Below are 54,387 nucleotides of genomic sequence, written 5' to 3'. Positions count from 1 at the left end.
TATATCCCTCTCTTATAACCTCCAAAACGGCCTTATCTGAGCCCATACCAACCCAAAAATCATATGCTCTTTTCAATCTGCCCACTGGCGAATCTACTTTCACTTTCCCACAAAAAATGTGTCCAGAGCTCTCATCTATTCTCTTTTTCTCAATACTTATCTTAGCATTTCGATCCTCCACGTTCCTGAGTATCTCCCTGCACTCAAAACGCCAATGCCCCGGCTTCCCACAGCTGAAGCAGGTCCCGGGACGACGCGCTGATCCATTCCCACTCTTATTTCTCACTCCATCCACATTATTCCCTTTGACTTCTTCTGTGCTCTGTTCTCTGCTTTCATCATCCTTTTTTCATCCTCTGAATCGTCTGCCAACTCCTTCTTTTCATATTCAGAAACAGTCCTCCAACCAAACTCTGAACTATCGGCAATTTTAATTAATTTCTGTCTGTGGTCCAAAATATCAATACCTTTAGATATCATGTCCATGGCCTCTTCTCCATCTTTCTCCTTCAACGCTGCTTCTGCCTCCTTCATTGCCTGCCTCACCTTTGTATTAACTTTGTGCTGTTCTTCATTACCTTTTTTAATAAACTTGTACGAGTCCTTTGTCATTGTCTCAAACTTCGCCAACTGTACCTCGCTCAAAACTCTCTGAGAATCTGCTATATATATGTTGCTGAAAACCGTCTAACTTTGCTGTCATAATACGCTCCAAATTCTCCATCATGTTTGTCTGTGCTACCTGCATAGCTTGCGCTACCGCCGGCTCCATCTTCTTACTGTATAGAAACCCAACCGTCTGGGTCAGGTTCAACATGCTAGAATGACCCGCTTTCACACTCCTCCACCCTATACCGTCACCTGCACGTGCAACAGCACCTCGTTACACCCAGCCAATCAGATTACAGCTCCTAGCGAATACGAACAGATATATATTTCCTGCTTTTACTGCGAACCGCAGGAAAATACCATGTGTACAAATTTATGCTGATGTTTTAAATAATCGGTTATCAAAATGGTTAGAAACAAATTAATTACAAGCAGATGAACAGAACGGTTTTAGAAAGAACAGAAGTCGCTTAGACCACCAGTATATATTGTACTCTGTTTTGAATAACAGAAAGATCAAGAAAAAATGCACTATTGTACGTTTTGTTGATATGAAAAAAGCATTTGATTGTGTGAATAAATATCTACTATGAGCTAAGCTAGAACATTATGGTATAAATGGATGTTTTTTAAATGCTATCAAATCATTATATGTTAACTATGAATGAAGAATTAGAGTAAATCGTGTTTTAACGCCACCCATGGATATGAAGCAAGAACTAAAACAAGATTGTAATGCCTCGCCAACAAATAATTTTGTCTATGTACATAAATGATTTAGCAAAAAATATCAATGATTTGATATGCGGTATAGATATTGAATCGTGTATTATCTCCATACTTCTGTATGCTGGTGACATTGCACTCATTGCCCCCGATGAAAATTCTATGCAACGGATGCTAGATGTTTTAAATAAATTGTGTAAAAAGTGGAAGATCGAAGTTAATCAAGACAAAACTAACATAGTCCATCTTAGAAATAATTCCACCCCTATTACTGATTATAAATGTTCATGTGGTAACATAACTGTAAATTTGAATAGCAAATATAAGTACTTAGGACTCTGGTTTGAGGAACATTCAGATTTGGATTTTGCTGTCAGAGAACTCTATAAATCTGCTAGTAGAGCACTTACAACTTTATATATAAAATATTCACATGCCGGTGAAATGTCCTATGAAGTATTTAACAAGTTATATACAACTTTAATTGAGCCGGTTCTTTTTTATGGATGTGGAGTATGGGGTATAACTAAATACTCAGAGGTTTCTGTCATACTACACAAGGCAAGTAGATGTTTTCTAGGAGCCTCTCGTCGAGCAAGTATCTTAGCACTCAGAGGTGATACGGGTTAGCACTCTTGTAATGTAAGTCAAGTTTTAGAAACGACACGTTTATTTTTAAGAATAAAGTATTGTGATAATAACAGACTCATAAAAAATGCATCTATGGTCCGTTAGTCTGAAAAAATCTTGGGATTCTAGAATTTTGAATGAAAACACAAGATTAGACGAGTGAAAGAAAAACTGATTATTTCAGATGCTTACGAAATTGGAATGATAGTAGTACACGTAATATAAATGGTAACAAGTTGAGAACTTACAGAACTTTTGAATCAAATTTAATACCGGATTCATATGTCAAGCTTGTTGGACAAAAGAGCAAACGAATAGTACTTTTTAATTTTAGATGTGGCTCTCTACCTCTAGCAGTGGAAACTGGCAGATACGCCAAACCTGTGATTCCACTAGAGGAACGCTCATGTAAGATATGTACAAATGTAAATAACTGTATCGAGAATAAATTACACTTTTTAATTGAATGTAATGTATATAATGACATAAGATCATCCTTATTTAATGTAGCAAATATTATAAGAAATGTTTTTGCAAGTCTTAATAACACTGACAAATTTAATTTCATAATGTCTTCCGAGGAATTACAAATTCCACTTGCAAACCACTTGTATAATATGTACAGAGGACGGGGCAGTCTATGTGATTAATTATAACTTTAAACAGTGTCTTGTTAGACATTTTAGGCTGAATATCACTCACAATTACATTTTCTATTTTATGCATTTGTTAAATATGATACCAGGTGTCAATCAGATTTTTTTTTTATGAAAATAATCTTCCGTTTAAATTATAATTAGCGAAGTAGATACTAGATAGTGTGAATTTAGCAGACCTCGCTGGTAGGGGGCTCCCCAACCCTTGGAACCCTAAATTTCACTACAATGTAGAACTAGGAAATTATTCCTTTTATTTATCACCATTGTTATTGTTTTTTTAAAGACATCATGTTTTAAGGCAGTAAATGTAAAAGAAATCTTCTTAATTATTAATAGTATATAATATGTAAGTACAAAATCCAGAGAGCTTGTTAGGTAGGGGCTGTCTCAATCACCTGCTCTCTGGATTGGAACATGTGATAGTTTGTTTTAATTTATTACGTATTATAGGTGTTCTTAATAAAATTATGATAGGGTCTATATTTTTTTACATTAAGATGATTGATCCCTGTTATGTAACTATTTAAGCATTGAACTGTTTTTGTATGGTATTTATGATCTATTTGAATGACACAGCTTTGCAAGCAAACAACATAATGCGCGCTAGCTTTGGAAGTTAATTCGAACTTTTCTCTTTGCTCATTTTGTGAAGAATCCAGGCGTGAATGTATTTGTTGATTGTATGGGAACCTGACAACAGTCGGTATATTCTATAACATCCTCGTTATTTGACATGTCGTCAGAAACTGAGGAATGGTGGATGCGAGACGCGTGAAAGATAGCGTGAGTGATCTTGCGACGGAGCACAGGTTCGTTACAAATGTCAGAAATGTGTATGTGTGCTGTGACTCATATCAGTAGGTCTGTAATATATATATGTGTCAGTAGGTCTATATAATATGTGTATTTCAGACATTTGTAACGAACCTGTTGATCAGTGCAGTGTAACAGACGATATTTCTGATAAATTGCATGAGCGTTAAAATTGTTTCCATTGCCGGTATTGGTGATTTCAACCGATGTGCATTTTGTACGATATGGCAGACTTTGGTCTTGTTTTCGTTGTAATAAAAGTGTTTTTTATTTTGCACATAAATTTACAATGGCATTGTCAAATCTCACAATGCCAAGCGATATTTCAGCAGCCGTCATGTTTATTTATATTGGATATATTGTAGTTCCAGTCAGTGTTGTATTAATACGCTAAGAATTGTGTCTCGTGATGCATGGTAATTAAAGTCCCATCAACGACACAGCTTTCAAAGACGCTATATAGTGACAATGCCATGCAAATGTTTTTATACGGTGCAACTATATACTTGTACGATGTAATTGTGATATGTGACACTATCATAAACACAATTTACTTGACTTGACTTGTGTATACCAAAATTTTGTACAGCGACCTAAATCGTACAGGTAACCAGTGCAATGGATATAGCACAGGTGTGATGTGCTCTCTCTTTTGAGTACGAGTAACTAGCCGTGCTGCAGTGTTCTTGACTCTCTGCAGACGACTAGTTCGTTTGTCAGATATACCACAGAGCATGGCGTTACCATAATCCAACCGAGAGGTTACAAGCGAATGCATCAAAATAGTGCATGCATCTGCAGCAATAAACTGCCAGATACAGCGGAGGTTCCTGATCTGGTAGTAACAGAATTTGGCAAAGGCGTTTTATCAAAGTATACCCCTAGGTTTGTGTGTGGATAATCAGTATCATTTGTCACAGGTAAAGCTACTGGTATACCTACAGTGATTGAGTTATCTGTTTTCAGATTGTATGTACATACTAATATGATGTATAACACTATAACAAACCAAATCAATTTAATAAAATGTATTTTAATCCATAACATCTGTGACCACATACACTCATAAAACCATAACTTTACAATCTTAACAAGTCCATTCACTAATTGTAGTCAATATAAATATAACTAGCATTGCTACATGGCTGCTTGACCCAACACCTGACTTAAACCGTGGACACATTTAACCTTGTCAGCTATATATATATATATGAAATGGGTATTCTAGAAATAATCAAAACGACTGCCAATTAACAAGACATAAACATGCAAACACTGACCACTTCACACCTAGTCCAACCCAAAGGGGCATGCAGCTTGAACTTAAGTAAAACTTAAACAGAGAGTTAGAAACGAATTTGACCAAAGATGGGGTCTGCCACAGTCACGATGAATGTGAAGCCAATCTAATACAAATTTGACTCCAATACACGTTAATTATACATTGAAGGTGAAGCACATTTGTCTATTTCCTGCATTAGTTGGGCAATATTCATGCTATTCTGCCTACACTGATCACAATGACAGGCTTAAAAAATTCCAACCAGATGTCAATTTATAAACGTGCACCAGTCGGAATTTCACAGCCAGTTATTATGGTCAGCATGAGTGGACTAGGATCATGCTACTATCCCCTCTTGTCATAAACAACTGTATATAGAGCTTCTAACATAGCCTTTTCATGCTTATACGATTACTCTGAGGGTAACATGTACTGTAGTCAAGGTAACATGTACTGTAGTCAAGGTATCGTGTACTGTAGTCAAGGTAACATGTACTGTACTCAAGGTATCATGTACTGTAGTCAAGGAAACATGTACTGTAGTCAAGGGATCATGTACTGTAGTCAAGGAAACATGTACTGTAGTCAAGGTAACAGGTACATTAGTCAAAGTAACATGTACTGTAGTCAAGGTAACAGGTACTGTAGTCAAGGTAACAGGTACTTTAGTCAAGGTAACATGTACTGTAGGTAAGGTAACATGTACTTTAGTCAAGGTAACAGGTACTTTAGTCAAGGTAACATTTACTGTAGTCAAGGTAACATGTACTGTAGTCAAGGTATCATGTACTGTAGTCAAGGTAACATGTACTGTAGTCAAGGTAACATGTACTGTAGTCAAGGTAACAGGTACATTAGTCAAAGTAACATGTACTGTAGTCAAGGTAACATGTACTGTAGTCAAGGTATCATGTACTGTAGTCAAGGTAACATGTACTGTAGTCAAGGTAACAGGTACTGTAGTCAAGGTAACAGGTACTTTAGTCAAGGTTACATGTACTGTAGTCAAGGTAACATGTACTTTAGTCAAGGTAACAGGTACTTTAGTCAAGGTAACATTTACTGTAGTCAAGGTAACAGGTACTGTAGTCAAGGTAACATGTACTGTAGTCAAGGTAACATGTACTGTAGTCAAGGTAACATGTACTGTAGTCAAGGTAACATTTACTGTAGTCAAGCTTTGCCGATTCTATAGAAGTAATACACATATTAGATTAGTAATGAAATGTATAATATTAAAGCATCATTATTAAAACAGTGAAGTCAAGTTTTGTCATGTCAAAATTTTAGAATTATTTTAAATTTGTAAGAAAGAAAGGGGTATTGGTGTTAGAAAGGTCCTTTTGAGCCAGTTGAATTCAGCAGTCATTTCTTTATAGTAATTAAATGAAGAATGACACACATTGGGCCATGAGAGAGGGGATATTGCAATGGCTGCTGGTATAACAGGAGTGGGAAAATTCAGAAGAGTGAATTCGAACCTAGAAACTGTAAACCCCAGATTAATGGTTAGACCAAGGTAACTTAGCTATCCTGTCTCTTTAATCAACCAACTTTACTCCTGATACACAAGTGGAACTCGACATTCACATTGATGTGTAACACAGATAAATCACCAATATAAAGCAGTTCAATACATTTTTTTCTTCAAAATTTGCATGAATATCCTCAAACAATTACAATTATCAATTTAAATACGAATTTAAGTCAAGAAAGACAATCCGTAAAAATGATGTATAAATGCACATTATAAGGCTAAACCTATGTTACAAATGTTTAACCTTTTTCTGAAAGTAACAAGTCAATTATAAATATGTTTTTACTGGGGTATAAATCTGAATATCTTGTACATATGTTGTGCATGTTAAAGCTGTTCATCTGTAACAAATAAATATAATCACATCTGATAAATTCCTGGGTAAATAAATCACAGAATAAGTGTAAACATATCATTTGTAAAATGCTTTGATAAGGTAATATGTGTACAGTGTGCACACATATAACAGAGTTACAATACTTCTTTACATTGACTAAATTAAAACAAAAACAATATAAGCTTGATACATAATTCTAGAATACTGTGGGATTTGTTTTATACTTTCTGCCTACAATTTAATATGAAACTGAAAAAAATATAAATGCTTTCAGAGCTTATATCTAACAGTGTTTAAAGTAGGATACCTTCATAGTACGATAACTTACAAATAAATAATATAATCACATACGAATGTAGTTAAACAAACAGCTGTATAAGATTTGTATTGGAAACTTTGCGCTTTTGTGACAAAAGAGTAATGGTGTCTGGATCGGTCAGTACTCATATTCATGATAATGTTCCCATGCTTCATACTAAGTCCAATTTGTTTTATTCTGGTAATAAATTAAAAAAAGCTTCAGTTATTTGGAGGAACATTGAAGAGACATTAAGTCAATGCCGTTTTCAATGTTTACACTTTAAGTTTTCACCGTGTCACATAAACTTATGCAAGTTCTAGTTTCTTTGAGCACAGAATCCATGCTTGAGCATGAGAACGGTTTCATAAATACGAATCAGGACAGTTATCAGTGATTTGGGTAGTTACTCATACTTCACATGTTAATGTTATGAACCTGTTCCCAATGTTTAATTTCACAATGCAAAATATTTCATTTCTTATAATTTATCTGCTTTATGCATAGTGTTTTCAACTATGAGACATGATGGAGTTCTTTCCTACCTTAATATTTAAACCAATACTTCGAAGAATTCTCAAGGTTCATGAAACTTTTAACTAAGAGGTATGTAGGCGTCATTTTTTTATCTTCACAGCTAATACTGCAAACAATCTCAAGATAATTATGATATTAAATCCCTCATAAAAAAGAGCAAATATACACAAAACAACATCAAACAAGTGACAGTATTCGTACTTGCCAACTTTTGACATTTCCATGGGGGAGATTAGGGCTAGCTTAATGGCAAAAATAACATAACACTTTTAAATAACCTCTTTTGAGCTGTTCTTTCAGATGAAATCATCAGATCTTAGAAAATAGGAATAGTAAAGGGAGTTCACTGGTTGAAAATGCTCAATTTTAGGGTCCAAAGTCTCCCTCCAAAATAGGGAGAGTTGGCAAGTATGGGTATTTCATTAAACATGTACATGAGTTATAATGGGCAGTGATCTAACACAAAATAACTTACTGGGTCAATGTCCCCGATACCACACAGCTAGCTTAAAAAAAGGATTTTATCTGTCTTTGTTTAAATAAGTCAACTATAAGATATTCTGACACTACTTTATAATAGTTGCGGTACAGGTGACTAAGGGTTTTAATCCCACTATTATAGTTTTAACTGCACATATCCCTTAGCATCCAGAACATATTCTCCCTAATTATAATATGATCAATAAATTCTGTCCATTTTTGTACAAACACATTTCTCACAATATCTGATAAACTTTGCCATTCAATGCCATCCGATGTCTCAGTGAAGAGCCCTAACATCTTCTTCATCTTCAAAATCATCCTCATCCTCTCCATCATCCGTCATCTCATCTTCCCTGGAAAATTTAAACATGACACATTGTCATTTTCCTGTTTTAGTAATAAGTGAAGTCATAATTCAGACAATATTTGATCTAAAGCTTTTGTTTATTTCTCTGAAAACTTTTGCATTAAAACAGTACTTATGTTTTTCATTTGTTTCATTCCAGAAAAATTTTCAAGTATCTTCGACATTTTTTTTGTATTACCATGATAACATTTGAACAAGGAAAACATTCTCAATTGGAGTTTTTCCTGCACAGATTTTTTTTTATTCTGACTTATGACTTCGTCTAAGGTTGAAGTTTGTGTAAACTCAGTCAAAAAACTTTAAACCCAGAAAACTGCACACATTCAGAGCCCTAAGATCTACCTTAATCTGGAGTTGATGTCGTATCCCTGGTCCTGTTGACTCATACGGCTGAAGGAACGAGTACTGTCTGCACTTCCAGTGCTGCCTGAATCCCCCATCTCCATGCGAGAAACCTTACCATCAGCTAGAGAAAGGGAAAGACATGGGATGATTTAAATATAATTCTTATATCACAGCCCTGTTCCACAGCCCTGGTACATATTCTACAGCCCAAACTACTTATTCTTTAATAGTATTTTGAGGATGAACTGACAAAAATAATAAAAAGAAAACCATCAAGGAAAACCGAAGGATATTACATTTGTACATTCATCAATATTCCATCCTCGTACATCATCAGTGTTTCTTTCAATTAAACAGCTTCTCTGACTTAATGGTACCCTTTTGTACCGCCATCGGCAATGTAAATCCTAAGGTATGTTACAATTTATGCGTTTACATCAAATTTTACCTCTGATTCTACTGTCATAACATCATGGTCAGCGTAATACAACAAAATTAACTTGTGAGAATTATGTATCAGAAAGTGTCTTAAGTGGTGTCCAGGAATTAATCTTACTCTCCACAGACCCACGAAACAAATTAACCAGGGAAAATGAAGGAGTGATAAAATCTACCCTTAAGTTTGGTTATCTTTACTTAGTCAACACAGAGCCACAGAACATACACAAAGCACTGTCCATTCTAGAAGACCTATTGTAGCAGTTAATTGCATCAGATTGTACATGATATTCACAGATCATTGGGAAATATTCATTGAAATTATTCGCTTGAATGAAACTGACTCTATTTGTGAATTTTCTGTCATGCATTATCACAAATATATAAACCAAATATTTATTAAATGAAAGTTATCTTGGACAATCTATTTTTGATTCCATGATACATTGATCCTCAAGTCTATACCACCAACCCTTGCCATCCAAACTTTTTACGATCTTCTCCATTTTACCACCCAAATTGGAGTTGAAAAAATCATGTCATTTTAATGAGTGGACACTATTCTTTGGAACATTTCAAGAAGGAAGTACATTCATTCACTAATTTTGAAGATTTATAAAAGCACAAATAAGACTTGAATGACAAAACATCAAAGTCAGCATTGCTGAGTAAAGCCATGATCTGTACTACCTGGTAGGTAAACACATCTAGGAATCATCCTTCTCACAGCAGAACTGGCATTTTACAGGTGAGTTAAACCAATGTGGTTAATCACTTTAATTTCAGGTGATTACCTGTGCCCACAGCTTCATCATACCTGTAATCCTTCCCGTCTCCGAGGCAAGCTCCCATTCCAAGTTGTCCAGAGTTTCCTGGTCTTCTAAGAAGGTGGATTCCCGTTGTTCCTCTAGGTCATATGTACTCATGTCTTCCCCGTCCACAACTGTTAATATCAAGACATTCAAATCACACACAACGTATCTAGGGAAAGTGCTAGCTTTAGATAAAGTTACTGCAGATTTATAGAAAAACTCACTAATAAAAATTTGATATAAAAATATAGAGATCTCAGAGGGATCTTGGCGCCCAACACTGCACCATCTTCATTAATTCTATGACAGTTTGATCTTTTCTCTTCTTTTCTCCTATCTGTTTTAACGACTCATGTAAACAGTAAATGCACCTTGAGGTAATTTTTTTATCTAAACTTCATAATGCTGTGTAAAAAAGACAACTTTCAAAGTGAGTTTGTCATTTCACATATTTACTAGGATACCTATGTCATGTTCTGTTTAACTATGTCATGTTCTGTTTAACTATGTCATGTTCTGTTTAACGATGTCATGTTCTGTATAACTATGTCATGTTCTGTATGCTGACATCTCATCTTAGAGGAGGGCAAACTATGGCAACACAATTTTGTTATAAAATTATAAAGATTTATCTTACAAATAGGCTACTATTCCTCCCAAGTTTATAACTATGACTGTACTTGTCCATACCTACACCCTTGATTCCCAGCATCCTCCCAGATCTGTAACCCAAATAGTACTTGACCTATAGCCCATACCTTTCTCTCCTTCCCCTTGGCACCTAGGCTATTGACTTCCAAGCATCCCCCTAGATCTGTGGCCTGAATAGTACTTAACCTATAGCCCATACCTTTCTCTCCTTCCCCTTGGCACCTAGGCCATTGATTTCCAAGCATCCCCCCTGAATCAGTGGCCTGAATATTACTTATCTTTAGCCCATATCCGTCTTTAATCATCATGGTTCTGTGGCTTAATTTGATGTAAGTTACCTATAGCCCACATTTGTCACTCATCACTCTGGGTCTGACCTCGACTGTGCTAATCTATAGCATGTGACTCTCACCTGTTTCTTTGGCCTTAACAGTACTTAATCTCACACCTTTCCCTTACCCATGGATCTGTGGTCATAATATAACTTTCCTATAGCCTTTAGTTAGTTGCAAGGATTGAGCCAGCAACTTATCTTCTCGTTTATGTTTGGTTGGTTCCATTATCCCTTGCTTGGATACCTAATTACCCAGTATATGCAGGGTGATAGGAATAACTACGTAAGTACTTACTGCCCAGCCTGTGATCCTTGGCTGTATGTACTGTTAGCTGTGAACCCTACCTATATATCCTGTTGGGCTATTAACCTCGAGTGAACTTTCTATAGCCCCTGATCCTGCCTGATACTCCCAGTCTAACCTTGAAAATACCAATATTTAGTGTAGACTCCTGCCCATCCTCTCTGATGTGTTAACTTGACTGTATAATACTTACTTATAGCTCGCGACTCACGCCCGTCCTCTTGGACCTGTGACCTTGACCGACTGCTAGGACGAGGGGTGGTGCTGTTAAACCTTTTGGTCACACTGACTGGTCGCGGCGTGATGTCCTCTGGTCGGGGTGTGACTGTTGATGACCTGACAGAGAAACTACTGCCTGGTCTGTCAGAGCCTCGATTCCTGTGACTGGCAGATCGGGAGGCAGAGCTGCTGGGACGAGGTGTACCACTGTCGGGGCGTGACCGTACACTACTACTAGGACGGGGTGTGGTTACTTTTAGATTTGTAGGTGTTGGTGGTAAGTCAGGGAAGTCATCATCTTCTTCTTCTAAATCATTTCCACTGTTTAAACATTAAAAAAATACATGGAAAGTCAGAATATGGTATCAATAACATATTCGTAAAATTGAGCAATTTTTATCACAGAAGAGTATATAGAATATATGGTATACAGTATATGGAATTAAAGAATAAAAAATTATGTGTAGATGTCAATATATATAACAAAAGTGAACAATTTTTCCAGTTTCAAAAATACATCTCCAGATTATTTACATAACCACAATAAAACCTCATCAATCCAACCACAACTAATAGAGTTATCAAACATTCCAGCCAGTAATTTCAGGTGACAGAAAGGCCTCATATGGCAACCCAGCCATCTTTGTTTGGAATGATAGAGGCTAGATTATCAAGGCTCCAATGGTTAACAATAAGTTGGTGATGACACTTTTACATTTTTTTTTAATTTATCTAACTATGTGTTGTTTACTTTGAATTCACTTACAACTGTAATTCTGTTTCATCATCAAATGAGAGCTCCTTGGTGAGAAGAGACACCATGTTGGCCTCGGCCTTCTGGGTAATGGAGTCCATCTCATTGTTGATGAATGATAGGACACTAGCCCGCCCCCCAAGGTCAAGAGGGTTTGGTTGGTCTGTAATATCAAGAGGTACTGGTGTCGTCGCCTCAACCATCTCCATGGCAGCATCGTCCTTCTGTATGCTCTCTGTGTCAACATTATCTGCCAGGCTGCTGTCAGGACGCCATGATCGGGGGGCCATCTGGTACACTGAAACATAAATATTACATACATTGTCAATGAAACATATCCCAAATCATTTCTATTTTCAGGACATTAGTTTTAGCTAAAATTACAAATAATGACAGCATCATGACATATATACCGGGCAATTTTGGCTACAGTTTAACTTTCGCCCTTTCAGATGAGGGCCAACTTATCATGACAGCAAAATATTTTAACACAATATGTAATATATAAAGTAATAACATTTGAAGTGTGAAATTAAGACTAGGCAAACTTGAATTTTATTGGAAAAGGGCAATTATTAGATCAGACTTAAGTTTCCCAGTATACAGTTTTTCCCCTTCCATTGACATTTCAACAAATTTGACAAATTTCTGACCTGGACACGAGTCTAGAATGCGTCATTCACTGCTGACTAATGTCTTTCTTACATGTTCTGATGTCGACACTGACCAACTTATTTACATTTAACATTGACCTTTCTCACACTATCAGTTGACCTTGACCTTATTTACTTACACTGACTGCTGACCTTGACCTTGTCAGTACGACTGTCCTTATGTTTGGATGGTGTCATTGTTCTGTCCGTCTGTTCTGGTTGCACACCGAGCATGAAGAATTCATTGAAGGCTGAGCTATAACTTTTCTGCTTGTCTCCTAGACTGTCATCTTTGTTCATCATGGCAACATGGAGCAGGCCTTGACTAGGGCCCTTGGTCAGCACACCCTCCCTAGATTAAGACATGGGATACATAACTTATAGATAACAAGAATTTGCATTATCCTGTGTAACTGTGAATCATTTAATTTTAGTGAATACTTATATATATTATACTGTGCTTTTATAATATGTGAGGATTAGAAATAAATGGTCAGATATAAATTTCCATTATTTACATGAGACTGAAAAAGAATTTGCCAAAATTTAAATAATGTTTAAGTGTAATTACCTGTGGAAGTTTCCTCTATTTTACATTTAGGAAATCAGATTAAAGATCAACATGCGAAACTCTTCCACCTTTTGAATATGGCCTGAAGAAATTTACGGAAACCATGCTCAATTTTGCAGAACCATGACAGAAACCAGTATAATTTAGAAACCTGTATCAACAAGATCTGAGTAAATAACACTGAAATCTGTATAAACCTGTATCAACTAGATCTGACCAAACAACACTGAAATCTGTATAAACCAGTATCGACTAGATCTGACTAAATAACACTGAAATCTGTATAAACCAGTATCGACTAGATCTGACTAAATAACACTGAAATCTGTATAAACCTGTATCAACTAGATCACAGTAAATAACACTGAAATCTGTATAAACCTGTATCAATTAGATCTGAGTAAATAACACTGAAATCTGTATAAACCAGTATCAACTAGATCTGACTAAATAACACTGAAATCTGTATAAACCAGTATCAACTAGATCTGAGTAAATAACTATGAAATCTGTATAAACCTGTATCAACTAGATCTGACTAAATAACACTGAAATCTGTATAAACCTGTTTCAACTAGGTTCTACCGTAAAATACAGAAACCTTTAAATGGGCAGTCAACTAGGTCCCACTGTTTACCCCCCTCCCAGGTAATACAGACACTTGTGTTAACTGACATGGACTGTCAACTAAGTCCCACTGTATAATACTGAAAGCTCACGGTATAATACTGAAATTTGTGTAAACTGAACTGTCAACTAGATCTCAATGTTTTTATCCAGTAAGCTGCAGTGTAATCTAGACCATCATACATTCTTTGTGTATTGAATTCCAAAACGAAAATACACACATCTTATTGGTAATACAGGAAGGAATCAATTTATTAGTTTACGAATTTGGAGATCTGATAAAATGTATTATACATGTGAAATGTGATCAATTGGATGACACTTACCCTTCCATGCGGGAGCCTGCCCGACTCCTGGCCCTGGAACTAGGGCGTGATATGTTGTAGCTGTTCTGACGACTCTTGGTGCGAGCTGATGATTGTGGTCGTGACTTAGCAGATGACTGAGGCCGAGATTTAGCACTGGACTGAGGACGTGACTTAGCTGAAGACGATGGTGGTTTTGTTGTTGCTGTATCTATCATTGTAGGAGGCTGTGTTCTTGATGTATCCGAGGGTGAATATTCAACGTAACTTTTCCTAGCCCTATTGTGCTTAGACTTGGCAAGATTGGGCTCTTCCTCCAGAGGTGGTTGGACTCTCTCATAGTCCTCAGGATCTGGGGATTGTATGACTGGGCCAGTCTGAAGGCGAGACTTGGATTTACCACCAGGTGTCCTTGGTGTTCTGCGTGATTTGCGTGATTTTGGTGGTGTGACGTCTGTAACCACATTTTGATGATAGTTTGAGGATGATCTGCATGAAAAGAAATGAAAAACTGTCAGTAAGAAAATGTACATACTCTCCCCATTCCTCAGTTTTCATTAGCCATAGTTCCGTTAACTGAGTTTCTACTTACAAAAAAAATGTTTTCCCAAAAAATGGTGGTTGTATATGTTATGAGAAGGTCAGATTAAATATTTTTTCATTTAATTGTTTTCAGTTGGAATTCAGTGTCAATATGAAAATCGAAATTTCAAATTCCTTGAAGTATGCTAACTAGTGCCTCCTCTTACAATTGATATTTCCAGCCAGCTGTATTATTGACCACAAATACCAACTTCAAGCAGTTAAATGAACATATCTAATAATTTCTGGAATATTTCAATTTACATCAAACATTATCACTGTTTCATATAAACATGTTTAGTGGATAAAATAGCCTCTTCAACAAAAGGTACACAACATTATCATTGTTGTTTTTAGTCCACACTTACCCATTCTGGTTCAGAGTCCATGCTTGTGGATCATCTAGCTCCTGAACCAGACATGCTGACGTCTCCTCCACTCTCTTCATAGCCTGACAAAAACATACAGGTAACATTAATGACATTGAGATTTATATACATTTACTCCAACTTTACTTTGGCTGAGTTGCTTTTGTGATATTAAGTGAGAAATTACGTGTTCACTTGAGTCACAGTTGGTAAATCATCAAAGAACGGGATTAATACAAGTTTTCGAAACTTGATGCCATATCCTTTTCCATTGTGTCTATAATTGTACAGGTATTTATATGTCAAAGGAAAGAAATAAAATTTATACTCAATCATTAAGTCATTTCCAGGACTGGAGTTTTGTACCTAGACAACTACATACACATGGTTTACAATGAATGATTTATCTTAATCACAGTTATCAAGGCCAAGATACTTAAATCTGGATGTTAATATTATAAGACTCTTTCATGCCAAGGGGTGTAGGATAGGAAAATTCCTCCCAGTTTCAAATTTGAGAGATGAGAGAATGAGAAATGAGAGAAATTCCATTTCTTTATTAAACTGTTTAATTAAAGTTACCAAACCAGACCAAAATCTGGAAAATTATTAAATGTAACACTGATGAAAATGTTCATGCTAAAAGTACCAAATGATATGACATCAAAAACATGTAGCAAAGCTAACACTATCCTCTAGTTTTACCGTGTCACTTACAGCTTAATTAATGATCAATCTACGTATAGAAAGCAAATCAAACTATTTAATAAAATATCAAGAAATCCTCATTGATATTACATCATTCAGTTAATTATGTCAAAGAAGTAACGAAATAACAATTGTTAGACATTGGACTGCAAATTTTCTGATTTAAAAAAAAAAATGTTGTTATAGAAAGATCAAAGCATGTCCTTACATCTTGAATCTAATTTAAAAAATAATTAATGTCTTGAGAAAGGAATCATCTATATAATTACCAGAACACTTGACTATTTTAAAGTGAGTTTGGTATGGTTCATATAATCATCAGAATTATAATTAATTGCCATGTAATGTATAATGTTTGTTAGAAGTGTTATGAATGAAAAATCATAGTGTGCATGACAACACTGAATATATTGATTGGATTATACAATTATTGTGCTTTTTTAAAGAAATAGGAGTTAATTAATAATAACTGAAAAACTGAACTAAATGTGGATTTTTCTTATCCAACATGTGTTGTGTGAAACTAAAAATCAAAATTAACACTTAAGGTAGTATTAAGGTGAGGAAATTTTGAGTAACTTGTAAGTTATCTTCATAGTGCATACAAAACAAATTCAAGTGAAAAATCAATTCTATGATTATCAATGATCACAAGTGGCCACATACACTTATAACATGGGAGACCATTTTTTACATCACAAGTGATACAATGTATGTAACATTATTGTGATGTCAGTATGAAGGACAGTAGTAAACATTGACAGATAAACAATGGCCGCTGGTGATTAGCATCACTATAACTCTTGTGCTTCGGACTTTTGTTGAAGACGGACACTTACTGTGTGGTATTTCTTATTTTCTATCACACTGTCCTGAAGTCAGAAAAATCTTAATCATATTCACCATTGTAGTATTTTGTTCAAGTTTGTAACACAGCCAATTAATCTGGCTTTTGCTAGAACTTATTTAACCTTGTAAGAAAAAACTTAAAACAGAGACAATACATTTGTACCATTATGCAAAAATGACCATACGTACTGAGGAGAACATGTTGCTGTTTCAAACATCAGATGAACAATATCTTGTCTAAAATTATTTAATTGATATTATATTGATGGCACTGATAGGACTCGGACATTCTGAATGAGAATAATTATTCAGTAGATAATGTGACTGAAAAATATTTTAAGGGAGATAACTCTTTAACATAAATTGCATGTATGATCATGCTGGCTCTAACACAAAATGCAGGCATTCATAGGCATATAATACTATATTATTTGATTTAATATTACAAAGGCACACTAAATGTTAACAATATAAATGTAAAAATTTAAGAAATAGGGCCTGTTTTATAACAGTGCAAGTAACAAAAGGTGACACTCTGTTCATGATAGTGGTTTACTGGTAATTTCATCACGTCATGAGGCAGAACAAAACTTCTAATAGTTATTACAATGAAGCATATACTACAAGTATACTGACTCTTTAGCAAAAAGTGCATAAATAGTGTTTTTCTATAGCTGAGCACAAAATAAATCAAACTATTTGGAGGGGGAATGCTACAATTGATTTCTGGAAAAATAAAGTTAGCAAGAAAGAATATACTAATTATTATATAGAAACTATTTGTGTCTGATCTACATTTAATTTCTGGCCCAAATAGTTACTGTAATGTGATTCTTAATACTTACACTATTACAGTACATGCTTCTCGGCAGCTAAAATATTTTTTATTTTTAAGATATACAAATGACTAACGTATTCAATCACAGCATTGCAAAGTTTTAATTTAGAAATGTGTAAACAAATATTTTACCATTGAGCCTGAATAAAAAATGAAATCAGTGTGTATATGTGCTTTTCCTCGGGATGACATTATTAAGTTCTGTTGCATTAGGTAACAACAGTTGACATAATGAGAAATCCATCCATTAGACTAGTACCAGAGGTCACATGTCAGATTCAAGGGGTTTTATTGTACTACAGGTGCTAGAAAATTGGGATTTTTATAGTATTTCAACTGTCAGAAAACAGGAGACATACAATTGCCAACTGTAATCTTCTACTTACTGGGCTAACAGCATCGCCATCTATCTCCTCAATGGTCATTCCCCCACTGACTGATCGTGATGGCTGGCTGGACGCCGACTCAGAATACTTGACCGCTTCATACAGGGATTGGAAGTTGACTGGTTGTACTGAAACTAAAATACATATCTGAATATAAAAGGTTGTCAAAATACATAGGTTTCCCTGGCAGATTTGACAACACACAGAACCCTGGTACTGTATTGGTGTTTGATATAAGAATCATGATGTTAAATGTATGTAAGTCTCAGATTCGGACTTTCATGAATCATGAATCAGATTCGAAATTCTAACTTCAATGGGACAGTAAAAACTCAATAAGTTAAAACAGTGTCTATGCAGGGTCTTACATTCGTCTTCTCTGGATGAGAACAGTGGCTCCACCCTGGGTGTGGATGGTCCAGCCAGCCACGGGTCCTGACGTGGAGTTTGGTGCTGATCTCTGGTCCTGTGATCTCCAAAGGGGGTGATAGACCTGGACCTCGGGTCAGGCTCATCATGCCCCTCCCAGTCCCCCAGTCGGGGTGTCGCCATCTTACCCACCTCGGTCCTTCTGTGCTTTTTCAGTAAAAGTCGATCAGCATAGGACATCGTAGAAGTGAATTTTATTTCAATATTTTCTTTTTCTTCTACTGTTGATGTCCCAAACTCAACTTGTACAGCTGTGTGAATAAAAAGAAACAAAAGTTATTGTTTTGAGTCTAAGATCTTTTTTGTTAAACAATCTGACCCTCCTTTAATACTATTCCATACTAAAAACGTAACTAAATAAAGATCAGTAGTTTTAAAAAAACCCATGAAACATGATATTATATTAAGGACCTATGAATAGTAAATACTGGAAAATCCCATGCTTTCCCTGTGCCGACCCCCATCCCCACCCCATCCCTCCAAAAACATGCATCTAGTTTTCTATTTATAAGAAAATAGAAACAAATCCATTTGACTGAAATAACAAAGAATTTAATTAACTAATTCACAAGTATATTAAACAAACTTTTTCTTAAAATAACCTTTTTGTGAAAGACTGAATTCAACGTATCAAGTTTTTTACCAGGTAAGCTTTATGTATCACAATATTTATATACAGAACTTTGTTTGATGTTACACACAAGGATATCTCAATTCCTAGTTCATCTCTGAATTCAAATAGAAATCTGATACAAAGGTTTAATTTAGATTTCTCAAATACCCAATTTTTTCATGATACAGTCGAACCTCGTTATCTCGAACTCTTTTAACTCGAAGACCCTGTTTATCTCGAAGTATTTCTCCGGTCCCGGCCAAATCTGTTCTTTATCTCAGTAAATAAAACTCTGATAATTCGAACCCTGAAAAGTCGAAAAACTCGGATACCTCGAAGTAAACTATTGGTTTCAATAGCGTTAATCCAACGTAGTATCCAAATTTTATTTTGTCACTTGTTAATTCTTTGATACAAATAAAACGCAAAAGTACGACATTTCGCCATTCCGTGTTTATGAAGATCTTTCGTAAGTAGACTAGCATGAAAACAGTAAAAAAGAATTTACGATAAAGCTTAGGGCTGTTTTCATAATAAAAAAACAAACTGCATCAATGTTGATCAACAGTAATCTGTACTTACTGCGAGTCCATTTAATGATTTGTGAGTACACCTAAACAGACGACAGTGCAAACCGGAAAATTGGTCACAAAGCGTGGTCATGCATAAAAGAGTTCCACAGTTAAAATCACAACCTAGGACAGCTTTACGGGTTCATGTTTTTACAAGAGCCAGTATGGCTTTGAAAGTCGATCGAGAGATTTAAGAACAAAACGATAATTGCTGTTGATTACATCGGGTTGAGGAGGTGTCAGGTGTCATATTTGGCTTTAATGAATCCATGTGTCACATGTACGATATAATTTGTTTGTGTTTTCATTTACAGAATCAACTATGCGTACGCTCCATTACAGGGATTTGGGTTAGACTTGCGCACTTTCAATTACATAGCTGTATTTGTTATATTGATTACGTATATCATTTATCGATTGATTAAAAGCATTAACTATTAATAAAACCAACAACTGCTAGTGCTATGTCCCAACAGCAAATTTCACCAAATCTATGAACCCGCATAACTCGAATACTCGGATAACTCGAAGTTTCCCAACGATCCCGTCGACTTCGAGATAACGAGGTTCGACTGTATCTTGAAAAAGAAAATCCTTTTGCAATTGGCCTAGGTCATACAGATATAAAGTTTTGACTTACTTGGAGTTCTGACAGGAGAGTAGGCTACCTTCCTGGGACTGTTACGCTGCTTGGGTGCCGGTTTGGGTGCAGATTTAGGTGGGGTCGTTGGAGCATCACCGGTTCTCCATGCCAAGAGAGCCTGCTGAAAAGACGCTGCACTCTCAGCCTCATCATACTCCCCTCCAATCAGACCGTTCTGATCAAAGGATCCACTGGCTCCCTCCGGGCTGTTACGGTCCCTTTGTGCCTGAATGACGTCAGAAACAAGAGTAAACACTCGGGAAACAAATAAAGTGAAACCTAAATAAAAAGAGACAGAGAGAGACAAGAAACAAACAAACTTTTTGTGGAACCAATCGTTCTTAAAAAATATATAGCTTTATCACTTTAGGAAACACTTATCACTTTAGGAAACAGATATTCCATGAATTTAATGAAATTCAAATTTGCACTTTGTTTTTTTACCATGGAAACACTATGATGTACATAATGTAGGATCCGACATCAATTTATCAGGGTTACATGTAAGTTCTGATAACTCATCATTCCAGCCAATTGTTGAAATGCCCTTTGGTAATCTCAAAACATTTTATAGTATATACCAGTACACCGTCCAAGTTTGAATGAAAGGTCCCCAGAACATGACCTCTGACTCATGAGTGTTCTTATATCTTAACATAATGGGGTATTGCACCAGAAATGGTGAAGGATTTGATATTCTAAATATCATAAATGCATAATATCAATGAAAATGTGAGTTTCTGATTTTTAGACTTTGAGAGGTTATACACTTTACAGCATAAACCCACAAAACATAGGTTTCTTTATTTGCTGGAAGGCTAAAACATAGACTTTGTAAAAATTGCAGCATAACAGTTTTTTTCTTTTTATTCTCTACAGTAATTTTTTAATTACCCGAATCTTTGCAAGGTACCGGTCTTCAGCTCTCTCTGCTGGGGGTGGGGCATGGAAATCTATACTCCTGGAAAAGTAAGAAATAAACATGTAAAGTAAAATCCTCCATACCACTCTGGACGTGTCTTTGACTTATAATGTATACAGGCTGCTGTGATTGTGCAATGACATCATCAAATATCCTTGTACGAAACATTTGAGGTCACCAACTGAAGTGGCACAAGAAACAATACAAAAATGTCACAAATTCAAATCCATTGCTAAAACGGTGGTATTTTCCTTTGATTTTTTTCTGTTTTGAAACAGGTGGCTGACTTAACAGAATAGCCTGTTGATTGTTTATATGCCACAATGTTGACCTAATACTTGGTTTGAAAAAGTAAAGCTGGTTCAAAGTTTCACTGCTAATTAGTCAGTGACAAAAATATTTAAGGAACTGAGATTGTATGAACAAATGTCCTTTAAAAGTACATGTGTCATTGTCATCCACAATATCTATTATTGATATTGTCATCCACAATATCTATTATTTATATTGTCATCCACAATATCTATTATTTCAGGTACAATTTTTCCAACTTGATGATTTGACATATGAGGTTCCACATGGAAAAACTCTATTATTTCAAAAAGTTTACAGACTATTTCCAATTATAAACACATATCAGACACTGAAATATTTCTTTCAATTTTGCAGTGTAAGAGAGTTGAGCAGATGATAAGTTGTGTTGTCTATCAGACAATATTACTTACCTGTCTCCATTACTTGGCTGTGGGGGTCGTGGTGACATACACACCCGGGGGCCTGATGCCTGGTGATCAAAGTACAATATAATTACCACAGATATTATTAAAAAGTTTGAATTTATTTCTTCAAATGGAAAAAAAATAATCATGCAATAATATTAAATTTCAAAATTCTAAATATTCATTTTTTTATTTTTTAAATTTTATTTTCCATTCAAAATTATTATTTTTATATTACACTAGGTCATATAATCCTGAGGAAGCCCTTGTGTGGTTGAAACCAGTCGACACTACATATATAAAACCAGAATTGTCTGCTCCTTTGCCTTTTCCAGTTGATTCTATGACCTATGTAACCAATTTTCACACAATTTATCAACCCGCAAGATTCGAGTATCTAGACGAGGGGCAAAGGATAAAAATATATATCCATCATTGAAGAAACCACTGCGTCTGCTCTAAGAAACCACTGCGTCGGCTCTATGAAACCACTGCTCCGGATTTTATACCCACAGAATTGTTTTAATATTTGTTATTTGTAATAAGTTATGGACTTTTCACATCCATCTCATGCTCGACTTACCGAGAGAGGAACTGATCTGTGTTTCTTTAAGGCCCCTCTGAGATGGAAGGCAGCAAAACAGCTGGCACAGTAATGTTCTGAGCACTGTACACATGACTGACACAAACATTGAACCATCAATCACACATTAATCTGTACAAGTTTGAATTTCATAGTAAATGAACATTTTTGGGAGGATTAAAATGAAATGTTTACTATGATAAGAATAATTTCTACTCTGCAATCATTACTCTGTGAAAAACAGAAATGATATCCACCTCAAATAATAATATACCTAGTGCTCCAATTTTTTTTTTATAGAATATTTAGTATCAATATTTTTCAATAAAAGTGCATACCATATAGAAATTTACTTCAGCAATCAATGGTATTTTTTAATTCTTCCACTCATATCATCTCATATTAGAACTAATGGTAAGACCTAAGTCTGTCCTTCTAGTATGTACTGACCACTGCAGCCTTTTTCTCCTCACACTGACCACACTTGGGCCCCTTAACGTTCCTACTTCTGGGGGTGAGTACAGCGTCTTGTTTAGCTATGTATGCCATAGTGCCAGGATGTTTGGGCCTCTCTGGTATATCTAGAAATAAAATAAAGTGTTTGAATTTTTATTTCTCATTTTTTTTTTTTTACTTATGACTTCAAATTATTTAATGTGCATGAGTATGTAAACACTTTGGTAACATCAGCGTTTGAAACATTAAATATTAGTTCACGTACTATGCCTCATTGCTGATACTTATATTATCTAAAGATAACTTGTTTTTATCATTATTTAAAACCAGACCTAGAAGACACATGGTGGCTCTGTTAACTTTTCAGCATGGCGTCTACACTATCAATGTATTATATTTTTCCTAGTCACTTCACTTTACTTCCAAAAATTATGATCATGGGTGATGATAATTTTCTAAAACGTAATGATGGCTCTGATAACCTGACATGTAGTTATGTATAATAGTGTTTCTCTTGTAAAATAATCCATAAATAATCAGTTCAAAGTTGATGAGCAACTACACAAAATATAACATGCATGTATTTAAAAATGTTTCCAGTACCAGATATATCATTTTGATGAACACTACCAATATTCAGTGGTTTTTTTTACTTTTATTGTAACTATATAGTAAATAAATAGTAATCAATGTGTTTACTTTAATCCTGTAACAGTCCTTAATTAGTATTCTTGACCCTATTATTTGCATAATTATTGTATCATGAACAAAATTTTACATTTGGTACATTTTTTGATTACCTAGAGTAATTGACCATTGAGAGTATCCGAGACATTATTTATGCTAAACTACTAACTCACCTAATGGTGTATCTTTTAGTACTTTTACTTTCCTCTTGCCATCCTGTCAAGGGAAAAAAGAAACGAGTATGTTTCATTAAAATATGTTATGATATAGCCAGTGAAAATTTATCTTGGCTATAGAGGACTCAGTGTTGAGCATGAGCATACATTTACTTTGACTAAGGGAGTCTTGGCGTGTTTGGTGTTAAGTGAGTAATGCTTTACTTTGACTACAGGAGTCTTGGCGCATTCAGTGTTAAGTCAGTAATGCTTTACTTTGACTACAGGAGTCTTGGCGTGTTTGGTGTTAAGTCAGTAATGCTTTACCTTGACTACAGGAGTCTTGGCGTGTTTGGTGTTAAGTCAGTAATGCTTTACCTTGACTACAGGAGTCTTGGCGTGTTTGGTGTTAAGTCAGTAATGCTTTACCTTGACTACAGGAGTCTTGGCGTGTTTGGTGTTAAGTCAGTAATGCTTTACCTTGACTACAGGAGTCTTGGCGTGTTTGGTGTTAAGTCAGTAATGCTTTACCTTGACTACAGGAGTCTTGGCGTGTTTGGTGTTAAGTCAGTAATGCTTTACCTTGACTACAGGAGTCTTGGCGTGTTTGGTGTTAAGTCAGTAATGCTTTACCTTGACTACAGGAGTCTTGGCGTGTTTGGTGTTAAGTCAGTAATGCTTTACCTTGACTACAGGAGTCTTGGCGTGTTTGGTGTTAAGTCAGTAATGCTTTACCTTGACTACAGGAGTCTTGGCGTGTTTGGTGTTAAGTCAGTAATGCTTTACCTTGACTACAGGAGTCTTGGCGTGTTTGGTGTTAAGTCAGTAATGCTTTACCTTGACTACAGGAGTCTTGGCGTGTTTGGTGTTAAGTCAGTAATGCTTTACCTTGACTACAGGAGTCTTGGCGTGTTTGGTGTTAAGTCAGTAATGCTTTACCTTGACTACAGGAGTCTTGGCGTGTTTGGTGTTAAGTCAGTAATGCTTTACCTTGACTACAGGAGTCTTGGCGTGTTTGGTGTTAAGTCAGTAATGCTTTACCTTGACTACAGGAGTCTTGGCGTGTTTGGTGTTAAGTGAGTAATGCTTTACCTTGACTACAGGAGTCTTGGCGTGTTTGGTGTTAAGTGAGTAATGCTTTATTTTGACTACAGGAGTCTTGGCGTGTTTGGTGTTAAGTCAGTAATGCTTTACCTTGACTGGAGGAGCCTTAGCAGGTTTTTGGCTGAGTACATCGGAGGCGTAGTTGTTGAGGTTGCCAGTCTGACCACGACTCCAGTATCCTCCCCCCTGTCTCCTGTACTCAACAAAGTAAAGGTAATTGTCAAGGTTACTATAGTAACAGTTATCAAATCAACAGGACAGTCAAAATACAACATCTTAAAACAACTTTTTTTCATACAAGATTCATTAAAGACGTCTTGGAAGGGTTTTTTTCACTTAGAGACAATGATGCTACCTGGCATTAAGGCAAAAATAATATTCTTGGCCATTGATTTTCTAGTCTCAATATGAAAAAAAAGCTTTCATGAAACTTGCTGTAATGTTTTTCATATAAATGAAAATTACAGGAATTTTTCTGAGATTCTGTAGAGATTGAAATGGCATTTGAAAAATAAAGTCAACAAAATGGACTCTGATCAGCATTGTTTTACTGTTAATTACATGTAAATAAATGAACATAGTGCCCTATATAATTTAGAAAACTACTCTGAGGATATAAATGATAAGGACTGCGCTGCAGATATCTGATTTTGCCGTCTTACTCTCTCTCCTCCTTTTCCCTGTTCATAGCCATCCTCAGCTCCTTGAGCCGCTCCTCCATCTTTTTACTCTCCGTCTCTAGGAGTTTGGTTTCTCCTTTAGCTTTCCTGATATTGCTAGACAAGGAAGTAGATATGTTTATTTGTAGAAGTTTGTACAAAATCACACAGTATTTGTTCCAACTTATATTATAAGGTCATTTCAATATTGTCGTTACTCAAATGCAACATATCTAAAAATTCTGTATTTTCCTTTTGTTTGAAATACTCATAGACAACTTTAATTAATGCAAATTCACCTTTCCAGCATTTACCTTTATAAAAAGAAAAAGAAAATAAAGGAAAATGAATAGATACACTATATATAGAAAATGTCTGTCAAATCGGTAATTGTTACAGGTAGTTTAGTATTTGACCTTACAAACATTCGGTGTGTAAAAGAAAAGAAGCAATATTGGAAGAATGTGAACTGTCAAAAATAGTTTATATTCAATTACAAGTGGTTCCGTAATGCAGGGTTTCTTTGCAACATCGGTAAAGAACATTTATTTATGAAAACGAAAATGCACCTAAAAGACCACAGGGACATGAATTGCTTTCTTTGTTTGTAAAGGGAAAAAAAACATCTTTGGGACCCTTATTAACTTTACAAATAAATAAAGCATTCCTCGTCCCTGTGTTACAGACTGATGAGGTAGGAAACACTATCGTGGTTAATGAAAAGCTGCTAAGTAAAGGTGCACTATAAGGACAGGTGTACTTACCAAGGGAATATGACCTAATTTGTACGGTGCATTACTTAGATTAATTTAAGTTTAGAGAAATTAGAATCAGGAAACTTCTATTTGATTTTTCAACTATTAAATCATCTATTTTAATTTTTATTTAGTCATCATCCTTTTTCGGAACACAACAATTCACAATACCCAGAAAAGATAACATATCCATTTATAATGCTTAAATTTGTAAATTGTACTAAATCAGTGCCTTCCTTATTTACGCTTTTTAACAGAGTGTTCCAGCCAAGAGTAATAATGGAAAAAAATATGTATAGATCAACATTATAACATGTGACCATTCAAACGTCTATTCTTCAATTTGAAGTCAACTACCGGTATTTCAAAAGTTAGTGAGATCACTGCATATTAGAAACATTTCACCTGCTGTGATAAACAGAAGGAGAAAAGAAAAGTGAGAAGATGGTGAACCTTAGAAAGTGTTCAGCAGAGAGAACCTGTGATTTCTTGTTGACTAGACTGTAGTGGAATGTAAATTCTGGACCAATGCTAGGTGATCCGGCAGTATTATATAAACATTAAACATGGTAGTACTGTACAATAAATAAGGATATTACATGCTTAACAAAAGTTATTACTTATAAATCTTTCATACTACAGAAAGGCGTAAACTGATACTGAACATGCAAAACAATAATAATCCTGGTTGTGCACTGTTGATGTGTTTGATCAGCGATAACTGTTCAGTATATGTATGCTAGGGTCTCTGGAATTCATGTATTTTTTTAGTTTTCAGAACTAAAACAAGAAAGTCTTTAAAATAGGAAAAACAACAGTGTTTGCTTTGAATAAGGAATACAGGGAAAATAAATAGTGTATTGCATTTCTCAAAGTGTCTTATGTTTCCCCAAATGATTTTTTTTTCTTAATAAAAAAAAAAAGTCTTAATCGTAAAAGTAAAAAAATGGCCTGAAAATTTACAGAACTTTCCACTAAATTCTTCCATACATTTTCATTCTAACTGATCGAAGAAAGGTAAGGGTACACCTATGTGTGTGCATGCAGAAAGGAAAGGTCATGGTAAAAATTTCCAGGAAAGGAAAAATTTCCTCAATTACTTACGTATAATTCGACCTGAGAATAATTAAAATTTAATAGAATGATATGCGTATAATAACAATTCCTGGATTTTTATTCCAGCAGGTTGCAAATACTTGAAATTGAAAAGATTATGTATAGAGTCAGGAAAATTGCTTTCTATTCTCAATTTTCCATAACTTTTCATACATTCCCCATATTTGAAAGATTTGAAAATTAAATGTAGAGTCTATAATCCTGATCACTGCCCATGTATCTGGATAAGTAAGGTTCCACATTGTACACAACAGTAATTACTCGTTATCTAGTCTAACTTGCTGTTTGCCATGGTATGGTTCAGTTGATTATTCCTCTATTCTAATGGATAAAGATCTGTCAAGTGTTGACCTATATAAGTAGACGATGGTGGAGTCAACACATTGTTAGCAGTGGAACACGAGAATGCTGTAACTTAGCAAACTTACATAGCTTTAAGTTTGGTGGAAACATCCTCCTTTTTGTTGGTATTTGTGTTGAATCCAGACATAGTGCTTGGTTGGTCTATTCTCATCTGTACTGATACTCAAAGATAGGACATGAAGGTTTGGTTCCTGCCAAAAGAATAAAACAAATTTGATATAATATAAGATGCTTGGCACTGTTTTGCAAATAAGGTGTAAAACCAAATGTATGGTAAAATTTGGAGAATCCATTGCTTCAATGAAACTTGCTGAATTAACATACAACTTAAGAGATTCATGGATGATGAAGTTAGCCAGAGAAAATGTTTGACAAAATATTGTTTACTCATTATTAATATGAGAATTGTTCAGCTTATCCAGGACTAAAAAGCTACATGTATTATGACAGTTTCTGCTCTTTTCTAAACAAATGAATTTGTTCAATTTTTTTTTACCATACCAAATAAGAATAAATATTTAATTGAATATATCCTATTAATGTCTGGCAGGTTTCGCAAAGATTGGTTCAGGATGTGGGGTTAATTTTCATAGTGATTAGCTAATGATGATTCCATCAGTTATCTATTTATAGTCACAGGTGTACTCTAGTTTCATATTTGGAAAACTGAGAGCCATTTCAGAATACTATACAGATCAGGTTGTCTACATCAACACCAACAGATTAATCTGTGTCCTTTATATGTGTATAGAAACACAAGTCATTGAGAATATTTTGTATTAAAAAAAAAATATTATATAAAGATGAAAGTTGTTTTATAATTGATTTGCAAGAACTGATCTGGATGATGTATTATCAGGACACAGTGCAATGCTGAGTGGTGGTTTGTTCCTCAGGCGATCAGTTTCTTGAACTACATATAACATGATTTTGTTTTATTTCGGTCTTTCAGATATTACATCAGTCACAAACGGGGATACACAATAGCTATGCCCTATCTGATTACTTACTTCAGGTTTTCCATAGATATTTCTGTTGGATCCGAGTCGTTACACCCCAGTGTTTTTTTACCAAAATTTGATAACAGTCTGTTCTCCATTATTTGGGAAACTAAAGCATTATTTTAATGGAAATTTGGAATATATTCCTATTTTTTTGTCATTTTGGGAAAATAATGTATGTTTTAGCTAGGGGAAACAGCCTGTATTCAGCTGTAAAACTGAGCAAAGAAATCACTACTTCCTAAATCCTGTTTGCACCAAGGTTAATTCGCCTTAATATAAATATGTATTTTAAGTTATAAAGATCAGTTGAAATGTTTTTAATGATAAGAAAAAGTCCCTGTTTTCATGTTTCACTAACAATTTGTTGTCGGAAGAATTTTATGCAGGTGTAATAGGATGAGGAATAGTGATAAAGATAGTGACATCACTAGGGATTGATCCTGTGACACTTGGCTCTCCAGCCCGTTGCTCTACTGCTGAGCTAAAGGGAAATTCCCTACAGCTGACACTTGTAAGGCAACCTAATCAATGCTCATCTTTTACACAGGTGTACAATTACTAGACCTATACCATTGTATGTGCAGATCTCGTAAAACATATGCTAATCTAACGAGTCTAATGACAAAAATTAGGCTTACAGAGACTTATGAAAACTTCAGTAGAGACTATACAGTATACATGCCATACAATGATACACAACTAAACAGGACAAAAAAGTTTCACCCTGATAATATTTGGGGACGAAACAACCTAGCGCGAAACAACCTGGGTCGAACAAGATTAATGGCAAAACAACCAGACACCTACCACAATCGCCATCACTGTCTATGGATGGAGGGAAACAGATCGGAAAGGTGTTTATTTGTCCTTGTTTATTGTGTTGTTATCACGATACCGGCGTACATGTCCAGTCAACACAGTAAACATACCAGATTTATTTATTTCAGTGCTGTTTAGCAAAAGTATCTATTTTAATTGTAATAAATATATCTACTTACTGTGACTTTATCTTACTATTTCCTCTTCATATTGTTTGGAAAGGCAATAAAACCAAGAATGTCAAGAACAGCAAGCGTCCTCAGCAACTAATGATAAAACATGACGGTTAGATCTCGCGAGAGTTAATTTTCTGATCAGAGTCTTATAACTGCTTAATAACAAGGCAGCATCAATGTAAATAAAAAGCTTTCTTTCAACCTTGATTTACATGCGGCCTTGAACTTTTTCAATAAAGCACCTTGCTTTGCATTGGCGTAGATTTGGAATTAAACCAAATTTACGGACCATGCCGCCCATCGAAAGTACTCCGATGGTGGTTGTGCCAGAGGTAAAATCAAGCGAAGAAGTTGCAGCAGCTAAACCAGTAATTGGAATAATTTACCCACCTCCTGAAGTGAGGAGTATCCTTACAATTGTATGGTAAGACGTTGGTCGGACGTAATGGTACCCCNCATGTTTTATAATCTATTCGTCAGATTTCGGATGATACGTGTAATGTAATCCAATATGGATAGTCAAGTGAAAGGAATTCAGGTCGTTTAGGTACTTCTGAAAGTCGTTTCGGTACTTCTGAAAGTCGTTTAAGTACTTATGGAAAACACATTTTGGTACCAAGTTATAGTCAACGTCACCATTATTTCAATAACTTCCAAGTATAGCGGGACATATATATATATAACATGTATATATAATGTATTAAGAATAATTATTTAAGAATAATAATAAGAAGAAAACACATAACAATAACAATAGGTATTTACATCCAAAATGGAACGCTGTCACACAGCCGAAGACATGATGAGTTTTTTGATAAATTTGATAGTGGAACCCTCATTTTTATGACAAGTTGGTGAATTCCCTCAATGTTGAGTTTCTCCTAAAGAGCTACTCTGATCTACTCAGCTGCTCAGTTAAACTAGAAAGTAAACGTTATATAAACAACCAACTATAAATAACAAATGAGAAATATTTATTAATAAAGGAAGTACCGAAACAACTTAAATACAGGTACCGAAACGACTTACAAAAAGTACCGAAACATCTTCTTTTTAATCAACTTAAAAGAGAAATATACATCATATGTTTGTCAAATTTTAATCAAAATAAAAAATCCTAGTTTCAGTAACAGGTAGTTTCGGTATCTTCAATAATTAGAGAAGAATGTTTCTGAGGTAACTGTTACTTCTTTGTAAAGATTTTTTTTACTGAAGAATCAAGAATTCACATGACACAAAATACGGACAAAGTACACAGTTGAAATGTTAATCCAAGTTCTGGAAATTAATAAGATATATAAGCGGCCTTTGGAAAGTACCGCTATACATCAGAACAGAACCCTAGGCTTGCTACGGAGAAATCTGAAGATTACATATACTTGGATCAAGACACTAGCATACAACGGCCTGGTCAGACCTTTGCTGGAATATGCATCCTCCGTATGGGACTTGCACACCCAGCACAACATCAACAGCATCGAACACATCTAGAGAAGAGCTGCAAGGTATGTCACAAACCGTCATCATTACAAGTCCAGCGTCTCTGATATGCTTGGGTGGAAACCACTACAAGAAAGGAGGAAGGAAGCTAGACTAGTGATGTTATATAAGATTTGACAGAGGTATGGCTGCCATCAGTAAAGAAAACGGATTGCTACCACCAAGACGACTTGCCAGAAACACCAAAAACCAGATCCTTTCAACTCCTTACCTGCAGGACTGATTCAAGAAAGATGTCTTTCTTTCCCAGAACTGTACGTGACTGGAACGCCCTACCACCAGACATCACAGATGCAGCCACACTCTCTGCCTTCAAGGCCAGACTGACGAAGCTTTGAAACCCTTAAAGCTTCTTTTATCCTGTTATTAACCTACAAACTTATTTTAACAGTGTCAGTCCAGTCACATGTGAAACTGTCACATATTGCAGAAGTATATTTTTGTGTACCGACCGTGTGGTCATGTGATTATGACCCTACTATTGTATGTAAAACAAAGAATTACATAAACAAGGTTCATTTGGAAGCAAATTGTGCTCCATATATGCTGACATTTAGTGCCAACACAGAGCTGGAAGCCATTTTGAAAGGCACAGAACCTTCTAAAATTCGGAAATATGCGGGTTTAAAAAAAACAAAAAAAACATCAAAAAGTTTTGGGTTGGGGGTAAAAAGCTAGGGTCGGTCGGAAACCTCAAACAGACATATTTTTTTGTTTGGCCTTATAGAAACAAATGAGTACTGAAATGTACAGGGTAGACCCCAAAAGTTACATTATATCAGAAAAAAACCAGATTTTGTGAAAACAGGAATGAAAGTAGTCTCATGAAGTTTCAATTTTTTCTGTTCACAGTTATATCACGGTATCAACATAAGACACCAGAAAACAACACTTATTCTGAACAGAATGTACATGTCTAGTTTTCAAACAAATGGCCTTGTTTACTTTTAATTACATGTGTACATTAGTGTATATTTTGCAACTTGTTTGCCAAAGTATTAATCCTGGCAACAGGTATGGTCATGATCACTACAAAATACAAAAGTATCATTATCAATTTCCTTATATGTCTTAAATAAATCAACTATTGCCTTCAACTCAAGTCATAAATGAATTCTTTTGGATGTAAAGCTATATGAGAAATTTCTACTCTGTAATCTCTATGGACATGGTTGTCAACCATCGTAATATTGTGACTGAAAGCAGTTGATTGTCTTCATGTTTAGGTTTGATACTGCAGCTTATATAATTAACAGCTCACTGGACTGTTATCACATAAATATAAACTTAAATTAAAGACTATGTAAAAATAATATGTTAACACACTATGGATGGAGACACTTTTAGAACATTCCAGGATGATCATTACACTTGGACAGGTGAGGTGAAATGGTAAGTTATTTTGTTGATTGGATTAATAACTGTCAATATTTCTGTATAGATCTGTCTTTTTTTATTAATCTTTAACCCTGAACTTTAGATATTGTTGATAAGACTGCAAGCTTTGTAGCTAGAAATGGTCCTGAGTTTGAGAGCAGGATTCGTCAGAATGAAGTCAATAATCCAAAGTTCAACTTTTTGAACCCTGCCGACCCTTATCATGCCTACTACCAACACAAAGTGAAGGAGTTTAAGGAAGGCAGAGGTAAGAGAATTCAGATTTTGTTTCTTGTTAATACTAATGTACAGGTATATAAATGATAGTTTAGTAGCAATATCTAGAATTTAAATCAGTATTAATAGTAATGTTGCTGTATAATTAATTACCATTTTTAAACTTTTATGTTGTGATAATGTATTTTGCACATATCAATATGTATGAAAAATATATAATATTGTTTCTATAATCTAATAGTACTTGCCATAAAACTTAACATCAATATTGCAGATATTTAATTATTTATTCTTGATTGTTTTGTAGGACAAGAGCCTGCAGCACCAAAGGTAAATATTTGTAACAACTTGAAAAAAAAATGATATATGTGTTTTGTGTACATGTAAAATATGAGAACATTCCATTTAAACTAATAAAGAAAACCAATTATTTTATATTTAATTTTTAATTTTTAGTATTTAACTACTTTAAAGGCATTGAATCAATTAGAATAGAAAAATAATGTTAACAAATGCTTTTAGAACTGATAGTTCATTGTTAGCCCTAGCATTTTTAAAGTTGGATCTGAAGTAGGAAATGACATTAGTACTGGAATAAAACACTGATCTTTTAAAAAGTTGCCTGGAACAGTTTTGCTTCAGTTTTAAATAGGGATATGGCATCAACAGGAACACTGATAGTGTCTGTAATTTAATGTGCAAAATTTCGAAACATTATCTATGGATTATAAAACTTTTTGTATAAAAAACTCTAGGCAAGTGGTGATTGCGAACATGTTATGTTTATGTATACATTTTGTTTTGTGTGTCAGTTTGGAGGGCAGTTGCCAGGATTACAGAAACCTTTACTGGAGCAGGCCAGGATCATTGATATACCTATCATACCCACAGAGCCACCATCAGAGTTTGAATTTGTCGCTGATCCGCCGTCTATTTCAGCTTTTGATCTGTAAGTGAATTCGTCTTTTCCTAATTCGCCTGTAAACTATTTGACCTGGTGTACTTAGAGTCAGTAAAAATGTGAATTGTTGAAATGGATTACTTTTTACCAAGAAAGGTAATTAACTATTCTGTAAAGTTTAATGTATGTCTTAATATCCTGGTCTACAGGGATGTGGTCAAGTTGACTGCCCAGTTTGTGGCCAGAAATGGACGCCAATTCCTCACCAATCTGATGAACAGGGAGCAAAGGAATTACCAGTTTGACTTTCTCAGACCACAGCACAGTCTCTTTAACTACTTCACCAAGCTTGTGGAGCAGTACACCAAGGTTTGTAGTTTATTTCACCAAACTTTGGAGCAGTTTTTTTTATTTTCAATGATGTACAATAGCATACATACTAACATTTGCTGTGCATCAATAAAGGAATACAACCATGATATAAGAATTGATCCAGGGGTCTGGCCCCACCTCTAGGGACTTAATTTCCTGAGCCATAACTTTAAACCGGTTGGGATATCCACCTCATAGCAATTTACACCATTGCTGGGTATAAAGATCCAGGTGAGCGAAACAGGCCTTTTTCGCCTCTTGTTTCTTTGTACCATACTACACAGCCCAATGACTCATACTGTACATTTTCTCCAGATCCTGATCCCTCCCAAGGACTTGCTTACACAGCTCAAGTCAGAGAGTGATGACTACCACAAAGTGCTCAACCAGGTCAAATACCGCGTGGAGTGGGCCAAGTACCAGGAAAGGGAGCGCAGGAAGGAGGCAGAGGCCATTGAGAGAGAAAGGGGTCAGTAGTTTATAGAAAAATAAACAAGCCTTTCTGTTAGTTATCATAAAATCTGTTCTGCTCCTTTCCCTTGGTAGATAAATACCCTTCTGCTGATAAATTCTAACACAAAAGCTGTGAGAGGTAAAACATACTTGTGAGAGGAATTCATTGAAGTAATTCACTTTGAATTTCGAACATGCCACAGTTATTGGGATGTCAACAGCAACATAAGTGGCTACTCTATGAAAACTCAAAGATCAAATAAACAGCATGTCATCATTTTATCTCTTTGATGCTTAAATGTTTGGTTTTTACGTTAAACACCAACTAAAAATTGTTAACATTTGCCTTCCACAGTGTTAACATGTATTTGTAACCCGAAATCTATCTGATCCAACACCTGTCTATAACCCGAAATCCATCTGATCTAACACCTGTCTATAACCCAAAATCTATCTGATCCAACACTTGTCTATAACCCAAAATCTATCTGATCTAACACCTGTCTATAACCCAAAATATATCTGATACAACATCTGTTTATAACCCGAAATCTATCTGATCCAACACTTGTCCATAACCCAAAATCTATCTGCTCTAACACCTGTCTATAACCAGAAATCTATCTGATCCAACTCCTGTCTATTATCAGAAATCTATCTGATCTAACACCTGTCTATAACCCAAAATATATCTGATACAACATCTGTTTATAACCCGAAATCTATCTGATCCAACACCTGTCTATACCCCGAAATCCATCTGATCCAACACCTGTCTATAACCACCAATCTATCGAATCCAACACCTGTCTATAACCCGAAATCCATCTGATCTAACACCTGTCTATAACCCGAAATCTATCTTATCCAACACCTGTCTATAACCCGAAATCTATATGATCCAACACCTGTCTATAACCCGAAATCCATCTGATCCAACATCTGTCTATAACCCGAAATCTATATGATCCAACACCTGTCTATAACCCGAAATCCATCTGATCTAACACCTGTCTATAACCCAAAATATATCTGATACAACATCTGTTTATAACCCGAAATCTATCTGATCCAACCCCTGTCTATAACCAGACAGAAATCTATCTGATCTAACTTCTGTCTATAACCCGAAATCTATCTGATCTAACACCTGTCTATAACCAGAAATCTATCTGATCCAACCCCTGTCTATAACCCGAAATCCATCTGATCCAACACCTGTCTATAACCAGACAGAAATCTATCTGATCTAACTCCTGTCTATAACCCGAAATCTATCTGATCTAACACCTGTCTATAACCAGAAATCTATCTGATCCAACACCTGTCTATAACCCGAAATCTATCTGATCCAACTCCTGTCTATTATCAGAAATCTATCTGATCTAACACCTGTCTATAACCCAAAATATATCTGATCCAACATCTGTTTATAACCCGAAATCTATCTGATCCAACACCTGTCTATAACACAGCATAATGCTGTAATTCTGTTCATAAACTACTTAGTAAATCCATGTGTTCTGACAGCCTGTCTAATCTAACCATACATTTTTTCAGTGGCCTATGCACAAGTTGACTGGCATGACTTTGTAGTGGTAGAAACAGTGGATTTCCAACCAAGCGAACAAGGTAAGGATGAGTATTTATGATTGGTTTGGGAAAATTATCTTTGAAATCCTAGCTTCATGTCTTCACAATCTTTTCCTTTTATCATCAGCATAAATTTTCTTCAAATCAGTAAAGATACTTGCATCAATTTGCATCTGTTTGTGACAATAATGGCTGAGTGTTGTATCAATTTTCTCAGGTAACCTGCCACCCCCGACCACACCAGCTGAAGTGGGAGCTCGTGTGTTGGCCCAGGAGAGAATAGACAGAGGAGAGGTTAGTCCAGCAATTTTAACACAAATAAGATTTAAAACATAAACAAATCAGTATTTCTGCATATTTCAAATGTCATTTCTTCAGCTTTTGAAATTTTATTTCTGAATTTGTTTTTGATACAAAATATATGGTGATAAACTCAAGATGTAAATAGTTCTGATTATTACAAGTCACATCATTCAGCTAAACAGTAAGGTGTAAACTACCCAAATCATTAAGGGTGATATCAACAGGTTATTACAAAAACTCATATATATGATATCATGTGTTTCAGAATCCTTTGTTAATAAAGGAAAATTAAAACAAAAATTCAAGCTTGTTTCCCATAATATGTTGGTGACAGTATCTTTAAACATTCTAAATTTCTGTTGTATTGGTTATGTTAAGACTTGGTTATGTTCTGTAATACATGTGATACAACATGCCAAAAAAGCATTTTATAAAAGAATAATGAAGAAAATTATAAGTTACAATATATTCTTAGAACTGCAATATATTCTTAGAACTGTAACTCATTACTGTTTTTGCATTATCTGATTTTAGGTAGACGAGGGAGAGGAAATGGAGGTCGAGTCTGATGACGAAGAAGAGGTTGAAATAGAAAAGAATGTTGGAAAGACACGAACAGCAGAAATAGAACTACAGGTAATTATACAGCATAAGGAATTAATTGATGTTCGCTTTGCTGAAAGGTCATTTGTGAATCTCAAGTTTGCATCCAGTTTTATGTACCTCTGACTGAAATAGTTTGCACTGATTTTACATGATTTTCTTCCTACAAAGATGGCTGTTCCTCAGTTTGTTTAAAATGTATTTTGAGCCAGATGAGACTACATGTACAGGGAATGATAAAATTATATCATCTTTGTTTTTTTAACTTAAGTATAAGGATTGTAAATCTTTTCAACATTTATGATTATATTGAACACAGTTCTGTCCAAACATTTTCTCAGTTGAAAAAATGCACATCATTAATTAATAGAAGATTAGTTTTCTTTTCTCTGAGGGGATCCATTCTTCCTTCGTACTGGCTAGTGCAGAGGGAACTGTGTCTGTGTTAGAAAGTAGAGGTATCTACTCAAGATTTTGCTTTCTTGCTTTTTACTTGATGTCCAGCTTGTTGACCATGACTGTTCTATAGCTATATCAATCTGGGTTTTTTTACAGGACATGGACGAGTCTTCATCTGAAGAGGAGGAAGAATTACAGCAGAATATCGCTCTGCCTCGCCCCCCGGCGCCTGCTCCACCCCCTCCACCACCTCCCAGCGAGATACCAGCCCCACCCCTCCCTCCCATGCCAGATCAGGTGGTCGTTAGAAAGGATTATGATCCTAAAGGTAATTGTTACGTATCCTGACATGTACAGTTTGTGTCAGGAAGCTAAGGATTACTACTGTTTGGTCTATATTTTCAGTGAAAGGTGAAGGAATCAGATTTCAAGTACAGTGCAATAGGATTTAATGTTTCTCATATGTTCTAGGTTATGTTAGAAACAAGGGAGATAAGTTTGAGTTTATATAATAGATTTATTGTAAGACTGATAAACAAAAGTTGACCACAGTAATTTTCACTTGGACAGACATAATATATTTATTTGGTACACCATTAAGTTAAGGATACATTCAATTAACTTAAGCAATAATATGACCATGACTAACTTTCTTAATTGGACATATTAAACTCCGTTACAATCATTAGTGAAAGTCACTTTGTTGTTAAAAACAATTTGTAATCGCCGACCATTACAGTAGAACTTGTATGTACATTATAACACGTGTTGCTGTATAGTATGTAAAGTATCATGCATGCTCTAATACATGTAAACTTTGTATACTGTATGTGGATCACATGGTCAATGTTTTTTATCTACTTCCAGCTAAGTCTCTCCCAATAGACGATTTGTCCGACCAATACCTTATTTCTCCTATCACTGGCGAGAAGATTCTTGCCCACAAAGTACAGGAGCACATGAGGATCGGTAAGTATACTTTATATTGACTATAACTGATAAATACCTCATCACACTAGACACATGAGAATGACCGACTCTTATTGATAAATACCTTGACCATTTTCAGGCCAAAGTTTGGCCCCATTCGAAATGGAAAAATAATGTTATCTTTTTTCAGAATCCTCCTAACCCCATATTTTTTTTCAATTTTTGATCTTGTAATCAGATGAAAACGCAGCATCAAACATATAAAATGAAATGATCTCAAGAAGTCGTAACAACTTGTTATAAAAAGTAAACAATAAACAAGGCTGTTTTAGTCTTGAAGATGCTCTTTTGTAAAGAATCAGTTATCAGTATAATTCCAAAAACTTCTGACTGGTTTACTCTCACAATTTTCCTGATTCCAAAACCATAGGCCGACAGGTGCCATCTTGAATTTTTAGAAGTTAAGTTTGTTAGCGCTATTTCTCAGAAATAACTTAATGGAACTTTCTCATATTTAAGATAAAAGGCTCCCCATGGTCCGTATTTATGCACATCAAGTTTTGGGATCGATCGAAAAACTAAAATGGCCGTCAGGCACCATCTTGAACTTTAAGAGTAAAAGATTTTTCAGATTTTTTCTCAGAAATTACTGGAAGGATTTTTCTCAAATTTGATAGGTATGTTCGCCTTGGTCGGTAATTGTACCTTCGAGACTGATTGGATTAACAAAATGCCGGACAGACTGCCATTTGGGATTTTGACAGTGAAGGCTATTTCTCAGGAAGTACTAGAGCGATCTTTCTGATATGTAGGCTTTCCTTGGTCAGTAGCTGTGCTTGTTTACTTTTGAGACTGAGCGAATAAACAACTGGCTGACTGGTGGCCGTCTTGGATTTTGACAGTTTGTTATCACTATTTCTCAGAAAGTACTTGATTTCTCTTTCTCAAATTTGCTATGTAGGTTTTAATTGGTCCTTAATTGTGCATGTTTAATTTGTGACTGATGGAATAAACAAAATGGATAAAGGGTGGCCATCTGAAGTTTTGACAGTTACAATTTGTTATTGCTAATTCTCAGAAAGTAGTGGATGGATCTTCCTCAAATTTGATATGTGTGTAGGTTCCCATTGGTTGTTAGTTGTGGGTGTTTTATTTTGAGAGTGATCATAACAGCAAGATGACTGCAGGAAGAACTTCACAGATCTTTCTCATATTGCAATGATCAGTTCTATTTCTTCCACATTAAGTAGCATACTAGTAAATATGTGAAATGATAAACTCACAGTGAAGGTTGTCTTTCATACACAGCAGTATGAAGTCTAGATCAAGTTACCTCAAGGTGCATTAAAATGATATACATGACTTGATTAGACAGATAAAAGAAGAGAAAAGATCAAACTGACAAAGAACTAATGAAGATGGTACAATGGTGGGTGCCATGATCCCTCTGGGATCTGTTTGATGTTTTCTAATAGAAGCTAAATTAGAGCTAACCCATTGCCACTGTGTCATCAGTATTAAATTGCAGTTCTTATACTTTATATATTGTTATGTGTGAGTATGGGCTGCGTCATGTGTTTCATCCTTAAATTTCTTAATCAGGTTTGTTGGATCCGAAGTGGATTGAGGCACGTAAGAGGACAATCACAGAGAAGAGAGACCAGGAGGAAGTGTTCGCTCCGGGCTCGGCCATCGAGAGCAGTCTGAAAATGTTGGCTGAGAGACGTACTGACATCTTTGGTGCTGGTGTAGAGGAGACCCAGATTGGTAAAAAGGTGAAGAAAATTTCTTTCTGAACTCCAGTGGTATCAATTCATAAAGGTTTATTTTAATTTATGAGAAATGAGTTTTATTGAGAATGGTTTATAATAGACAATTTTACACAGTTTTGGATATATTAGTGTGAAATTTCATTCACAAATAGAGATTGGTGAAATTATGATACAAGTCTTATGTGTTTAAATTACCATTGGTAAAGAATTCTGATGACTTCTTGTTAACTATTAATAACGTAATTCAATGAAAGCTCACTGAAAATTGACTAAACAATTTCTGACAGTGTTAAGTAATATATGTCATTAACACTTGGTCTAGGCGAGAGGACTTATGTTCATGTATGTGAATACTTCTAACAATGTTACTCATCTAAACCAAACTCAGATTTATTAACTTATTTTTTGACTTCAGTTGGAAAGTAAACATAGTTTACCAAACAGCATCCTCCTGACAAGACGACACATGTGACATGTTTGATGGTTTATTTTACAGATTGGTGAGGAGGAGAAGAAAGAGAAGAAGGTTGTGTGGGATGGACACACAGCTTCCATGGAGAAGGTCACACAGAAGGCTCGGGAGAACATCACCATTGAAGAGCAGATCGCCGTCATTCACAAGGTCAAGGGCCTCCTGTACGTATCTATAGTCTTTTCCATCTGTGAATTAGTTTTAAGAGCAATATTGAATATTTGGTCCATCAAGCTGCATTCGAATTTGGCCTGATGACTTATTTAGGCAGACAGCGTTCTCTTCAGACCATTGTAGCTGGATGCAGCATCCAGTTATACAGTCCTAGTGATAGGTTATATTTCTATTTGAAAACAAAGTTATGCCTGAACACCAGGACTTCATTGGCCCTATGTATTCCTGATCGAACATGTTTGCTTTGATAATGTAATTCATCATCACTAAAATATCTTTTCAGTTCAACCTTAAACCAATATAGGCATCTCTACAATTTTCATCATACTATATTCAGCGAGGACAGAAAGAAGGGCATTTCTACATTGTATAAAACTGTTCTGTTTGACCTTGTAGACCAGATGAGGAGAAGGAAAAGATTGGACCAGCCATACCCAAGCAGCCTCCTCCTCCCAAAGCTGCACCACCACCTCCCCCTCCAAAATCCCAGCCCCCACCCCCACAGGTCAAGCCGTCGCCCATGCAGCAGAAAATGCCTCTTCGGCCCCCACAGCAGCACATGCCACAGCCTTTGATGCAGCAGCCACGTGGTGGCCTGATGGTGCTGCCACCCAGGCCACCAATGCCTATGGGTTAGTAAGCAATTCAGTCTTAATGATATATCTCAAACTAAAATGTTGATATATATATATATATATATAGCAGTCCAATGTTAAAAGAGAAAAAAAAAGAAGGAAAAAAAAAGATATTTCTTCAGGTACAATCATTCATGTATCGAAAATAAGAATAAATACCTTCATAGAAAAAATTACAAAATGTTAGATCCTGTTTATATGCTGGCTGATGATAGTATTAAACATTGCCATTAGAGTTAAACCTAATCTACCAGCAGATCAAGGTTCTAATACGTTGAAATGTTCCGATCACTGTCCAGACTTTTAAGTTGTAGCCGTTTTACAATGTGTTATGTTTTTTTATGAACAGGAATCCACCCACAGATGCACATGCCACAACATATGATGCCCGGCCCCCATGGTCCTCCCCATCCCCCAAATTACCCTCCGTCTCTGATGGGCAACAGACCCCCTGGTCCCCCACACAAGAGTCATCATCCACCCCCGCCCTCTATGGACGATGAACCTATGTCAAAAAAACAGAAAACAGAGGACCAGCTCATTCCAGAGGTGGAATTCCTCAAGAGAAACAAGGTAGGCTGCTGTTGGTGAACCTGGTCTCCTGACTTGTTCCTGAGTGTCAGTGTTTACTGTATTGATATTCTATAGAGATGGCCGGTAAAACTGTGTGAAATGTAATTAGTTGACCTTCTGATAGAGAATCAGTTACAGATATTGATTATTACCAGTGATAACATGAAATCTAAAGCTTGCAGATTTGTTCCAGAAATAACATTGCAGAACTTTGTCTCAACAAGAATTAAGGTCAACACCAGGGCTCATCAGCTGATCTCTTTCTTTCAAATCATTTTAAACAATTTTGAAATGTATGTAAAGTGTTGCTTTTTTCTCATGCTATTTTGTATGCTTTTTTCCCTGTTATTCCTGTCCTAACTACCCTTGACTTGTGTGTACTGCAGGGTCCAGTCACCTTTAAAGTGGTCATTCCAAAGGTCACAGACAAGGCAGAATGGAAGTTGAATGGACAGACACTGTCCTTCACACTTCCCCTCACCGACACGGTATGTATGATGGTCAAACTTAACTTGATACCTTGGTCAAACTTTATCAAATACACTCTTTAAGCCTTATCATTTACAAAAACCAGACTGTACAGAAAGGTATGGATGGAAAGGTATTGCAGATTTAATGTATGGGTGGTAGGGTAATTCAGATTCTACAGGGTGGTAGGGTAATTCAGATTCTACAGGGTGGTAGGGTAAGTTTGACTACAGACGTACATGGGTGGTAGGGTAAGTTTGACTACAGATGTACATGGGTGGTAGGGTAATTCAGATTCTACAGGGTGGTAGGGTAAGTTTGACTACAGACGTACATGGGTGGTAGGGTAATTCAGATTCTACAGGGTGGTAGGGTAAGTTTGACTACAGACGTACATGGGTGGTAGGGTAATTCAGATTCTACAGGGTGGTAGGGTAAGTTTGACTACAGACGTACATGGGTGGTAGGGTAATTCAGATTCTACAGGGTGGTAGGGTAAGTTTGACTACAGACGTACATGGGTGGTAGGGTAATTCAGATTCTACAGGGTGGTAGGGTAAGTTTGACTACAGACGTACATGGGTGGTAGGGTAATTCAGATTCTACAGGGTGGTAGGGTAAGTTTGACTACAGACGTACATGGGTGGTAGGGTAATTCAGATTCTACAGGGTGGTAGGGTAAGTTTGACTACAGACGTACATGGGTGGTAGGGTAATTCAGATTCTACAGGGTGGTAGGGTAAGTTTGACTACAGACGTACATGGGTGGTAGGGTAATTCAGATTCTACAGGGTGGTAGGGTAAGTTTGACTACAGACGTACATGGGTGGTAGGGTAATTCAGATTCTACAGGGTGGTAGGGTAAGTTTGACTACAGACGTACATGGGTGGTAGGGTAATTCAGATTCTACAGGGTGGTAGGGTAAGTTTGACTACAGACGTACATGGGTGGTAGGGTAATTCAGATTCTACAGGGTGGTAGGGTAAGTTTGACTACAGACGTACATGGGTGGTAGGGTAATTCAGATTCTACAGGGTGGTAGGGTAAGTTTGACTACAGACGTACATGGGTGGTAGGGTAATTCAGATTCTACAGGGTGGTAGGGTAAGTTTGACTACAGACGTACATGGGTGGTAGGGTAATTCAGATTCTACAGGGTGGTAGGGTAAGTTTGACTACAGACGTACATGGGTGGTAGGGTAATTCAGATTCTACAGGGTGGTAGGGTAAGTTTGACTACAGACGTACATGGGTGGTAGGGTAATTCAGATTCTACAGGGTGGTAGGGTAAGTTTGACTACAGACGTACATGGGTGGTAGGGTAATTCAGATTCTACAGGGTGGTAGGGTAAGTTTGACTACAGACGTACATGGGTGGTAGGGTAATTCAGATTCTACAGGGTGGTAGGGTAAGTTTGACTACAGACGTACATGGGTGGTAGGGTAATTCAGATTCTACAGGGTGGTAGGGTAAGTTTGACTACAGATGTACATGGGTGGTAGGGTAATTCAGATTCTACAGGGTGGTAGGGTAAGTTTGACTACAGATGTACATGGGTGGTAGGGTAATTCAGATTCTACAGGGTGGTAGGGTAAGTTTGACTACAGACGTACATGGGTGGTAGGGTAATTCAGATTCTACAGGGTGGTAGGGCAAGTTTGACTACAGACGTACATTCGAGTTAGGTTAATCCACTCTACGGAAATATGTAGGAGGTAGGATTATCCAGATTCTTTAGAAATGTAAGGGTGGAGAAATAACTGAAACTAGATGAATATATATTGATGGTAATGTAATCTAGACTGTAAAAACATATGGGTGGTATAGGCTAATTAAAAATCTACAGAAATATTCAGGATAGAGCAGACTCTGTACATTACAGGCTATAGATTTTGACAACTTTTTTTACCACTTACACCACATGTATGGTTAAAACTCACAAATCCTATTGATAAAAGATACTTTAGATATTACATGGTATTCATGCTTCCTTTAAAATCAAATCAGCTAAAAGATACATACTGTATACCGGAAATACAATTCCTGCATTTTAACTTTCACCTTTTACCCCCTGAGGGTGAATTTATTCTGACAGCGAACTTTAAAACACAGCATATTGAGTAAGTCATTACATGTGAATGCTGAGATGAACATTTGGCGGGTATGGAATTTAACCCTTTCAACACTGTAAACCATTATGAACTCATCCATATCAATGCATGGTAGAGTCTACTAAAGGTACATAGGGGTGAAAGGGTGAAATTTGACTGGGTGAAACTTTCCTGGTATACAATACGTAAATTTTAATAGAGAAGGAATCCTACTTAAGCTTACAGTAACACTTCTACGTAAAAAATGTTGAAAATATATCAATTGCATTTATACTTTATTAAAACCCTTTCACCCCTATGTAACTTTAGTAGACTCTACTATGCATTGATATGGATGAGTCCATTATGGTCTGCAGTGGTGAAAGGGTGAAAGTGAATTGGAATACTGTACATGCTGTAATAGTGCTCACATCTTGAATTCAAGTTTCTTCAAACACTAGTTTCTATAATTATTAAAAACTGGTATTGATACGTTTTTTCTAATGATGCGTAGTATCATTTAGGGTTTAAATCTGCATCTGGAGTAAAAAGGAACTGGCGAAAACAAGTTCATTACACATGTATATTGACAGGTTTACGTCACCTTCACACTGTTATAATGATTTGTTTTCAGATTTCTGTAATGAAAGCCAAACTGAACGAGAGTCTGGGACTCCCGGCGGGAAAACAGAAGTTGCAGCACGAGGTAGACTTTGTGGCAATTAAATTGAATGAAATATTTCTAAACAGCTGCAAACATGGGTTACATATCCTAGTGATGATAATTTCATGCTATTGCATTTGAAAGCAGTGATAAAGATATTACTATGAGAAATTCCTGTAATCCTGCATGTTATTGATTACTCTAGCCCTAACTCCTGATTCATGCAACTTAAAAATTGTAACCAGTTTGCTAGTATAAGAATGTGCTTTTATAATTCAAGTACTGTATATTTACACAATATATATATCATAATGATGATTGAGTTTTATATTAGGATCTAAATGTAAAAAAAAACATTGATGCAATAAAGGCAATGTCGTAACTTTTCACAGCAGATTCAAACTTTCTGACTTTAATAACATTTTATGAAATATGATTTTGTTTTAATCAACAGGGAATTTTCATGAAAGACTCCAACTCGCTGGCTTACTACAATTTCATGAAAGGCGCGACTGTTCAGCTACAACTGAAGGAAAGAGGAGGACGTAAGAAGTAGAAACCTGACCATCTACAGCAGAACTGTTTACAGACCGTAGTGGCAGTAATGAAAGAGAATCATTATCCATATAGTTTTCATGAAAAATTGAGTAAGCTGTTGTGTCAGCAACAAAGACAGAAGATAGAACTGTAGGTTTGTGTTGTGTTTGAGTTTGCTTGTAGACCTATAGCAACGTCACTCCAGGTACATTATGTAAATATTTCTTTATTTGCAATTAATTCAAACACAATTTATCCAAGTTGACACATTACAAGTCAAATGTAAATACTCATTGTAAACCAAAGCTTAATTCATTCAGTTCATAAAATAGAAAGGTTATGGGACAGATTCCTTTATCACAGGTAAAGCATGTGTTTGGGAGGTAAATGATAATTCCAGTGGTTGACCCCAACCCATTAACAGTAGATAAAGGAATCCAATCCCTGTCTCCCACCCCTTATCACTGTGCTAAATCTCTACCTGGCTATCGGAGCCAGACACAAAGATGTCCTCCTGTTGTATATAATATACCTTATCTTTTACTTTTGCTTTGGTTAAATAGGGAATGGTGATTGTTCAGTTATTTCTGAGAATGCAGTTGAAATATTATGATCAGGTCCTCGCAACCTTATCTCACCTTTGAACTCAGATGCAAAATTGTATTTTTGTATGGAATTCAGACTTATAGGTACATAAGAAGGCACAGTGTCCCATTCAAAAAATGGAACACAGCAATGTCAATTTGACCTTTCCCTCAATTACCAAAATGCAGGTTTCCAGGCATCATCATATTCTTGTAGGGAGATAATACTTGGTACGCATGTGCATTATAATGAAGCAGTGGCTGGTGAACCAGTATGGGGTCACTACATGGTGAACCAGTATGGGGTCACTGCATGGTGAACCAGTATGGGGTCACTGCATGGTGAACCAGTATGGGGTCACTGCATGGTGAACCAGTATGGGGTCACTGTAACTTCGGTTCTTTATTTTGTCATATAAAAGTTGGTTGCAGGGTTAAATTATTCACAAACTCAAAAGGTAGCTAGTAGTTTTATTCCTGATAATGTTGTATAAACAAATTTGTTTGCATCAAAAGCTTTGTTGATTTGTTTAAACTGAATGTCACAGACGCAACTAGAAGTATCTTGCACATATCTTATATATATTTGATGTCATTATGTCATTGTTTATATCATGATGTTGTATATAAATAAAATAATTGAAATGTATTATGTTGTTACAATTTTATATATATTTAGAAATTCACTTTTTTATAACTTAGAAAAAAGCCAGTGTTGTCAGAAGTAATTAGAGGTTGGGGTTTGGTGAGGATCCAGAGGGGGCTGTCCAGGGTGATCCCTCTCCGCTACTTCTGTCTAGGTTTCATCCGGAGTTCTTTCCCATGAACTATTAGCATTTGTAATTTAATTCTTAAATGTTCCACTTGTTTATAGATTCATGTTAAAGTTGTTTTCCTTCGTATGTGTGACATATAATACATGATAGACTTCATCATGATGGGTGAGACAGGTGTTGTTGTTGTCTATGTAAGAACACATATAAACACTCTAGTTGGAGGTTTCTATTTTATTGAGTGCTAGGTTGGTTTCCTATGTATTATTGTCCCTATGGCTGTACATAACATATTTTTGTTAGAATAATGACTGTCCATGATGAATACATTTCTCCTATCAACAAGCTCTTAATCATGAAATAGAAAGGAAATAACTTTACAATGCATATTTCAAATTCTTGAAAGATGAACAAGTTAAAAATTGACAGAATTTTCACAACTTTGACCCATGTGACCTTTAAGGAATAACAATGATTATTTTTGGAGTGATATGGAAAAGGCTGCGATTTGCATTAAATGCTCAAGGACAATTAAAAAATAAAATAATCAACTTTGCACAGTAATTTCATTGCCAAGCAAATACCCAGCCAAAACTGTTAAAAAATGACCTCATCACTTTCTATGTCTTCTAATTTTACACGTATGATACAAAGTTTCCTTAAATTAATTCCCTTGACTTTTTTTAGCTCACCTGGCCCAAAGAGCGAAGTGAGCTTATGGCATGGTGCGGCGTCCGGCGTCCGTCCGGCGTCAACATTTTACTTTTAACAACTTCTTCTGAATAACCAAGAGGCCCAGGCTGACGATATTTTGCCAGTATCATGCTGGGATGAAGGGCTACCAATTTTGTTCAAATAAACAACCTTAACCCCCCATCAAGGTTACAGGGGTCAAATATGTTAAAATCTTCAAACAACTTCTCAATAACTAAAAGGCCCAGGGTACTGATATTGGGCCCGTAGCATGCTGGGATGAAGGGCTACCAAGTTTGTTCAAATGAATGACCTTGACCAACTTTCAAGGTCACAAGGGTCAAATGTCTTAAAATCTTCAAACAACTTCTTCTCAATAACCAAAAGGCCCAGGGTACTGATATTGGGCCTGTAGCATGCTGGGATGAAGGGCTACCAAGTTTGTTCAAATGAATGACCTTGACCCACTTTCAAGGTCACTGGTGTCAGATGTCTTTAAAATCTTCAAACAACTTCTTCTCAATAACCAAAAGGCCCAGGGTACTGATATTGGGCCTGTAGCATGCTGGGATGAAGGGCTACCAAGTTTGTTCAAATGAATGACCTTGACCCACTTTCAAGGTCATTGGGGTCAGATGTCTTTAAAATCTTCAAACAACTTCTTCTCAATAACCAAAAGGCCCAGGGTACTGATATTGGGCCTGTAGCATGCTGGGATGAAGGGCTACCAAGTTTGTTCAAATGAATGACCTTGACCAACTTTCAAGGTCACAAGGGTCAAATGTCTTTAAATCTTCAAGCAACTTCTTCTCAATAACCAAAAGGCCCAGGGTACTGATATTTGGCCTGTAGCATGCTGGGATGAAGGGCTACCAAGTTTGTTCAAATAAACGACCTTAACCCACTTTCAAGGTTACAGGGGTCAAATATGTTAAAGTCTTCAAACAACTTCTTCTCAATAACGAAAAGGCCCAGGGTACTGATATTAGGCCTGTAGCATGCTGGGATGAAGGTCTACCAAGTTTGTTCAACTGACTGACCTTGACCACCTTGCAAGGTCACAAGGGTCAAATGTCCTTAAATCTTCAAGCAACTTCTTCTCAATAAGCAAAAGGACCAGGGAACTGATATTGGGGTCTGTAGCTTGCTGATATGAAGGGCTACAAAGTTCGTTCTAATGAATGCCCTTGACCAACTTTAAAGGTGACGGGACAAATGTCTTAAAATCTCCAAACAACTTCTTCTCAATAACCAAGAGGCCCAGGGTACTGATATTTGGCCTGTAGCATGCGGGGATGAAGGGCTACCAAGTTTGTCCAAATGAATGACCTTGACCAACTTTCAAGGCCCCAGGGGCCAAATGTCTTTAAATCTTCAAACAACTTTTTCTCAATAACCAAAAGGCCCAGGGTACGATAATGGGCCTGCAGCATGCTGGGATGAAGGGCTACCAAGTTTATCCAACTGAATGACCTTGACCAACTTTAAAGGTGACGGGTCAAATGTCTTAAAATCTTCGAACAACTAATTCTCAATAACCAAAAGGCCCAGGGTACTGATATTGGGGTCTGTAGCTTGCTGAGATGAAGGGCTACAAAGTTCGTTCTAATGAATGACCTTGACCAACTTTCATGGTCACAGGGGTCAAATGTCATAAAATCTTCAAACGACTTCTCAATAACCAAAAGGCCCAGGGTACTAAAATTGGGCCTGTAGCATGCTGAGATGAAGGACTACCAAGTTTGTTCAAATGAATGACCTTGAACCTCTTTCAACCTAATGTCCCTGTTCGACCTTCAAGGTCACAGGCATCATATGTTTAAATCTTTTGATAGGTTCTTATGAATCATACACTGATATTCTGCCTGTAGCTGTATCTTAGTCCACTTTTAAGATTACAAGTGTGAGAATGATACCAGGTGAGCGATGCAGGCCCATATGGCCTCTTGTTTAAGATCACAAGGGTCAAATATGTTTTAACATTCAACAACATCTTTTGAATAACCAAAACGCCCAGGACGATGATACTTGGCTAGTAGTCAGCATTGATGGAGTGTTATAATTAGTTCTCAAATAATTAACTTGACCATCAAGGTCATGATAGGGGTCAAATATTTTTAAAAAAATACTTTAAATGTTTTTTCTGATTTACGAAGAGTTCTAGGTTAAGATATTTGGCAAGTAAAATACTAGGATGGGGAGTGATGATAGTTCCTCAAAAATTTACCCAGGGTAATGATATTTGACCAGTAGGTATCTGACGTGATACTTTTAATGTCACAGTGGTCAAATATGTAAAAAGCTTTAAATACCTTCTTCAGAATGAGCAAGAGGCCCTGGGTAATGATATTTGACCAGTAGGTATCTGATGTGATACTTTTTAAGGTCACAGTGGTCAAATATGTAACAAGAGGCCCAGAGGGCCTGTATCGCTCACCTTTTTCTTTTGTTAGATGCAACTGACATATAGGTAACTTAAGACCAAATTTGGTAACTAGAACGCAAGACATTTTAACATCTCTTAAACGGTTCTGAAGATATTGTTGTTTGAAGTTTTTAACATATTTAACCCCAGTGACCTTGAAAGTAGGTCAAGGTCATTTTAAAGAGGAAACTTTATAGCACTCCATCCCAGCTACCTACTGGCCAAATATCATGACCCTGGGCCTTATGGAACTTGAGAAGAAGATTATTAAAGATTTTAACCAAAGGTAATATTTGAACCCTCCACTAGCATTTAAAGTTGACCTTTGACCTCATAACTGTAACTGAGAAAAATATTCGCAATGCTGGTCTACATATTATACCCAAGTATCATGACTCTAGTTCAAATGGTTCTTAGGATATTGTTGTTTGAAATTTTAACATATTTGACCACTGTGACCTTGAAAGTAGGTCAAGGTCATTTTAATGAGGTAACTTTATAGCAGTCCATCCCAGCTACCTACTGGCCAAATATCATGACCCTGGGCCTTATGGAACTTGAGAAGAAGATTGTTAAAGATTTTAACCAAAGTTGACATTTGAACCCCCCACTAGCATTTAAAGTTGATCTTTGACCTCATTACTGTAACTGAGAAAAATATTCGCACTGCTGGTTTACATAACATACCTAAGTATCATGACTAGTTCAATTGGTTCTAAGGAAATTGTTGTTTGAAAATTTTCACATATTTGACCGCTGTGACCTTGAAAGTAGGTCAAGGTCATTTTAATGAGGAAACTTTATAGCACTCCATCCCAGGTACCTACTGGCCAAATATCATGACGCTAGGTCCTACAGTTCTTCATGACGTGATACTTTTTAAGGTCACAGTGGTCAAACATGTAAAAACCTTTCAATACCTTCTTCAGAATGAGCAAGAGACCCAGGGAAATGATATTTGACCAGTAGGTATCTGACGTGATACTTTTTAAGGTCACAGTGGTCAAATATGTAAAAACCTTTGAATACCTTCTTCAGAGTGAGCAAGAGACCCAGGGTAATGATATTTGACCAGTAGGTATCTGACGTGATACTTTTAAGGTCACAGTGGTTAAACATGTAAAAACCTTTGAATACCTTCTTCAGAATGAGCAAGAGACCCAGGGTAATGATATTTGACCAGTAGGTATCTGACGTGATACTTTTAAGGTCACAGTGGTTAAACATGTAAAAACCTTTCAATACCTTCTTCAGAATGAGCAAGAGACCCTGGGTAATGATATTTGGCCAGTAGGTACCTGGGTTGAGTTTCCTCATATAAGATCTCTACCTACTCTCGAGGTAACATGTGTCAAATGTTCATTTAAAAAAAAAACACCACCTAAACAGCTTCGGCCAAGTCAAAAGACCTAGGGTGATTGTATTTGCTATAAGCATGCTTGCATGCAGTGCTATGGACATTTTCGAAAATATGACATTGACCTTCTTTCAAGTTCACAATCGTCATATGTGTTAAAAATCTTTAAAAAAAATATCTGAATAACCAAGAGGACTACGATTATGATATAAAGCAAATAGCATACTAGGATGAAGTGTTTCTAAGTTTGTTAAAATTAATTACTTTGAGCTACTTTGAATGCTGCAGGCGTCAAATATTTAACTTCTGAATAACTGGGCATCCTCGATACTCCAGGGGTTACACTCACCCTCACTCTCTGCACCCCTGGAATATGTCAGGCACTAAGATAACTGTTTGATTGGTCTTGGGTAAAAAAAACCTAGGCTGATACCTGTCCTTTGAAGATTACAGAGGAGTGACACTCTTTTTCAAAACCAGTCAATTTTTGCCGTTACGTGACCGCGAAATTCTGTTGATGTGCATTAAAGGATCCAGCTAGTCTTCTTGTCTCATCAACAAGGTGGCGCATACCGAGCCTTCAATTTTGCTTTGACATATTCCTGGGGTGCAGAGAGCAAAGGGAGCGTAACCCCTGGAGTGTCGCAGATGAATAGCTGGGATGCTCGGGGTGAACATATTTGACTGGTAGCATGCCTGTAGAGGGCTAAAGAGCATCAATAAATAGGTGATTTTGAACTTCTTTCTGGGTCACAAGGTTTGAATGAAATTCTTCTGATGAACCAATGGGCACGGGATAATGATATTTGGCCAGTAGCATGTTGGTTTGCAGTATTGCTTTAAATGAGAATATCTTTTCATGATCCCTTAAATATAAAGGTGAGCGATACAGGCGCTATGGGCCTCTTGCTTAAGGTTTAACAATGTAACATGAAAAAGTCTATTACTGGGTGAAAAGAAAACAACATTATTGAAAGTAACCAAGGTTATTATTTATTTTAATGGACATACTATCGCATGCTATTGGCCAACTTTAACTCATGAATCTATATTAATAACTTTAACTGTCTGTTGAATGCATCCATTTTAGGATGTAGCTTGCAATTGGTTATTCAGAAGAAGTGATTGTAAACTTTCATCAAATTTGACTCTTGTAAATTGAAAGAATGACCAGGATTGTATTGGGGGGTTATACATGATATACCGAAAAAATAACTGTGCACTTTGCCTAAACTTAAATCATTTGAAAATAACTCAAGTCAAAACCTATCCCCTACATTTGCAGAACATGTGCTAATGTTGCAAAGCTTTGGATTATTTCCCCGGATTGTGAACTAACTTGTGCACAATGCAATGTGCTTGTAGCCGATGCAGCTGCACATTGTATCTTGGACTGCTCTGGCGAAGGCGTGTTAGCGTCACTCAATAACGTATCCTCCAAAGTTATCAACGACTACCCTGTTCATGTTTACGTTAAAATTGACTAGGCGAGTCGGGTTATTCAAATAGCCAAGTTTCTTGGCTCTCTTCCTGAACTTATTCGAGATATTTTTGGAGATTTTTACGAGACTTGCAATTTGCAGAGAAAGCTTCTGCTCTTACCTTCTAATAAATTATGAGTTCCTGTAAATATCTGGTTGAAGGCAATACACTCGTTAGTGTATACGTTTGCATCAGTCAACCAGCTTATCTTTTTCAGTCATAATACTTTATTTCGAAACTACATTTGTAGGAAACAGGTGCCCTTGTGGAGAATGAGGTAAAGCCTCTGTATTGTAGGAGTTCCTGATGTATTTCTGTTGTCCCCTCGAAGCCTTGTAATCTTAGCAACGTGTCCTTTTGAGATGACGAAGTGACATGTTTTGTACCCGACTGCTGCACTCTGTTACATGTTGTCCTTTCGTGGTGAAACGTGACATATTTGTACCTGACTGTTTGACCCTGTTACATGTTGTCCTTTCGTGGTGAGACGTGACATATTTTGTACCTGACTGTTTGACCCTGTTACATGTTGTCCTTTCGTGGTAAGATGTGACATGTTTTGTACTTGACTCTCTGTCTCTGTTACATTTTGTCCTTTCGTGGTGACGATGTGACATGTTTTGTACCTGACTGTGTGACAATGTTACATGTTGTCCTTTCGTGGTGACGAAGTGACATGTTTTGTACCTGACTGTGTGACTCTGTTACATGTTGTCCTTTCGTGGTAAGATGTGACATGTTTTGTACTTAACTGTCTGACTCTGTTACATTTTGTCCTTTCGTGGTGACGATGTGACATGTTTTGTACTTGACTGTCTGACTCTCTTACATTTTGTCCTTTCTCGGTGACGATGTGACATGTTTTGTTCCTGACTGTGTGACAATGTTACATGTTGTCCTTTCGTGGTGACGAAGTGACATGTTTTGTACCTGACTGTGTGACTCTGTTACATGTTGTCCTTTCGTGGTAAGATGTGACATGTTTTGTACTTGACTGTCTGACTCTGTTACATTTTGTCCTTTCTCGGTGACGATGTGACATGTTTTGTACCTGACTGTGTGACAATGTTACATGTTGTCCTTTCGTGGTGACGAAGTGACATGTTTTGTACCTGACTGTGTGACAATGTTCCATGTTGTCCTTTCGTGGTGACGATGTGACATGTTTTGTACCTGACTATGTGACTGTGTTACATGTTGTCCTTTAGTGGTGACGATGTA

At 36.3% G+C, this 54,387-nt stretch overlaps 2 protein-coding genes across 4 annotated transcripts; one reads left to right on the top strand and one right to left on the bottom strand.

Moving 5' to 3' along the window:
* Positions 1 to 7,801: 7,801 nt before the first annotated feature.
* On the bottom strand, positions 7,802 to 29,910 carry LOC110446221 (flocculation protein FLO11-like). 3 transcript variants are annotated; one of them, XM_021491260.1, is made up of 22 exons: positions 29,801 to 29,910; positions 27,864 to 27,989; positions 27,424 to 27,435; positions 25,568 to 25,681; positions 24,996 to 25,098; positions 23,820 to 23,862; positions 22,954 to 23,084; positions 22,504 to 22,599; positions 21,927 to 21,985; positions 21,174 to 21,240; positions 20,277 to 20,505; positions 18,391 to 18,702; positions 18,023 to 18,156; positions 17,644 to 17,670; positions 15,242 to 15,324; positions 14,313 to 14,780; positions 12,929 to 13,140; positions 12,148 to 12,433; positions 11,356 to 11,702; positions 9,879 to 10,004; positions 8,621 to 8,744; positions 7,802 to 8,264 (listed from the first exon to the last, which is right to left on the bottom strand). In XM_021491260.1, exons 2-22 carry the CDS (start codon positions 27,947 to 27,949, stop codon positions 8,189 to 8,191), a joined length of 3,135 nt encoding a protein of 1,044 aa, XP_021346935.1. In that variant the 5' UTR covers positions 27,950 to 27,989; positions 29,801 to 29,910; the 3' UTR covers positions 7,802 to 8,188. The 3 variants fall into 3 exon arrangements, with proteins under 3 accessions (XP_021346935.1, XP_021346937.1, XP_021346936.1); XM_021491262.1 differs by lacking the exon at positions 17,644 to 17,670; XM_021491261.1 differs by lacking the exon at positions 27,424 to 27,435.
* A 103-nt stretch (positions 29,911 to 30,013) lies between these two features.
* On the top strand, positions 30,014 to 47,079 carry LOC110446220 (splicing factor 3A subunit 1-like). Its single transcript, XM_021491259.1, has 18 exons — positions 30,014 to 30,202; positions 32,778 to 32,942; positions 33,219 to 33,241; positions 33,724 to 33,860; positions 34,022 to 34,181; positions 34,500 to 34,653; positions 36,198 to 36,269; positions 36,448 to 36,524; positions 37,068 to 37,169; positions 37,692 to 37,863; positions 38,403 to 38,504; positions 40,068 to 40,240; positions 40,734 to 40,873; positions 41,280 to 41,515; positions 41,868 to 42,091; positions 42,478 to 42,579; positions 45,286 to 45,357; positions 45,770 to 47,079. Exons 1-18 carry the CDS (start codon positions 30,088 to 30,090, stop codon positions 45,869 to 45,871), a joined length of 2,328 nt encoding a protein of 775 aa, XP_021346934.1. The 5' UTR covers positions 30,014 to 30,087; the 3' UTR covers positions 45,872 to 47,079.
* The last annotated feature ends 7,308 nt before the right edge of the window (positions 47,080 to 54,387 follow it).

The sequence above is a fragment of the Mizuhopecten yessoensis genome, unplaced genomic scaffold (genome assembly GCF_002113885.1).
Source record: "Mizuhopecten yessoensis strain PY_sf001 unplaced genomic scaffold, ASM211388v2 scaffold2641, whole genome shotgun sequence".
NCBI lineage: Eukaryota > Metazoa > Mollusca > Bivalvia > Pectinida > Pectinidae > Mizuhopecten > Mizuhopecten yessoensis.
Note: the sequence above shows the minus strand (reverse complement) of the source record. Positions and strands in the feature narration are given on the sequence as shown.

Coding starts and splice junctions, on each gene's coding strand:
- LOC110446221 (XM_021491260.1), bottom strand. CDS start 27,949: ATGAGAATAGACCAACCAAGCACTATGTCTGGATTCAACACAAATACC. Junction 14,781..15,241: donor TGGACTCTGAACCAGAATGG/GTAAGTGTGGAC, acceptor CTTTTCATGCAG/ATCATCCTCAAACTATCATC. Junction 8,745..9,878: donor GGAGACGGGAAGGATTACAG/GTATGATGAAGC, acceptor CCCTTTCTCTAG/CTGATGGTAAGGTTTCTCGC.
- LOC110446220 (XM_021491259.1), top strand. CDS start 30,088: ATGCCGCCCATCGAAAGTACTCCGATGGTGGTTGTGCCAGAGGTAAAA. Junction 32,943..33,218: donor GGAGTTTAAGGAAGGCAGAG/GTAAGAGAATTC, acceptor ATTGTTTTGTAG/GACAAGAGCCTGCAGCACCA. Junction 41,516..41,867: donor CAGGCCACCAATGCCTATGG/GTTAGTAAGCAA, acceptor TTTTATGAACAG/GAATCCACCCACAGATGCAC.